We start from the raw sequence: 70,301 nt of genomic DNA, 5'->3' as shown, positions 1-70,301 counted from the left end.
AAACATGTGCTAAAAAGTCAACGGTGTCAAATATTTTGAAACGGAGGGAGTATATATTTTTCCACACGCATAGTTTTTTGCCCCTTTGCATCGTCGCTAGCTAGCTCCGCTATGCGTGTGTTTGACATGAGTTTAGTTGAAACCTTAGGCGACGACTGAGCTATGTTTTATAACGTGGAAATTGGTATGCTCATCGATCACTTCCTGTACACATGCACTGCATGGTGTCATGCATGCATATATCTATCCTTTGACATACAGTAGTTTTTTATATCTGTATTTCCAATGACAGATGCGTGGGTAATTTAGAAGCATACAGTGGCAGCCGTTAATCCAGGGCGGCTAATGTTGTTTTCAGGTAATCCATCAATTGTTTATACGTACTCGACGGCAATTCGCAATGGAGCTTGGGCGGTCGCCCGACCTGCCCGCGCCGGCAGCTGTCTCGCTGCTGGAAGCATATATGAGTAGCTAGTTTGGGATATTTTTTATAACGGTAGAGGCCGGTATATAGTTTAGATAAAGATTAAGGGTTAATTAGGCTATTTTCAATAGTATATGTGGGAAATTTAGATGCAAATCTAGAGGGTTACTTTAATTTAGACTATTTTTCATAATGACAGGGGTGAGTAGTTTTTTCAATAACAAACAGAATATGTCTAATATCTGGAGTATTATGATGACTAGAACATGCTGAATTGATATATGGAGCAATATTAATGTTTCTGTTTATAATGAGAATTTGTATGATTTGATCCTTTTCTAGCAAATCTCGTTAGGCTTAATGTGGTGGTTCCAAAGTGAGTCCTTAATTACTAATAGTAGTTAATTTGTTTAACCTTTGACAACTAATATCTAAAAACTTACTATATAGATTGACAACACAAGATTGATATTACTAGATTCATTTTGAAAAGTACTACTTTCCTAGTGTATTGACGTCTTTCCATTTAATAAGATAGTACTCATCCCCATCCATCAACGTAAGGCGTATTTTGGTAGGGAAAGTATTCCAAAGAAGATTTCTCTTACAATATTTTGTCAATTGCTACAAATTCAATGTCATCTTCAAGCCACTTTAAGTACAAATCTATTGGTCCAACTTGTGTACAACAAATATGCATACAGATTAACTAATTATTGGTCAAATTTTGTAAAGTTTGACTTTCCTAGTCAAAATACATTTTATATTGATGAACGTGGGGAGTAAAATTTTGCAAATAATGCTAGTCAAAAGTGTCATATTGTAAGCAAAGTCGATGTTCTAAACTTAAAATGCATGAATATCTCTTGCAGATCCACATTCCCTATATTGCACCACATAGAGGGGATTGAGGGAGAAAAGTATTGCTCCAACAAATCTCATTTCCCTTTTTTTTATCAATCCCCTTTGTTCCCCTCCCATATAGCTTCACGGGGAGGTTTTTTCTCGCGTGACCCCCTGGACGCCACCGTAGCCGCCGATGGTCTCTGTGAGCTATATAAGAGCAATTTTATAGTCCTTGAGAAGGTACCAAAAATTTAGTGTAAAATTTGTTATCTCATAGTACCAAGGTACCAAGAGGTATTAAATTTATAATCGAAAAAGTGGTACCTCATGGTACCTAAAATTCCCCGGCTATATAAACCATCGGTCAAAATCGGAATGTTGCAGGCCTACAGCGCCGCATGATCTCCCATCTGCTGGATTCCTTCCCCCATGACCCCACCCCCGCTCCTTGATCTGTCTACGAGCTCACCAAAACCATCATGTCGCATGGAGGACGATGTGTGTCCTAGGGTGCCGTTGGAATGCCTCCTCCCCCGCCACCCAACTTATATATATTAACCAAACCAAGGAAGAAGCCAATGGGGCCGAGAAATAATTCAAAGCTATATATGTTGCGTCTGAATTTTGTATTTGAATGGTTTGAAATGTTGTTGATTGTGTTTGCTTGAATTAAAAAAGTTTGAACTATTATCATGTTAAAATGGAGTTTAGAACAAAGCGCACAAGGTAGAGAAATGGAGGGAAACAAAGGGAAATATAGGGGATTGGGGAAAGGAGAACTGATGCAGTATGAATCCCCTATATGTTGAAATGGTTATCGGGGGTTGCGAAATGAGGGTCTGCTAAAGATGCTCTAGTGATCGGAGGAACTACTTTAGATCTACTTTTTTCCCCGTTTCACAATTTACATTATGAAACGGAGAGAGTATTATTTAAACATCCACCTATTAAGCATGAACTTTAAAATTATATGTCGGGTAAAGAAGCCACTAGATGTGAAATGTAATTTTCAACAAGAAATACTATATTTAATATATAGTCATATTTTTTTCCATATGAGCAAAATTAACAAATCTTATAAACCGATTTAAGGGTCTGACCCCAGACCTCCCATTGGGCCACGTGGCATCGCGTGTTGCCCTCTGTCGTGACGCACCCCTCCACAGCCGTTAGATGAGATATCAACGGTGAAAAACCATCTGGCGGACCTTGATGTAAATTGTAAGTTTTGACAGGGGTTTTTTTCAAAACGTGTGATCTTAACCGGAAGAGTCTGGGTTATTGGAGAAAAATCCAAGGGAAAAAAACGCAAGAAAAATCTCCAACTCATTGTGCCGCCGCCTTGCGTCGAACCCTCGATCCACATCGTTGGCTCCTGCTTCGGGCGATGAGGAGGGGTGGCAGCGGCTTGATCTACACGGACTGCTCCACCTACGGGGGATGGTGAGGCAACACCGGCGGAGGGAGATGGAAAGCCCCCTTGCGCCTCCTCGATGTGCTCGAGCCGGCCGCCTCTCCGCTTCAGGAGTTCAGGGGATGTGGAGGGCGAGAGAGGGGGGCGGGGGAGAGAGGAAGCTGAGCTCGACGATGAGGCTGATGGCCAGCGACGGATGAAGCAGTTGAGCCGCGGATTTGCCCATCATCGCCGCCATCCTGCGCCGCCGGTGGTCGTTCCCACTGGGCCATGTGCCTGCTGCTCATGTGCTCCTGAAGGTCACCGTCTCTGCAGCCATCCTCGCGTACTCGCGTGGTTGTGGGATTGGGAAACAGTGGTTGTGGCTTCATGGGAAACGCTGCTCTTTCCTACATGCACAGTAGTAGTACCCTGGTCTGCGTTTCTCTTTTTTTTTCTTTTTATTTACAACTATTCACTTCAAGGCTGCATTAAAACATACCCCTATAAAAAAATACAGTACTACCAATAAAAAAACAAATATTATATGCCCCTATATTACTTAGGGAGTTAGGGGTTGTTTAGATCAAAGAGTGTAAAGTTTTGGCGTGTCACATCGGGTATTATATAGGGTGTCATATGGGGTGTTCGAACACTAATAAAAAAATAATTATTGAATCCGTCAGTAAACCGTGAGACGAATTTATTAAGCCTAATTAATCCGCCATTAGCGAATGTTTACTGTAACACCACACTGTTAAATCATGTAGCAATTAGGCTTAAAAGATTCATCTCGCAAGTGTGCATTTAGTTAATTTTTTAGCCTATATTTAATACTTCATACAAGTGTTCAAACGTTCGATATAACAGGGTAAAAAATTTTGGGATGGGATCCAAATAAGGCCTTAGAACTCAAAATTAAAGCTAAAATTAAACTTACTTCTAAAGTTGATTTAAAGGTATTTTTAATGTAGTTTCTACTTATTGGTTTTTAAGTCACTAACAATACATATTTTTATTTTAAATAAGCCGTTTTGGTTTATTAGAAAATATGGACAATCGATGAGAACATTAATCTATGTTTGACCGTGTGAGAAGGTGAAAAGAAAATCTCATTTTCCGCATGTATACCACCCGAACTGATAAATGATGTTTTTTCAAAAGAAAAATCTATAGGAAATTTATTTAAAAACCATATTAATCCATTTTCAATGTTTAAAATAATTAATCGTCATTAATTATACGCTAATAACTTAATTTTGTGTATCGTATCATCGTTCTTTTTTCTCATTTACTCAAACACACTTTGAGTGTTAGTTATTTTGGGATAAATTTTAAACCCAAAAGAGCTTTTTTTTGAATGGATGGAGTGGATTGGAATGCAAAGTGTGCTAATAGGGTATTTATGAAATTAATTTTCTCATCTATGGGTTCTACAGTAAAATAACATGGTAAACCGGGTGTCACCCTTCGTCCAACTTTTTCACTTTTGACCGGGATACTTTTACCTTTGTGGCATTTTATACCATCCTTAGCTATTTTATCGTATACATCTATATTGTCGTATGTCAAAGAAACGGTGTATATATAGCTGAGGTAGTTTATTGACCAATAAGAGCAGAAGTATTGAGATCATTCATATACATGAAAAGAGAGTATCAAACGCAACATCATCCGATCCAAAGTGAAAACATTGATTAAAGGGTGATCAAAAGCGAAACATCGGTAATAAAATATGACCCAAGTAAAAAAATACTCCAAAAGGAATTTTCTAGAAAAGTTATCTTAAAACATATTAATCCATTTTTCAGGTTTGAAATAATTAATATCCATTAATCATACGCTAATGGCGTATCTCATTTAGCGTATCTTATCATTCTTCTCTTTTCTTCTTCACTCAAACACATCCAAATGAGTAGTTATTTGGGGATGGAGACAGTAAATTAGAATGTGAAGTGGCCCATAGGGTATCTATGTAATTAATTTTCTAATCTATGGTCCCCAAGGGTAAAAAGAAATCAAGAGAAATATTAATTAATAAAATAAGAGGATAAGGCTACGATAAGGCTACTGTGCATCGTGAAACACTTTCATTGTGAATAACTTGAAGTGCACGATCTTCACAAGAATTTGATGAAAATTTGAGCTAATTAATATAAAGTCTAGCAAAATATTAGCATTAATTACCCTTAGCAATTATACAAGGCATAGAGAGCAGCATGTCAACCAGCACGTTTATTTTCCCAAAGAGCTGGCTCTTGTCTTATCCAAGAATTGTTAATTATATCGAAGATTTGGTAAATAGTATTCACATGAAGAGTTTACATGATTGGCCAAATAAAATATTCTGCATGCTAGCACATTAATATATTCTACTTGTTGGCCCGTTATGCGGCAAAGCTGTGTTTGTTTTGAGATGTTATTTTGAGCTTAGATTTTTTCTTTTTACCAGTTTTCATTTATCCAAGTGTAATATGTTTGTTGAGAAATAAACATTTCCAGAATTTTTTTCCCAAATAGAAATATTCCAAAAAGAAATATCACCAATTATTGTCGCTTGGTTCATTCTTATTCCATCTCATATATATCTAAGAAATCAAACTAATTCTAAATAACTATACAACATTTATATATCCTAGAAAAAGTACAAGTATTCATGGGATATTTTTTTAGTTTGTGCGCCAAAGGCGCACCGATTTTCTAGTATAACCATGAAAGTTGATATTAATCTATATAAACTTACAAATATTATATAAATCTGATTTTCTTTATTAGAACACATAATATCAGTTAATTGTACTATATGATATATCCAGCGTGCATGTACATATATAGTAACTTATTCTATACGCGTTCTACAGATTGGTGTATTTGAAAGACAAGCAAGCCAATATATCATAATGTGTAATGATGCATGAGGCTCATGATGAGTAATTAAACTTTTGGAGTGAGCAGTCTATATATATACGTACCGATGTACACAAATGGCACTTATATATTGCTTGCTAGGTTGCTTGTAATTATCGATGATTGGTTCTGCGGCTAATATATGTTGATGGCCCTGGTCAAGCTAGGCCATCCTCAAGCGAACGTTGGCCCTCCTGCTCCCAAGGTTAATATATGACACATGTACACAATTAGATTATTTGGCATATTGCTGATGTGTATAATATATTGCCGTATAATCTTATTTTTACCATGTAAACATGATGTCAGGAACAAATTTAAACAGTATATATACATCTCTCATTTAAACAGTACACATCTCTCAGAGGTACTAGTAGAGACTAGAGAGCACTTTTCATATACACTCTATTCCTATAAGACAACAGAAACAAGAAGAAATAACTTTAGGGCACAATCATCAAACTACAGAGATAAACTAATCAGATATATTTGTTCATACCGTAGAGCGTAGAACAGACGGGATGCTTTCTCGTGCTTTGAGACGAATGCCACACAAGATTTTTCAATCTTATGTGGTGGCTGGTTTGAATATAATCAAAGAACTTGCAACTGAACCTCGTCATCTCAAACTTAAGATTATATATATATGGCCCCTGAGTACAATGTATCTATTCCTTTCTTGTGCACAAGAGCAGAACAAAGGAGTAAAGAAGCAGTGGATGAGTGTGTCCTTTCTGGTAGTACGTTTCTTGCAGGAAGAGCAACAAATAAAGAACCAAAGATATGTTTGATTCCCTAAACAAATTAAAGCTGAAGGTTGGCTTAGATGATTACCATTTTCCTTTTGGTATATAATCATGCTGATCGAGAACATATCGATTCTCCTTCCATCTCACGACTTAATTTGATGGCTTGAGGCTTGATCTGTGATGTATTAGCTCCGGTCTGCACAACCCTGACCAACATTTTTCGTCATCCGCCATGTACCGGTAAGCGCTACACTTGCAAGGTTTTTTCATGTTATGCATCTCAGTTGTCAAAGTAGAGATCTTTGGAGATGATTATGCTCCTCAATTCCATAGGCATATCCACTGGCTCTAAAGCTCAAAGAAATGTTTGTAATGCCCCACTTGTGACATAGCAGTGTGTTAAGCTAGGAAAATTCAGATCTAACATAGCAACTAGGGATCCATGACCGAAAAGTATTTTTGAGTTCAACACTATGGGCCCTCCAGGCGTGTGGATGTCAAATCGGTAGCAAATTTTCTTGGCATGAACTAACTTGAGGCCAGGTCAATATACCCTCCGGGTGGTTGTAACTGTTCTTGCTTTTCCTGCAAAATGGAGAGCAAAATTTCTATACTCCATCCAGCAGAAAGAACAGCAACAGACCAACATGTTTTCTAGTATGCACTTTTCAGAACTCAGGCTTCTGAAAAAGTCAGAAGACTAAATCCAGGGAATGAGAAGTGATCCAAAAGGCAAAACTGAACAAGGTTTTTTGGCTAGCATTTGTGACGGCCATCACCTGATCATGTAAATCTATGGACCATGTCAATAGCCTATGGTGGAATCCAAGTTCAATGCGCTTTAGTATATCCGCATGCACGCATTCTCTGAATTCAAATGTGTCTGCAAGAATGACTAACCCTCTGAACAAAAATAAGGGGAAAACACATTATGATTTGCTACATTGGTCGTTGCTATAGTTCTTTATACTACAAAGGAGTGCAAAAGTTTCTCTCAACTAGTGTGGAAAGCAGCTAGAGACAACTACAGTCCATACTAGGCTACATGAAACCTTTTCTGAATTCTTCAATTATAAAGTATGAGATCCAAGAGATATCTACATGACTAAACAGAGGATGGCATGTCAAGCTTTTTGTAGCAGACATTAGAACATGGCAAATTGACAATGAACAGTGATGCAATCAAGAAGAAATGGTGAGAGTTCTATTGGCTGCTAGATAGACAGGCCGGCTACTCTACTGATCCTATTACAAAAAGCCCTGGACCTTGTCAAATGAGGGATGATTGAAGATACCAAATTGCCGGCTTTGTTCTCGGTGCTTTCTGGATTGGAGTACAGGTCAATTAGGACGGCCCAGCCCACTGACAAACTTGGCAATCAGGAGGCCATTGACTCGTTCCTTTCCTTTTCCTCTTTGATTATTATCCCTCCTTGTGACTGCGCAAATCAAGAGTTGGTTTACAAGTTAGATATAAATAAGTCTCAGGCTCATTTGATCACCATTGTTTCAGAAGAAGTTTTTTAAAAGCATAGGTGATATAAAGGTATAATCTAGAATTCAAAATTTTCAGTTTGTTTTCATGTCTTCAGTTTCAGTATAAATATATGTCTACTGTTCATTTGAGTGTGTGCAGTGAGATGCAGTTCCAGATTTGTATCAACACCAACAAGTGACAACAAGACAGTCAAACCTTGACATCAAAAAGGTAAGGAAATTCGTATGCACAATTATTCATTGACTTGAGAAAACTCAGTTGATGACAATTAGAACAGAACATTTACATGAGAGAACTCAGGTGGCCCTAAGAGCTTCACATTACAGGGATTAAACATAAGAAAACCCCCCCAGCAACAGCCACTGGATTGATCATACAAGCTGACACACAGACACTGCCTCCATAGAACTAGAAACCAGGGTCATTGAACAATTAATTTCACCCTGCCTTCAGTTCAGAGTCCAGAGGCCAACCAATACCAAGTTCAGGAAAAATGGCTGCCGCTGATGAGGCTCTCCTCCCTTACGACAACGATCACAAAACCATGAGAGGATCCATTTTTCATGCAGTGATGAACATGCACTAACAAGAGAGAAACTCACTAGATGGAACAGCAAGAAAAGAAAAGAAAACTTAGTTGAAAAAGATATATAGAGAGAGACAAGAATGATCATTAGATCATTCTGCCTTCTGAACTTTGTCATCGTCATTCGTCAGACACAGCGACATCTGATCAGCAGAGCGCCACCGCCCGGTCGGCGGCGGCTGCGGCGGCGGCCTTGAGCATCGCCAAGCCGTACACTCCGGCGTGCTCGCTCGGCTCCGGCTGCGGCGGCGGCAGGAGAAGGAGGCGGCGGCGGTCGAGCAGCGCGGCGAGCGCCTCGCGCATCCAGCCGTAGCGGGAGAGGCGGAAGGCGTCGGCGGGGGGTAGCCAGCGGCGGCCGTGGGTGGCCTGCTCCGGCCACCGGTCCATCTCCTCGGTGACCTCGAGCTCGAACATGTAGCCCTTACACGCGCCGCCCCGGGGGCTCCGGCTCGCCTCGCCGCCGCCGCCGCTCTGGCTGCTCTTGCTCCTCATCACCCACATCCCCAGCGACACTCTCTGCATGCATAGTTGATTTGTTCAGAAAAAGAAACGAAAATTTTACACCGCATCAGCATCAGCCAAGGAATTCGTCTTCTATATCTTTAGATGATAGAATTCGTTCAGTTCTTTACTTTCGAAATGCTATAGTTATAACTAATACAATGACAACCAATGATTCTCTCTACGGAGGTTTCTGTTCCAATTCGTTGTATTGGGATAGGTTATACTCCCTCCGTCTCAAAATGTTTGACACCGTTGACTTTTTAAGCATATGTTTAATCGTTCGTCTTATTAAAAAAATTGCGAAATATATAAAACTATACGTGTACATGAAAGTATATTTAACAATGAATCAAATAATATGAAAAGAATAAATAATTACTTAAATTTTTTGAATAAGACAAATGATCAAACATATACTAAAAAGTCAACGGTGTCAAATATTTTGAAACGGAGCAAGTAACATTTAAGAACAGAGGAGGAAGTACTTATATAATTTAGCAATTTAGGGGATTAATTAGATTATGTGTGTTGGGCGAACAGTTGACAGGCCACATGGTTGATGGTCTCCATGCATGCATGCAATCAATATAGTACAAGATAAGATGATATGAGCAATCTGTTGATTTGGATATCTGAAAAATTATTTCAGGTCTTTCTGACGAACGAACGACAAGGCCAGCCAAACGACAAATAAAAGAAGCAATGGTTCACACTTCACAGTTCACACCGAGGTGACACGATATGTAATCTCTCTTTCTTAATTTGTTGAAATAAAAAACATGTATGATTTTGAGAGAACAATTGGTTTATTATTATTCCTTAACTTGTATTTCCTCCGTTTCATATTATAAGACTTTATAGCATTGCTCGTATTCATATAGATATTAATAAATTTAGACATAATACAGACAATGCTAAAAAGTCTTGTATTATGGAACGGAGGGAGTAGTATATACTCTGGTTTTTATCATGTCACTGAGTCAACAGCCATGTCTTCCTGTCCTGTTGGTTCTGATCAACAAATGCTCCCGGCAAGTTTTGTCAACAGGGAAATTTCCCTGTTGCTTTCCTGGCTGGCTCATCACTGATCACTGTTGGCTCATTTACACACTGCTACTTTATGAAATAAATTATAAAAAAAAGAGTAAGTTTTAAGATGGGTCTCTACTATTTACTTTAGAATAGTTATTAAAATTTAATCAATTATATCCTAAATATCAAATATTTTTACCTAGAACAATAGTATTAACTCTGGTTTGAGCTTTAATGGTCAGGCTTTTGTCGAAATACGGCATATGTAACTTGCACTTGTATCATCCACATGGTTTTTAGGCTGAACAAACTAATGTATTTTGGCTATAACTAATAAGACAACAAATAGAAGATGAGAGTGTTTGTTGTTATGCATAGTTGATTGTGGACACGAGCAAGACACAGAAGTAAAAACATCCACATTATCTAAAAAGAATGCAGGCCGGGGTTGCTTGCATGGACAATATTCATCCACATAAGGACGTAGACAGGCGACGTCGACACAGCTACGTACTTTTCTACAGGCTTCTGCTAGCAGATTGCTACAAAAGACTTATTGCCAGTTTGCTTGCTTGGCACTGTGCAAACAGCATGCAAGAACGTGGTACACGTACATGTATTGATATATACTCGCAATATTCAAATTTATAGTCAAAAATCTCTTTGTCTTTAGGGGATGAAAGGATTAGCTGAATCTGCTTCAGCTTGAAAATTTTGATCAACTGAAAGTCGTTCCGGAGGAGAGAAAAAACGATGAGAAATACAGGAAAATGGAAGCAGTGTACCATGGAGGTACGGTAACAGCGGGTTTATATCCTCCACCATGATATCACTACCATTACAGACACTGACGTGTGGGATAATAGGAGGTTACAACCCGTCATGGTAGTAACATTATTACGGTAGAGGCTTACCACCCAGTAACGGCCGATGATGTAAATTATTTTCATTATCTTTAAAAGGAAATTAAAGAAAGAAAAATGGAGGCGGAGAGAGGTCAGGAGAGATATGGGCTTACGTTGATGTTGCCCTTGACGCCGGCCTCCTCCATCGCCTCCCGGCACGCCGCCTCGTACACGTCCTCGTCGTCCTCCCACCCGCCCTGCATGTCGCAGCCGGCGATCGTTAGTGATGAATCAAGCAAAAGAGCGAGCTAGCTAGCTAGGTGATCGTTCATGGCATTTTCATGGTATCGATCTGATGATGATGACGACGACGATGGCGCTAGATGTTGTTTGGTTATTATTATTGTTATTATTACCTTGGGGAAGACGAGGTCGGCTCGATTGGGCGTGGACACCATGAGCACCTCCAGCTCGCCGCCGGCGACCACACGATACGGCACGCAGCCGGCGACGAGGCGGTACTCGCCGTCGTAGCGCTGCCTCAGCCTCCCCTTCCTCGCCGACACGACCGCGACCTCCTCCTCCTCTTTCTTCTTTGACGACGACGCCGCCATTGCTGGATCGATCGATCGATCGATCGATCGGAGCCGGAGATCGATGCGACGAGCTAGCGACGGGATGGGTGTCGTCGGCGAACTCTCCTTCCCGCGCGATTTATTTAAAGGGGCGGAGAGGCGGGGGTCGTCGTCGTCATTGGGTCAACCGCCATTAACGCACCCCCAGCAACACACAAAATTAAACAAAGCAACAACTCGATTCTTTCACTTCAACTCCCAAGAAGAGGAAGAAAAGAAAGAAAGAAGAAGAAGATGGATAAAAGAAATCGTGGAGGAACGAACTGGGCGGCGCCTCGAGCCGGCCTATGATTGAGATCGAGGAGGTGCTCTGCTCCTGCTGGCTATTCTATTCTTGCTCTCTCTGTTTTTGGGTTTGTTCTTCCCGGGAGGAGGAGAGATGGACGGACGGGGGATTTATAAATAAATGTGTGAATAGGTGGGAAGGACGAAGCTGCGTGAGAGGGGGCCGGGAGGGTGTGGGGCCCATATGGAAGCATACCCTCTGTGGCAATCACAGTAAAATATATATTCCCTCTAACATATTCCCTTTTTCCCATAAAAAACAAATCTAGCACCAAATGCGACATATCCTAGTACTATGAATCTGGACTAGTGTATGTTCAGATTCATACTATTAGAATGTATCGCATTCGATACTAGGTAGGTTTTTGTGGGACGGAGTGAGTATTATATACTCACAGTATAAACACAGGTAGGTTGTTCCCTTTTTTACCCAACTCTTCTCAATTGTTTTTCATATGCACGCTTCCAAACTACGGTGTGTTTTTTTAAAAAAGTTTTTTATAAAAAAATTGTTTTACAGAAATCATATTAATCTATTTAAAAAAATAGCTATTAATCGTACGCTAATGAGTCGCTTCATTTTATGTGCGTGAGAGATTAGCTCCCAGCACCATAAAATGAACATAGCCTAACTAAGGCATGAACAATGGTGTGATGTTAGCGTCTAATGGAAAATGTTTTATATAAATAATATATGGTCTAATGAATATGTTAGTATAAACAATATACAGTCCAGATATGTTAATAAGTACTACCTCTATTCAATGTAAGCATTTTTTTAAGATGAGTACGAGTATTAAGGAAGTATATGAAAATGATCAAAGAAAAGTTGTGATTGGTTAAGAAAAGAAAATAGATAAAGAAATTAAATGTAGAATGATCGTGATTGGTTGAGAGGAGGATAGGTGAAGAAATAGCTTCATTTTGGGATATAGTATTATGCTTAAATTAGTTTCATTTAAAGACATAGGTAGTGCATATATACAGTCTGACAAGTCATCTATAGAATCGTATCATTAATTATATTAATCTGTTTTAAATAGCTAAACATTTTGTATGTGTTGTCATATATCGTATAGATATGAGTTAGAAAGATAATATAGACAACATTCGTCTAAACCATTACTCATACTCTAAAACAAGAGAATTATAACGATTTACAAAAATTGTGAACAATATCATGCAAACATATCGTAGCAATAATAGCTATGTTGGTCGCATTTTTTGTTGGAGTAGTGATCAATCTCGTGCATTCGTGTATGATTCAATGGATGAAAAGAGCTAATGTAGAGAGTCTTGTAAGTGGCTCTCTATCCATGTCGTTAGGAAGGTAGAGAATCCCCTTCAGGATAGGATGGACTGAGGTTGGTTGGTGGGTTGATATGTTTGGGGTGTTTATAACTTCAGATGTACAAAAGGAAGGTTGGTGTCACCTGATCTTAATCGGATGGAAACTTACTGTGGCTATGTAAACTAGCCTTTGATTGATAAGATTGTGCTTTTACTATGTAGTTAATATTTAAATCATAGGTATCTACATAGATTCATTTTTTTATGGTTATTTGAATATATAGTTGTAGTTTAGCATGTATATATATAAATATATGGTGCAATATTTATATACAAGCACCTAAATTGCAAAAACAAAAGCATTCCATCGGGATACCCTTTTGAAATTTTTAAGGGTTTGGTGACAACATTAATTTTATACCCATATGCATATCCTCTAACCCCTAGCACATAAATGAGCCTGATCCTCTGACATATGTTAGAGGATGTGTGTCCCTGACATATGGGCCCATGAGGATGGGCATCACATATCAATGACCCACGTGCCTATGATATTATGTCCAAGAAAAAGCAATATTATGGCATTCTTTGTAAGCAAATATATATTCTAGTAGTTGTCTCTGTAGGTGTGCATGAGTTTTTAATATTCTTTTTCCTAAGTGTGTGTTTGGACTCCTGTACCAGGATAGCAATCACATCATTTACTTATTGAGTAAATTTCACTTTGGTCATATTTTATTATACTGATGTTTCGCTTTGGATCATTTTTAACCAATGTTTTCACATCAAGCAGGTTAATTCTACATTTGTGACACTTTGGACTGCCCTCAACTCTTTTATCCATTTATATCCAACTTGTCATATATAAAATAAATTATCTATATACAGTTCGAGTAGGAGTTGACATACTCGAGATTATTCATATGCTTGAGAAGAGAATTAGGGTGGTACAAAGTGAAACAAAAGTAAGATTACCTGATTCAAAGTGAAAAATATTAGTTAAAGGGTGGTTCAAATTGAAACATTATTAGTAATAAAAGGTTGTTCAAGGTGAAATTTACTCTTATTTTTATCTTATAAAAATGTCGGTTCCTCATCTTATTTTTGTACTCACTAATAGCTAAGTATGCTGCATAGCTTTTTCATGTGTAATTCTCACGACATGGTAACGCACTTGATCAATGCCTACAATTTTGGTATTGGTTTGCCAACAGTTTGGAATTAAATTTATCCAATATCTTAACTAGCTAGGATCAGTAATGATATATTAATCGTTATTAAATAATGAGACTTCAACCTCTAAAACCAATGATTTCATAACAGCTTAGATCTTAGAAATCAAAGCAAAATCTCAAAATAATGGCATCAACGTATAGTCAGTAGAAGCCAACATAGCTATTTGGCTTAACTAATCTCACCATACATTATATGATTGCTTTTAGTTGGCACCCAATATATACTAGTCATCTGCTAATTATAACTTGAAGACCAATTCCCAATCACATGCTGAGCCGATGTGAAGATCACCATATTATTTTTCTCTGTATAAACGTTTAAACAATTCCTTCACTGTCAAGTAGTTAATTACCAGCAGGTAAATCTCTTTTGTTGATAACAAATAGTTAATTGCTAAGGCTGATTTTGCCTTTGGTTTAGCCACATTAACTAGCTAGCTAGGTCTAGAGACGAGACTTGGTTCCATTCCGTCAAGTCATGCCTAATAAGACAAGGTCCATGTCTAGCCGTATCAGATCAGGAGCAAGCCTGCCCACCTCTGCAGATTATTTTTCACACTACACATTTCCACATGGATATATATCAAATAAATTAAATGAATGTTTCTGCGGCTCAATCACATGCAATGTCCTTGACTCTTTGGGGGAGTCAATGACATCAGTAGCGGATACATGAATTTTCTAGAGCTTGAACAAAATATAGATATATGGATGTTTGTTGTTATCATCAAATACCAGTTGACGCAAATACACCTATTGTATTGCGGTGGACGATAAGCCTAGGTGGTTTTCTAGGTTCGTCTCTCATCAGACTCTACTCAAGTCCACCAATCAATGAAAATAAATATATTACATTATTAAATGGTTTATTAATTTGTAAATTACATAAATAAATGGTTTATGAGTTTTTGTTTAAGTTTTAAATGTTTTTTTTTCCAAAGGAACTAGTGTGTCCTCTGTCGTGCTCATGTGCTCTCCATGACCTTCTCTTGATAATTTATGTTTTAAAAAATAAATTCATGTAGCCTCACTAATTCATGAACTAGCAGTTGCAAAAAGAATGGATCTCCAACACCACCCAAACATGTGTACTGTCTACACACCACATTTACTGCAGATGCACATGCACATGTTATTGTTTGGGAAGTACAATGCAAGTCTACATCCATGTTGCCATATTGATTTAGATATGTTGATAGCACAGTTTATAGAAAACAATCTGAAATTATGTATTATTGGGTTGCCTCCCCTTTGACTAGAAATCTTTTGATAGATCTGAAAGTGATGTTTGGAGTTAGATTTATGTGAGATAGCAACTTAGTACACTATCATCAACTTGCACCACCCATTCAAGTTGTGATGCAGGCTCAGTGTAAATTAAATGGTTCCAGCAACTTCCCAACGGATGTCTCATAAATCCAATCTTCAAAATCTCAGACTTTCACATTGTCACCTTAGAGCTTTTTTTTTGTTTTTACGAACGCAATTTTCCAACTGAAAAGATTAAATAAAAAATTAGACTGGTCACCAGAGGAGAGAGCTTCCAAACCTGAATTTCATAAAAGGGTGAACATAGTGCCGAGTCATACAAAAGCATGAGAATGGAGGGAGGAAGAGAGAATTTGTTTCCAGGATTCAACTATAATCCTGTCGGTACAGTTCAGGCTAAGTTTTTTTTGCCAGAATGATCGAAGGAGATCATTCAATTTAATTAAGAAAAATTACACTGCTCTGCCCATAGGGTTGCCTCTTCAATACATTTTGAAATTAGCCAAGCCAAAGAGGGAGTCTGATCGCGGAAAACGACATCATGACGATGATTCCAGAGCCCTCATAAGCAGAGTAAGTAGAACACCTGAAAGTGCTTGGCTGGGGCTTGTGCAGGCTTCTGCAGGTTATGCAGCTCGTTCATCGAGACAATATCTTGTTACTTGTACTTTGAGGAAAGTACAATCCCACATCCAATGTATGATAAACTTCCAACTCGAAGATACACATGTATCTACATTTGTAACATCTAAAAGATCGGCTTCATCTTTATTTTTCCAAGCTTTCTTCTGCTTTTGAAGTGTCACAGCTTTGCTTGGCACCATTAGTTGCATCTGCGCCTTGCCAAACCTGTGTAATTTTTTGCGAAAAAAATGCGCTTACGTTGTGGTAGGAATCATCACTTTTATCAAGAAAAAAAAAGATATGCATTTTGGTTACATCGGCAGGGTTCTTTCGATTTCGCTTCTTTTGGGAGTGTGTCCATCCTCATCACTAGGTGCTCAGGAAATTTCCAGGAAATTTCGCTGCTAGAAAATCCGTGTTCTTCTCCACTCAACAGAAAGTGGTGGTAAAGTTGACATTTGTAGAGTGTTTGCATCTATTCTGATGATGACTGATACAAGTGATAGTTAAATACTTAAATGCAAACATACTTTGTCAATTGATAGAAGAGATTGATGCCGTAAAGATCACTCAAAGAAAATAAATTTGAGCAGACAACAAGCATAATTACTAACCTGAACTTAACGAACACATCAATCACTCTCATCTCATGCATAATTTGGGTGAGTTAACTACTGAATTATCCCACAACGATAACGATTACTGTGTCTGAAAGTATGAAGCTAGCCACAAAAAAAATATGGTGCTAAGCCCAGCCAGGAGCCAAGATTGAGCAGACTAATGATCACCTAGAATCCAAAATGTCAAATCATGTCCATGCAAATCTACACACCTGTGCCATATATCTGCCATATCTTGCAGGCTCTGGAACAAACAAAGGAAGAGCCAAAAAAAAAAGGCAAACAAAAAGGCTAATCTTACAAGTCCTAGTTTAATCATGCCAAACCAAAGCGACAAGTCTGAATATAAGCAACAAGCAAACAAGGTACAGCATCATCATCATCAAGACATCAACAACAATTCAGTCACGGACAGCCGCAAAGGCAGAGGAAGACGACGACGGCGTCCATTGGTGGCTCTCCTCGTGATGTGTGGAAGCATGGCGATGACGACTCGACGCTCTCGCGGCTGGACGGATCGGTTCGAGCCTTCCGTTCCCATATTGTTAAATGTTTATGTATTGTTAATGTATGTAGTACAAAGCTATGGGCTTTGGGGCAGGTTTGCACATTGTTTTTCCAGGTAGCCTGGGAAAGTTATTTTGCAACTTATGCATACTTATTTCGTCCAATAAAAAGTTAATCTAATACTGGATGTGATACATCCCAGTATTACGAATATAGACATATCTCTTTGTTGTACTAGAATGTGTTACATCCAGTGCTAGATTCGGTTTTTTTTGGATTGAGGGAGTACATACTCATCTCTTACATATCATCTAGGGTATGCAATTTTTTTAAAAGAAAAAAAACTGGCACTGAAAGGGTATGCACTGTTTTTTTTTACGAACCGGCACTGAAATTTTATCGAAGATAGCGAAAGAGAGAGGGAATTGTACAAGTTCGAGGAGAGAGAGTGAGAAAAGGAACAAAGGTACAAGTTTCGAGAGCAGTTTTGTTGATGTATGCAACTATGCACTCGGTTGTTAAAATCCAATGCACTCGAGTTGTCGAAATACATCTGCCAGTGCCAGGTAGCGGTCAGTGTTACTAAGTTTCTAGAGGTTTGGCCATAGCTGAGCGTTCGGTTTCTAGAGGTTAGGCTAACTCATGTGGGATAAGTTGGGACTTGGGATAGCTTTGCCTTACTATGCAAAGTCTTGGCCTGTCCAAATATTCAGTACAAATCTCAAGTCGAAGCACTGAAACCCTGAGAGTTTCCAGATGGCTGTTCTTTTCTTCCCGAAAGCTGTTCCTTGACAGTCCTTGTTTGAGGCACATAAACAATATCCTTTCATCTCGGACCAAATGATGTCTAATAAGCTCCAGTCTTCAGGAAGGTACACAGCCCAAGCAACAGACATAGGGAACAACACACATTGACAGAGAACAGTGTTGAAGCAAAACAGGATTATGTTTCGTTTCAAATCAAATGAGACAAACAAAACAAGTTTACTGCATCAGAAATCAAGAGGGATAAGAGCAGAAAAAGGAAACCAAGGTAACCAGGAATATCAATTCATTCATGCCAAGCATACGGTTGTTCACGTAGCCCTACATCTCATCTTACTCTCCAGACCAACCAACAAAGTAACAGAGTCATGACATAATCCCAGAGATTAAATTACCAAACATGGGGTTCACTTGACAGGCATTGCAAAATTTTCAGACTACATCCTGGAGAAACTAAGCTCGTTCAAGCCTTTTCTTTTTTTTGCTTTCAGATATTTAGATCTTAATCATTCTTGCGGCGGAAGGAGCACCCCTCCGTTAGCCTGGCCTTTCCACCTGTAGGCTGGCAAAGCACGGTTTGGCAGCCCGGGCAGACCACCACTGTCTGGGAGTGGCTGAACACAGTAGTGCTGCAATCACAAGAGAACAGTTTCAGTACATCAAACATAAAGCTCAGTGGGGCATAAAGGACGTGTTAAATCACAATTACAGCTACATACATCCTGTAATAGAATTTAAATGGCAGACGTTTCATTGTAATCAGTAAACAGGTAATACTTGACGAGTCTTAAAAAAGTGAATAAGCATGAGTACCCAATTACAATGGCAGGTTTTTTTCCATGGACCAGTGGTGTATCCACATTGCTAGGTCGATTTTGCTATATATTTGTTGACAAATTTTCTCCCAAAAATTTGACGGATGTAATTACAGTACAATCGTAGTGTAATTACACTGTAACTTGCATGTAATTACACTGTAACTATAGTGTAACTTGTACGTAACTTTCAAAAATCTCTATGTGATATGTTATTTCAGTAAAATAGAGGTTGTGGGAACAAATCCTTACACATATGTGTGCTGTGATTTTATTTTTCTTCCTCACCAAAACAAATCTTGTAATAGATCTAAAGATTCAAAATTACATGAAACTTATATACAAGTTACCCTGTAGTTACGTGCAAGTTACAGTGTAATTACATAAGTTACAGTGTAATTACACTTCGATTGTACTATAATTACATCTGTCAAATTTTTAGGAGAAAATTTGTCGACAAATGTATAGGTTGTCCATTGCTAGGTACATACAGTTAGGAGCAAGGAAAGTTTGCCGCATAAAAAATTAATGAGTTACAGTGGCCTAAGGCCCCGTTTGATTCTGCCCCTTTCGAATCAAAAGGTGGGCTGAGCTGATGTGCTGCATGCAAAACGAGGCAGGCCATTAGCAAGTGATTAATTAAGTATTAACTATTATAATCTTTAAAAATGGATTTCTTCAAATTTTTAAATAAAACTTCTATATAGAAAGTTTTTGCAAGAAACACACCGTTCAGAAGCTCGGGAAGCGTGTTTACGGAAAACGAGGAAGTAGCCAATCATAAACCGGTAAGAACAATGCCTTGGCTGCTCCCTCGTTTTCCGTGAGCACGCTTTCCAAACTGCCAAATAGTGTGTTTTACAAAGCCTTTCCATTGTTATCAACTCACGCGATTAGTCGTAGATTATTCATAAAGTCTGTCAGACCACACAACTAGAGGCCAACCAAATAGCAAGTTGAGCCATTTAATCGACCTGTTCACAAATATGGAGCCACGGAGGCAACTACACATCGGACCGATAGGGGGTGGAAAATCGGACGCCCACGTCATGCTGGCGTCAGCAAGCATGCATGCACAGCACAAGTATTTGGGAGACAACTACCGCTCGGGCGCTCGATCCGGGGGTGGGGAAAACGTGGGCGCCCGATTTTCCCACCCCTGGATCGAGCGCCCAACGTGTAGTGCCTCCCAAATACTAGTGTTGTGCTATGGGTTGGGTGGGCAGTGGAAACACGGTATGGGCCTACCCATGAGAGAAGGGATACCAGTATCAAGCAGAAAGGAGCACCACCAAAGGCATCTTGAGGCCAGGGGCAAGAGCAACACCACCCAACCTCCTCCTTCCCTGCTCTCAGCCTCTCTTCCAACGCTGGTTTCCTGTCCCCTCCTAGATCTACTCTTCCATCTCCCTGGCTCCCTCTTCTTCCAAATCGTTGTGTGCAACTAGCCTCTTCTCCCAAATCACCATACTAATAATGGTGTGTTTAGAAATTTAGTTTTATTTCTTGTTGACTTATTATCTTGCTGGCTACGCCATAATCCATAGTTTATACTTCGTTTCATAATATAAGTCGTCTGACTTTTTTCTTAGTCAAACTTGAAGACTTTTTTCTTAGTCAAACTTCTTCAAGTTTGATAGAGTTTATAGCAAAATATAGTAATGTTAAATTTAGTGAAACTAGTTTGGTGTCATGGATGTTAAATTTTTCTACAAACTTGGTCAAACCTAAAGAATTTTGACTAAGAAAAAAGTCAAACGACTTATAATATGAAACGGAGGGAGTACTATAGATAGTGCATCCCCTGTTTTCACACGACCAATTCATGGACTAGTCAACAAGTCACCAAGTCGATCCAAGGGTACCTCAACTTGACTTTATGACTTGACCACCATGTTATGAGCCTTTCTATATTGTTTCTTAAAAAAATGAAATAAATCAATTTTCTAGTTTATAATAGTTCATATTTAATTAATCATGCACTAATGACCTTCCTCAATTCACATGTGGCTGATCAGTTCATCCTAGAATCTGTTTCGAGCACTGCTAAAGTGTATGCATAGTAGATTATAATTAAAACCATCCTCTTGTGCAAAATGAATATAAAATCAACGTGATGCTTGTAAAATGTAAACAAATCAGAACCATGTTAGCAATATAAATTTTTGATCGGCAGAGATTATGTGTGTAGCATTGAGGGTTGACCAAATGAAAATGCCTAAATTTCTGTATCTACTTCATTTTGTATTAGTATATCACATCACAGCATAAAAGAGGAGGAAATATTTACATGCTGAAGCAGCCCTGGCACTTGACATCCTGCAAAAGATGCAAGTCATAAAGTTAGAACCAACAATACATCAATCATCAAACAGACAAGATAATACATCCCAAACTTTAGAATGACTGATGCATCCTTGAAACTATCCCAGCCTGCAAGCTGAATGCAGGATTTAGATAATTAGACAACTCGGCAACTTCACTAAAAATTAAGCGGATTTAGACAACTCAGCAACTTCACTACAAATGCATAACTTGGAGCTACTGTAACATTCACGGTTAAATATGGATACTTCCATGACCCAAATGAACAATTCTAGTCTGATGCTCTCTAAGCAAATACTCCCTCCGTTTCACAATGTAAGTCATTCTGGCATTTTCCACATTCATATTGATATTAATGAATCTAGACATATATATCTATCTAGATTCATTAACATCAATATGAATATAGGAAATGCTATAATAACTTACATTGTGAAACGGAGGAAGTACTTAGCATGGCTGATGCATCCATGAAACAGCAAGCTATTACAAACTTTAGCAGGACTGATGCGTCCACGAAACTCAGTCTACGAGCTATCAACATGCAAAAATTAAGAGGATTTAAGCACCTCCGCAACGTCCCTAAAAAATGCAAAAAAAAATGGCACTAAAGCTATCACAGCAGAGCTAATTCGGTCAGATACTCGCAAAGAAATGGTGCCCACCCACCCACCAACACATAGAACTAAACTACCGCTCGCTTCAAGATTAACCACAACAAGAATTTCGATACTGGTTAGCAATGGCACAAAAAAAAGGGTTCACAATTGGCATTGCCCTTCAATATGCTCGCTCACAACCCTCACCACAGCCCAGATATCACACAGCAACATCAAGAACCGAAAATTCATCTAATCTAACCGCGAAACCCACCTACCACATCCTAGCAGGAGACATACATACATGCATGCATGCATTACATCAGTCGAGGAAAGGAAAGAGGGGAAAAGATCGGGGGGTGGGATTATTACCATGAAGAAGGAGTTGGGGGACTGGACGAGCCGCTTCTTCTTGTGCTTGAGCTTCTCCAGCTCCGCGGGCGGGTTCAGCAGGTCGATGTCGTTGGAGAGCACCTGCAAACGCAAAAAAGAACAAACGGTTGAAAACCACACCGATCATCGATCCAGCGAAATCCGGCGAAGAGACGGGTGGGGACCGCGGCGAGCGTACCATGGCTGAAGGGTAGGAGGAGGGGTTTGCTCCGGCGGCGCGCGCGCTCGCTCTGGTCTCTTCTTCCCGGAGAGGAGGGCGGCGGCGGCGGCGGCGGAGGAAGAGAGTGAGAGAGGGTTTAGGGTTGGAGGCGTGGTATTTATAGGGGAGGCGTGAAGTGGTCTGCGCCGTCGGATGGATGGGACGCGACGAGATCTCCCGTGGGGGCTTCTACTGCTGGGCCGTGGGTCTGGATAGTGGAGGCCCAAAAATGGATGGGCTGTTTATTGTTGGGCCGTCTCTGATTTTTTTCTTTTTTGTTCATCTTCTGCCATCTCTGTTGTATTTGCACAAGGAATATAGAACATAAAGTGGAGAGAATATGGTCTGGTTTTTTTTTTCAAATTTAAATTTTGGACTTCTTAACGATGAATATATGTAAGGGTGCGTTTCGGATGATACAAGGGCGAATTGCTGTGCTGTTGAATGTTGGTATCTGGGAGTACCTATTACTTCCCAAGGATTTTATCCAGAACGTTGGTTTCTTTTAAAGAGATCTCACTTTAATTCAGAACTTCTACGAAGTGACAAATAATTTTTCTAGTAGTGACTATTACTTCCCAAGGATTTTATCCAGAATGTTGATTTAGTCCAGAATGTTGGTTTCTTTCCGAAGAGAATCAAATGACCCAAAAAATTAAATTGATAAAAAAAATTGAAGACAAATGACCCAAAAAATAAAACACAAAAAAAATTGAAGACAAATGACCCAAAAAATAAAACATTAAATTGATAAAAAAAAATTGAAGACAAATGACCCAAAAACCCAAAAAATAAAACACAAAAAAAAATTGAAGACAAATGACTCAAAAAATAAAATATGTGTTGAGAGTGGGATTTGAACCCACGCCCTTTCGGACCAGAACCTTAATCTGGCGCCTTAGACCAACTCGGCCATCTCAACTTGCTTGAACCGAATCACCCACCAACTATTTTATCCGATACTATATGTTTTTTCACATCACACATCTCCCATGCATTGCCATCTGCGCAGCAAAGCTAAGCATCCATGTCGCATGCGTGCGCTTCCAAGATCATCTCCACTCAATACTGATCCCATCATGATTTCGCCATTTCACCATGGCACATATATAGCCACCTCTATCTACCTGCATATGCAAAACCCTTCTCCCCTTTGCCGCCACAGCATTCGATCGATCTCCTGCCCAAGAGCTACGTGCCATGCATATGGCCGGTGCAGGCGGCAGCAACCGCGCCGTGCGGTGCGCGGCGGCCGTCGCGTTCATCATCGTCGTCGTCGTCGTGGGCTCGGCCGACGGCAGGGGCGGCGGCCGGGGCGGACACGTACTACATGGCGGCGGCGGCGGGGACGACGACCCGGGCAACTTCCGGAGCAGCATGGTGGACTGCATGATGGAGTGCGCGGCGGAGGTGGTGAGCTGCTCCAGCGCGTGCGCCGGGAAGCCCCGCGGCGAGGCGCCCACCTGCGCCGCCGACTGCGTCCACGGCGACATCAGCTGCCTCGCCGGGTGCGGCGCCCCCGCCCCGCCCGCCGCGTGACCCACCCAACCCAAAAACCACCTTCTCCCATTCACGCCCCTGCTGCGCATCGACGTTTGCGTGATGAAATGGAGTAGTATATCTGATGTGATCCACTATATATATGGAGTAACTAGTTAGTTCGATTAATTTCGATGCTGGATGTGTTTAGTATATTTACCTACTGTTTGACATATAATTAACGATTTTTAGAGTGATTAATTCTAAATACAATTTCTTTTTTTTAAATCAGCAATTTTATTATCGAGAGGTGATATGATAAATAAATAAACGGTTAATTTTGCATTCAAACAGGGTTCACCAGCTACCCTATGCATATTATAATAAATCTGGATAAAGACATATTCAAATCGCAGGATGAGATTTTGGGATGAATGAATTACATATCATTATGTATCGTCGCACCTTGTTTTGAAAATAATCTGTCCAAGAACACGGGGCTTTTATGAGATACTACCAAAACGCAAAAAGTTATAACCCACTAAATCCTAAAGCTCAACATGCAAAGATGCCACATCATCATGCATTAATAAAATACCACATCATCATGCATTAATAAAATGCCACATCATCATCCACTAACAATTATTACATTTAAACATCATGCAAGCATGTTATATTATCTATAATTTTATAATTTAATAATTTTTAGAGTTTTAAAATGTAAGCATGTCAAATCATCATTCCACATAATTTACACAATATTTCAATATATATCTTCATCATTTATGGTAATATGATATATACCTATATGGTTCATGTTCACTTAATTAGTGTTATTTCTCTTTTCTCCCATTAAATCATATCACATCAATTATTTTTAGCCTTAGATAATTAATCTATGGTCCAAACTATCTCACTCCCTTTTTTCTCTCATAAAATTGCATCATCTTACTTTTACATTTGAATCATTTATATACTATTTAAATTTAAATCATCATAAACCATATCAACTTACGTAAGTTTATATTGTTTAGCTATCTTACAAATTATTTTTATTTATCGTTATCATACTAAAATCTCACAGCAACGCTCGGGTTTTACCTAGTTTCGAGATTTACGTGCTATTTCGTGAAATTCACTTTATTTCTTTTAAAAGTACGCCTTCGAAGCACGATTACGTAATGTTTGCATTACGCGTTCAAGCTTACTTGGCTGATTTGTCTCTCGGCTGGGGCCGCGGCTTCTCCTCCCCAACCGACCGAAGTACCGAACTGACCCAATCACCCAAACATGGCGGAGGCGGGGCCCAGCCGGCCGGCCGCCGCCGCCGCCGGCGACTTCCCGGAGCTCCTCGCCTTCTGCGCCCGCGCGGAGGCCCTCATCGCCGAGCTCCTCCTCCTCTCCGACCGCGCCCCGTCGCAGTTCGCCGACCGCCGCTTCCACCCCGTCCTCTTCGACTTCCGGTCATCTCTCTCTCTCTCTTCCTCTCTCATTCTTCGACGCGGTGAAAAATTCTGCAGCTGCAAGTGTCCTCACCTTCCATTCTACCGTATTCTCGAGCGGTGAACGATTTTTTTAACCGAGATTTTCGCTTTCGCTCGCGCAGATACTTCGACTCCCCGGGCGAATTCGAGGCGAGGATCGAGGGGAACATGGAGCTGGAGGCCCTGGAAGACGAGCTCCGCGAGTCCTGCGGCTCCTACATGCGGAGGTTCTTCGCCTTGCTGGATGCCGCCGTCGCTTACCACGACGAGCTGTGCAGCTACCTCAACGACCTGCAGGTTAGGCCCGATTTGGGGAACAGCTTCATCGTTGCTGTGGACTCGTAGCACCACAGGATAGAACTTGTTAATTGAAGCCATTGGGATAAATAATTGGTACTGATTTTGTTCCGTAGGAAGGGCTGTATGTGCATTGCACATTGGATGGTGTACTGGAGAGTAACTGGGCTTGCCAATTGCTTACAGAATCGATGACTTTGTTTGGGTGTATGGCTTTGCTAATGGAGCACAGGATTAGCGGATTGCTGCGTGAGAGACTTCTGGTGGCGTATCTGCGGCACGAGCGTTGCTTCAGCTTCCCTAATGTGGAGCGCATATGCAAGCTCTGTCGTCGGCACGTGACTACACCTCCTTCGCCTGGTGCCTCCGGTTCATCGTTGCATACTGCGGAAATCATCTCTGTACAGAAGCCTGAGGACCTGCTTAGGAGGTTTCAGTTTCCTGAGCTCATTGTGGATGCTGTCATAACTTGCTTGAGAAATGGTGATGTTTACAACAATGTCCGGTTCTACCCTGATCCGCAGCACCGGACAACCGCTCTCTCATTGCAAGGTGGACACATGTATGTGTTGTTATTTTATTCTCGTGACCTTCTACACAACGGTTTGGCTATGCGGGAGATTGTTGATCGCTTCTTTAAGGACAACTGGGTGGTTCCCATCTTCTTGCATTTCTCGGTAGATTTACTTGTCTCATGGGATGCATTCAAAGAAGCGAAATCATCATTAGTTTCTTGCCTTTCTCCCACCTTCGTACGTGATCGCAGTCTATACCACTATACAAAGGTCAGTGTAGCAAAACCTTTTTGGTTTTAACAATTTTGAAGAATTGCCCTTTTCATTTTTCTAATTTTCCAGTTTAGCTCAGTGATGTGCTTCTATTCCTACTTATTGATTGTAACAAAAACTGAACTTTGGACTTTCCTCTGTTCTGTTTTATGATTGAAGCTTCCTATTTTATAACTCTTCATTTTGATTTACACACCTTATTTGGTCTCAGGTATCTTCTCTTCTAGCTGACCTGGATAGTCATATGCATGCAGTAAACAAGGAATATGTTCTGGATAATTCTCTGAATCTTCTTTCTATCATCAGAGAGTGCAATTGCACACTGCGTTGGCTTTTGCTTCACCGCATGGTAATCCCCTATGTAGGTCCTCGGAGTAGACAACCATTTCCTATTAGATAATCATTAAGCATTACTTCCATAAGATACTGGATCAGAATTAGGCCTGTGTTTCTGCCGTCTCACATTTGTAACATATAACTTCCTAGACAAATGATAAGAAGGCAAGGGACCTAGTGATCTGTTTAGGGTCATCACAACATGCTGACGAAGGGAAGCTGTTACAGCTCCTGATGAAGACTGCTAAAGTAAAGTTTCCTATCTGAAAACTTGAAATGTGTGTATTATCTTTTTTTTGGAAGAAGTGTTCTGTATTATCTTAGTCGTAGTCCAGTATTTGTTGCCTTATTTGTTTTCTTCTGTATATACAGCTTGAGTTTGAGGTGAAGGAACTGCATGCTGAACTATTGAAAACCAGAAAAAGTATGTGGTATGAGAAGAGGCATGATGCTTTGGAATGTATGAAGGACCTGTCTCAGAACTATCTTGGGACTTGGGTACGTTCTGAACTTCCAACATAGTCTTGCTAGAGACATTAAAAAGAAGAGTGCCACCTTTCACTTTTTGTCTTGGAAAATTCCAATGTTTTATCCAGTTGATAATTTCCTGTTGAGACTTGTTCATATGTTTTCATCTACACAATATTCTCTTCATTTGCACCTGCTTAATTTCCACATTGGTTGAAAATACGTTGGCCAAAATATATTTCATCCACTCTAAAGCCCCCACAAAAAGAGTTCCATTTAGTCATTTACCTTCTATAATCTGGCTGTAACAATCTATAATGCTCTGGTTCATGTTGCCAGACATTTAACATGCAGCTAGCACTGCCGAATTGCTTCGATGGGTATAAAAATAACACTCGTGCAATTTTTGCAGTTTGATAGTTTTCTACTGCATATTTTACTCTTAGTTCTTGAAAGTTAACTCTTGCAACTATTCATGGATATCATTCTATGAGGCTTATCCTAAAATGTGAATGCCTGCCTTAGGTGTTTTCTTCTTCTTATTCTTTTGACTATAGGCTGCGTCATGCAAATTAAAAAACAAGAGCATCAAAGACTGGTTGGAGCACCTGTCATCAGAGGTCAATTGCTGTTCAAATTTTCATATTTCTCTCTTTTATTTGTAGTCATGGAAGCTTCTGACAATTTTGTATGTGAGTACTAGTGGTTTCTATACTGGAGTTTTTTAATCCTGTAGATATATCTATATTTGCGACTAACAGGTTAGCTCCCTGGATTATGCCACAATTGGAAACTCCGGCAGGATAATTCATCGTGTGCTATCTACGCTAAAAGATATTGAGCTACTTCACCAAGTAAGAAGCTTCTCATCCTCTTTAACATTAATGAGCACAATTTTGATAGAACTGACCCATACCATTGTCATGTCTTCGAACTAGATAACACGATGATTAATTGTGGTGTGTGGGTGGATGTGGAGTTGCGGTTTGTGGTGACTAGGAAGAGTCGTGCTGTAGATGGAGATGGTGCATAGGTGTTAGGACCTAGGCAGCAAGAAATGGGGTTCTGTAAATGATGGCATACCACCAGTCCACCATGGTTGCTAAGTTCACAAGACAACAAAAAGGGCAATTCCATGTGTGACCTGGACTTGCTTCTTATTTTAACTAGAATTGGCCGTTCCTTGATTTTGTGTTGACCAAAATATTGTTTAGATTCTGGGAAAAAAGTTAATGCAGAAAATGAGGATACTGCCCTGAATTGTTGAAACTTATGGGATGGCACTTTGGGAGCTAATAGTAATACATCTTGGCTTTTGAGCAGTGTTAGAACTGTGCATGCAATGGGAGACTTGGCATGCCCACTAATATTTTTTCTTTTGAATATGCTTTTCAGATATCCATATTTATTAGTTTTTTCTGACTAAATAATGCAGATCAAAGAGAATATACAGATAAAGCATGGCTTCTCCAAAATACAGAAGAATCTTCATGATATGATAAAAGTTCTAAACCTAAACCAAGAGTCCATAAGTGTTTTCTCAGTGGTAAGAGTTGTATCTGAGATCTGTGTCCATTCTATGAAACAATTGTATTTATCATGTTGCTAATATGCTCAGCATTGGTGAGTTACTTCTCCAAAATTGGAATGTTGGGATATTACAAAATTGCTGTCCTTTTAAGCTTAGCCGTCAACAATAACCATATGCTTCTCTCTCTCAGATTACTGATGGTAAGTATGCATGGGGTTATCTTACTTATTTTGAGGAACTTCTTAAGAAGAAGATCAGTCAAGATCCATCAGAGTCTTTATTTTTGCATACGATGTTTCTTAAATTTCAATCATGGTTGGATGCACCGCTGCAGAGGATCAAGCAGTATGAAAGGTTTCTCTCCTGATCTAGTCATTTAATAGGAAGTGCTGTTAATGCTAGCATGGTGTTCCAGATTGTTCTCTATGTTATTATTAGTTATGTTTTTATGACTGGTAATAACAAGCTCTCAACTTTGGTAAACAAACTATGTTTTGAAAGAATTGGTAAACAAACTATTGCTTCTAAGGTCACAATGTATGACATATTGTTGTATATTGTGCCATGTTGAATGCATTCAGTAAACATACTGGAAGTCATTTCTTTGTTGTTCCATTTAAGGGAAAGATAGTGTTCTGGATGTATTAAAGTATCCTCATTTCAATTGTTGCATGAGTTTATTGCATGGTTTAGATATTTCACTACATTATTATTTAGTAACAAAGTTGTGACTTGTGAGTTACATGAATTGATAACCCCCTTTTTTGGTGAGTTTGTTTCGGCACGAGTTGCTATAATTAGAGAAATTCCTTTTCCTTCGTTGTATAAATACTCTCCGTATCAATTTATCATATATGTTGATGTGTTGAACTCATACTTATGGAATATGTAGATCTTACTTCTGAATTTCAATTGTCAAAACTTGACAGTCCAGATCTTCAATATGTCTCAACCTACTATGCTTCAAAGTATGCAGCTAAAATATTTGCAGTTCTAGATATTATCCCGGTGAGTTTCTGGATTAAGGTGCTTCCGTCTGTTTATTTCTAGCCAAACATGATATTATGATAGTGCTATCATAGTAAGGTGCTCACTTGGTAACGTGTAATACATGCTAGGGTTTTATTTGGGAATATATTGATTTTGGTAGACAATGATGCTCTTATTATCCTTTACTTTATATCTTTCTTAGCAGTTTATGCTCCATTAGTCTACAGAATTGCCTTAATAAGAATCGTTTGGTGGTCTCATGTACATTCATTTTCTTTCAAAATGCGCAGGCTATATTGCTTAAAATTTCTATTGATGTGGATTACATCAATGCTGAACAGTCCACTCATCTAATAAATCGCATCAACAAGGAAACATTGGAAGATCTCATGCAGGTGTTTGCATTATAATTTTACCTTATTCTATCAATTTCTTTTGGTATTTTAAAGGTTCAAAGCTATTGCACATGAGAAAATGGATGCACTATTATTATTTCAAATATTATTTTCATTGAACGCCGTGTGATCAAGTGCTGCCCTTTATTCCCCCTAAATATATCTATTCATTTACCTTTGCTAAGAAACTTGTGGTTGATTGAGAAACATAAACACCAATTTTGCTTGTGTTTAGATATTTGAATACTTGGTACATGCTTGATAGGATCATTATTGTTTCCTGCATATCCTAAGTAAGTGCTCTGTGCAATATATTACTTATGTTTTGATTTACTTTATATCATGGATAAACCCCCTTTTTTGTAAAAAAAAAAAAAGTTTCTTCATATCACGGATAAAAAGATAACTTTTCAACATACTATTAGAAATGGAAGATAGACACACTTGTTTTGGCTGGTTGGCTGGGTTTTATAGAAAGAAAAAAGAAAAAGGAAACTGTGCCAAGGTGGTGGGAACTGGTCTCATTTTTCTCATGAAACATGAGCCACTGCAAAATTCAGCATCTAAATATCCCCTGGATCCAATACTGGGTGACTTTTATTTTTGGAAATGACATTGGTTATTAAAAATATTAGATCTCTGGGCTCAGATGAAACATTAGGGACAGTTGCTGAAATTTCGTGACGTTACCTGTTGTCTTACTGAGATGTCATTTTAGCTCCACGCATACAGACCTAAGAAGTAAGAAGATATGAAATATGTTTTTCTTGACATATGTCGCCCCTATTCAAAGATAGAGTAAGGTTCTTTACTTCGTTGTTATTTTGTTTCTTATGTTCTCTACTTTTCACAGTTGGATCAACAACTATGCCAAGCACAGCAGGCTGCCAAACTATGCATTGTTTCGGAGGTACCTATTGTTTCTTTTCCAAGGATTCGTCGGAACTTGTTAATATGTGCATTATTTGCCACCATATAATCTTTTACTAGCCTAACCAAAGAAGAACAATCTAAGAAGCTGGATAATTTAAGTAAAGAGACTACCTATAAGGCTATAGCTCTTTGTATTCAGTAGACATTTTTTTATCTAAGCAAAACTGGTTGAATTTCTTTTTGATTGGCTTGGAGGTATCAAACTTGGGAATTGGGATATAACTCGATAATGATATATTCTGTAATTGCTTGGTTCAGTAACATGTAAATATTGTGATATCTTATGATAATGCAGGGCCTTTTGAACATGTCAAAGAACTTTGATGGCCTTATAGATCTGGTGTGTGCTTATCTTTGCTCGTAGATTTGGTTCAACTCTCTGACATAGTTCTTCCCTTTCAATCATGCTTTTTTACATCCTATTTTGTATGAAGAATTTAAGTGGATGGCTTAAGCAAATGATAAAAAAGGAGTTAGTAAGCCAACTACAAGGCAAGCTGAAAGCCTTATCATTGCTCATTTATGGTATGGAATCAAAATACACTGAACTAACATTTTACTCTTCTGGGCCTATGTGATTATATTTTTTGTTTAAGTATTGTTGTTAGAATTGGTGCACACACTTCTAGAGTTGTAGTGAAAAAAATATTCAACTTTACGTTAATCATAAATACAACTTTGTAATCTTATACTTCATTGCAAAAAAGATGTGGTATAATTGTAGAAGAAACTGTTGATTCTGTACATTTTCTCAACAACTATGCTGACGATGATTATATATGCCATCCTTTAAGAACTACATTCAGAACTATTTGTATTTGGAGCTGTTTTTCTTTTCAAAAAAAAAAAAATCAATGGAGTAACTGGATTAATATGTGATTCTGTGTGTTTTACACTTCTGAGCAGGTGATATAGAAGGCAATCTCATGTCATTGTCAAATTATATGCTTTCACAGATGCAGAGAATGGAATTCCTACAGGTATTTTTAGTGAATCTTACATTTTTCTTTCTTTGCTTTTAGAAATATCCATTAGTATACACCAGTCTTCAGTTAATACAACCATGTAAGTCAATTAATTAGAAGAGGTGACTCGGCATTAGTTTTCTTATTTAAGGTGTAAAAGAATGTGTTTGAAGTTTCTATGAATGGAGCTGATGTACCGAATAGTCAGATGAACACCCATAAGTGAGAATTTATTTTGTATGTACCAGCCTAATGATTTGCCTCCTGATGAAAGTAGGGTGATCAATGACTTAGGCTTTCAGTGCTCATGGTTAGCGGGAACATATCTTGTGCACACAAGTTTCGCGTGCACACTCTGTGCATACCAACTAACAAATGTCACTGAAAAATCTAGAAAATATTGTGCATATACTTTCAATAGTATTACACCTACATGTAAAATCTTAACCTCAAATTCATTATATTTTAGCTGTAACGAAAAAAAAAATCTGGCAGTCTTAAGGCTATAAATCCATAGAATTTTGTGTTTTATGTTACTCTCTATGTAGGATGAATTTGAAGGTGGGACTTTACACGTAGATGTAATACTAATGAATGTACATGTACTATTTTTTCTAGATTTTACGGTGACATTTGTTAATTGGTGTGCACGGTGTGTACACGTGAGAACTTGTGTGCATATGAATATGATATATGTTCTCCTGGTTAGCCATAGATTGGGTCAGTAACAATATTTGCTGATTTTTGAAATCAATATGTGTTCATTCTTTCTGGAATCTAGCTGCACAAGTTGGTGTGTTTTTGGTTTGGCTATGGCCAGGACCCAAGTAACTAAAGAGTTACCAGGCATGGTCAACTTTACATACATTGTTATAAAGAGGGCCTTGCCAAGTATCCCATTCCTTTTAGTTGACAATGATATGGGCATTTCCACCAGTATCTGTGCTTAAAAAACACATGTTCCCTTGAAAATAACACATATCTAATGGTTTCTTCTAGTATGTTAAGATATTGATGCATATTTGCCTTTATCAGCACAAAGTTGGCCATAGAACACAGCTTAGTTTGACTAAGAAAGACTCACAATCCATATTCGATATGTGGTTGTTTAGTAAGTTATGAGGTTCTTATTGAGCTGAGAGCTAATTAGTGTCGGGAATCTTTAGTGTGCATTCATATAGTTTCATGCATTTTGTCCTTAATAGTTCATGAGCTACTGAAACTGATCTTTATTTTTGTTTCATGCATCATTGTAGCACATACTGCACATTGACGGGTGTTCAATCTGGGAAGAAACATTGACTGCTGTGCTAGAAGAATGTGCTAAAAGGGTATGCGAGTATCTCCCCGATTACCCTTACTATTTCCGTTACCATTCAGATTAGTCATACTTCTTTACCTTTTCTGTCTACAACAGGAGGTCTTAGAGTTTATGGGATGCATGCAACCATCCACTAATATGGTGAAACCATCGAATCATATGTCCAACCCGGGCACTTTTTTTGGTAATATTTTAGATTAATACACCTTAGAGCAGCGAGCTCCTAGTAATTGCAGCGTGCAAAATAAGTTGTGCATGTCAATTTACTGATTTATCCTCTATTCCCTTCGTTTTCACATATCTCCCCTGCATTGATAAGCAGCTTAACAACATATCACTCTGGTATCTCCAAGGTGTATTCAGCAGAGGGAAATAATAGAAATACCCTTAGACTTGAATTGTCCACCCATGGATCTGGAAAGTGGTTACGGACTAGCTCTTTGATTAACTTATGACTATTTTTTGGACCCAGGGAATCTACCCCCCCCCCCACCAAAATAATAATAATAATAATAATAATAATAATAATAATAATAATAATAACAATAATAATAAATAAAATAATTTCTCAAGCAAAGAAATTTCTTCATGGCTCAACATTTGCGCAAGGATATTCAGGTTTCACTGAACAACATAGATTTGTCATTTGTCATAAATGTATTGGACTGTCAGTAATCAATAGTCTTATGTTTTAGTAAACTTTTGATTTTCTGGCCTATTCTTTGTCAAATGCCTAGCCACTTAGCCAAATGTCTGCAATGCATACAAATTTCTGGCTGGACTCAGTCCAAAATTTAATCAGCTAAAAACGAACCACTGGTTTTAACAAAGCCCAACAAATCTTTCAGAATTCATTTTTTCTGTCATATCACAGGTCACCTGCTGCAATATATAGTTCATTCAACGGATCCATCGCGCTCCATGTTTATAGAGGCTATGATGGGTTGGTAAGCATCTTCTTCCTTGATGTACTATTTCTGCAATTACTCTACACAACAAAAGCATTTTCCGACCATACTGACTAGCATAGTAAACCACCAAAGGCTTGGGTGCTTATTGATTCACGTGAAATAATTGTTTTTAGGGTAAAACAAAAAGTGATTGGCTTTTGTTTAAACAAAAAGTAATTATTTGATTGGCAAAACAAATAATTGTCCGTTCAATGTTTAAGCATATGCAAAGTATGATTTTGAAACTCTTAGAGATCCCCAAAACTGCTCTATAATACTATTATGGCTTTAGGCTCTAAGTTGGCTTCTAGCATTGCATTGGAGCGTCAAAGACATGTTTGATAAATTTGTGTGGGTCACAATCTAGTGACTTTGGGTAATTAAGTTGTGCCTGCTCTTATAAATGGAGTGTTCATATTTTTCTTATTAGTCAGTCACTAGGATGTAGGCAGAAAATATAACTGTGATATCATGGTTTGATAATTCACCTCTGATGGACCAATTCAGATTATCTAGTTAATGCATAATGTTTGTGCTTCTTGAATCTATCATATTATAGGCCTGATTTGACCAGTCTATTTAGCATAGGGTGTTGTGATGCCTATGGATTGAAGCTAGTACTCATGGATTCTTGTCAGGATCCCCTGGTTCTATGCACATCAGGCAACTTTTCACCAGAGCTGATGGTTTTCAAACAACTCATCAACTGTGCTTTGCTGAAATGTCTTACTGCAGTGTTATTCCTTAGTTTGCCAGAAATAAATTTTAATCCATCAACTTAAGGCATCCTACTGAAATTGACTGACCATCTTCAACCTGTATGGACAGAGTGCACATAAAACCTTCATGTTAGTGCTGCAACTTTTGAGTCCTTGAACCAAACATGCAAAAAGGAAATGCAAAACATGAACTACAATAAACAATTGTTCTTAGGTTAGTTTTATTTTTGACAATGCTGCTTGAGATGCTCGCAAGTTACAAGCAGAAACTAATTTGCCATCTAAAATTTGGCAGGTTATATAATTGTGTTATATAACTTTCAAGCTAGATAGACAATCAAAATGATGATGATGGGCAAATTACATAACCTGCCCAATTTTTAGTAATTGTCTAAATGATGATGATGGGCAAATTACAAAATGTATACTAAACTAGAAGCCAAATGTATTCCATCTAAAATTGCTCCTAGTTTAGTATACATTTTGCTGGACATGATGATGGAACACTGATGCTCACTGAACTAACTTCGCACTGCTTTCTTTTACCCTATTTCTAAACACCTTTGCCACGGCTATGAGAGTATGAACTTAGCATCGATCATCTGTTTAACTATGTAAAAATCCACATGTTCCTACCATTGGTTTCACCATCTGTTCTTTATTATGTGATTTGCCTGTTGACTTATGGTATTTGGCTCCAGGTTTGATGCAGGAGGAAATGAATTGCTTGGTATGCGCTTCTTTCATTTGCTGGAATCATGGTAACTTCTGATCCTATCAGCTGAGTGAAACATGGAAGTATGGAACTATAAGTAAACTTCTGCTTAGGAACTCATACAAAGCAGAATTCTGTTTTCACATTGCATTGTGCGCTTCTTTATTCTGGATATCAGCAACGGTCTTCATTTGTTCAAAATTTTCTTCTACTCACATGTTTTGGCATACTAGATTCTTTTGTTATGGCTCCTGATATGCAAATGTACTTTTCTTCAGTGTGGGACAAGTTGGATTAGCTTGCTTGGATTCCTTAATACATGTACTAGTAAAGCAGAGTGTGGAGCATGCAATGAAAGATTTACATACATTGGTATGTTTTAGCACTTTTAGTGGCAGCAACATGAAACATTTACAGATGTTGAATATTCTTCTATATGCTGTTGTTTCCATCTTATTTTATTATGAATATTATATCGTCGTTCACTCATTCATAATGAGATTGCTTCTTTTGGCTTTAGGTTGATGTTAAATGTCGAGAGGAATTGAATAAGCTGGATGATCTACTGGGGCCTCCCATGTCCATTCCTCTGATGGGTTGGTCATCATATAAGGAAATGGTATATGTTCCATGTTTATCAAAATTTTGATTAGCCAGAAGCTGTATAGCAGAAATATGCATCTGCTTTCCTTTATTGCTAGTGCTTACAGGTTTTTTAGTTCCCTATGCACATGATATAATCCTCTTTTTCCTTGATTCCATGCACTCATGTCTATATTAGAGTAAGTTTATTGTAATGAACCTGTAAACTTCCTAGTTATATTATTATGTTTACTATTGCCAATACAAAAGGCTTGTTATTTTATCAGATTTTCTTGTTTCAAGACCAAATACATTTATGTTTCTTATGGTGCATTACAGAGTCTTAGTTGTAGACCAAATACCTTTGGGACTTTTAGAAATTGATATGGTTAAAGACTTGAAGGATGCGTGGCTCTTGCAATTTTATTTGCTTGCTTATCATAGGGTTTGTTGAGTAAAAATACAAAAGGGTTGCCAATTTATTGTATTTTTACAGAACTAATTTGGTGAGAACTCATGTGTGTAAATTGTCATAGGTTTAGCACAATGCGAAGTCTGTTGAATAACCAGTGCAATGAAGAACACTTTGTGAACATCAATGCATACCTGAATGTGCCGCCATACTAATTTACAGTGCCTTCTTCCTTCTACATAGGTGAAGATGTTGCATTCATCATGGGGACCACTGGTTGAGAAATTAGCAACAATCGGACAGCTGCAATTGGTTCGAAATCTCGTGTCCTTTAAATTGAGATCAGCATGCAAGGTAATGAAGGCCAACCTTTTATTGTACCACAGCTATTTCTTATGAAACTTCTTCTGATGTACCCAAATAGTAAGTTAGAGTTATTTGTGACAAATAGAATCATCATAAATTTGGGACCTGTGCTGGCACCTATTCAGCTACCAACCATTAATGGTCCGCTGCCAACTATACATCATTGCTTTACATAAAAAAAAACTATACATCATTGCTTTATTAGTAACAAATATTCAATCAACAAATATGGAATAAAAAATCATATACACTCTTCAGAATCAACAGCAAAGCGTGGCAACAAAGTGAGATAATATGAAATCATCATCTAGGAAAGCCTTAGGGTGAGCTTTGTTATATGACCAATACACAATTCAGATAAAAGAAAATACAGATATACCAACAATCGCTTTCTTAATATTTTAAAATAAAAAATTAAAGTTCAAATTTGTAACTTTTCACATTGATATTTTATTTGCCAGTTTAGGCCGATATCGCGACCACCGGGTACATTGTTTTTCTTCCTTGTTCTGAATCAGGATTCACTTTTTTTATCTATGTGCTGCTTGATATCTTTGCCAACCAGTCAAGAAACGATCACTTCCATTACTTGATTTCTGGATCTATGATAGTTCCTCTGCTCCATTGTCATAATCTCATCTCCCTTTTAATCTAAACCATAACTGTGATATTTCTGGTAGGTCAGAGCAAACACTATAAGCTCGGCTGTGGACATTTTGTCATCTTCAGTTTGTTTGCAGAATGGGAGGTTTGAGGTCAGCTTCAACAATAATCCACTTGTGACATTATTTTCTACAGCTGTGTTCTGATTCAGTAATATGACTCTGTGATTGTGCACTCAGACAGGGGCCGAGGATCACAATGTCAGACTCTTCCTTAACAATATAAAGGATCAGCAGAACTTTTGCGGCTTACTTTCACCTCTTCATGCTATCTATATTTCTGAAGAGCCTCCAATGTTCTTGACCAGATTGCTGTGCATCTTTTCCATATCGCAGGTTTATTTACAAACAAGTAGGGAAAAATACGAACCATAGTTCCAATCTTCAATAAACTCATGCAAACTCTCTTTTGATTCTAATGCAGTTACCAAAATATGTTCTTGACATTCACTTGGGCAGTTTGACCAATCCACTAAAGAAATCTGTAGCTGATTTCTCTGCTCTGGTATACAGCTCTCTAGTACCTTGTAGCTGGAATATAGAATTCATTTTGCTGTTACACATTTACATATTTTGTATATCTGCCAGGTCATAGGGCTTGGTACACTTCTGCAGCAGTTTGGTCCTTCCCATATAACCCAGTATATTGAGGTACTGTTATGTTGCTATCTTTGTCTGTTCTTACACGTGCTCAGCAGTGATTATAATCTGTCTGGTTTCAGTTTATGATTCAATATATACGGATGGCAGAAGCAGCATTTAATCCCACACCTGTTACAAACAAGGGATCTGCTCATTCCTCTGAGGTATAACTTGTTATATAGTTTTGGTCATTCCGTCTATAATTAGTGCTTTCTGTTTTTCATCTACTCCCTCCGTCCCATAATATAAGGGATTTTGAGTTTTTACTTGCAACATTTGACCACTCGTCTTATTCAAAATTTTTTGAAATTATTATTTATTTTATTTGACTTACTTTATTATCTACAGTACTTTAAGCACAACTTTTCATTTTTTATATTTGCAAAAAAAAATTGAATAAGACGAGTGGTCAAACGTTGCAATCATAAACTTAAAATCTCTTATATTGTGGGACGGAGGGAGTATTTAATTAGTACCATATGCACAGCACGTTAGACACATCTATTGCTTTTATACCTAGAAACTAATTTCATTCCAATGCTAGTAGTGCTCACTTTGCAACTCAAGCCCTAACTGAGTTCCAGTTTTATTTCCCCCATACTTTACACAGTAAATTCCTGTTTTTCACTTTTTGGTAGAATTCCAGTTTTATTTCGCCCATACTTTACGCTTCATCTGTGATCACATTTTTTGCAGGCACCAAAGGCGTTATATTGGGTGATGTCCTTCTGCAAGTACATGGATATCTCCATGGATTTAGTCGATTCATGCTTACCATCTTCCTCTCTGGCTATCCTGCAATCCTGACCCTTCTGTTGTAGTTATACATAGGTTTACAAAATCGGTTAAGCCTTAGAACTGTTAGCTTTTGAGCTTTTCTTCTCCATTCCATGATCCAGGGTTTATAACTTACGAGGTCGCAATGGTGCTAGTTGACACTTGACAGTGCCCTGACCCTGAAATGCTGCAAGTGCAGTAGCTCTAGTGGGATTCTCAGTACAGCTACGCTTTTGGTGGTAAAATGAAATGGAGTAGAGTGCGTACTGTTGAACATTCATGTGAGTTTTTCATCAGGGACTTGCGGTTATTTTCATGCGAGATTTTCTTAACCCTATCTTGTATTTTGGTGTGCTGAGCCAGTCAGAGACTACATAGTGGGAAGCTGGCCCATAAAAGTTAAATAATAGATTTGACAGTATTATCCATCAGTTTTATGGGAGACTAAATTTTACATATGCATGCGCGTTCATGCAGTATGCAGTCGGGGTTGTTTGAAAGCCTCTGACGATATTTCAAGTGTGTACAGAGGACGCACATACATGTGTATTTATGATGAACGCGGATGCTCAAAACGCGCACATTCACTCTGCTCTTAGGAGCACATTCGAAAGACTGAACTATAATATTTTAAGATTGTTAGATTCATTATGGGTGTCTCATTGTTGACAGGTATATTGTCTATGCATTCTAGGATTTTGAACTTAGATGGATTGGTTTCACCATAACAAATTTAATAATCAGTTAAGTTAAGCTCACCTTGCATAAATAAGAGCAATTGTTGGTCAAAGTATTGTCGCAACAAAACAAAATGTGTTCTACATTTTAAATCCGAGAGAGTAAGGATGTGTTTGGTTGCATGCCTCAGAACGTATCAGATTCGTTTGGTTCATATCATAATTATGGCTCGTCACATTTCCTCTATATGACCCCAAATGTCACAAAGTCATTCTTAACAAAACTTGTCGCTAGCATTTTGCTAGCCACACTTTGTGGCAGCACACCTTGCTCCTTTGGTGTGGTTTAGCAAAATCACTTAGCAACCAAACAAATGCGTTTGGATCACATGCGTCTGTCTGTGATTTTCAAATGATCCCATGGCATCCTTTAGAATGGAGGAATTTAAGAGAAATTGAGCTAAACTATGTGAACATCCTATGAAGTTACTGCATTCAAGGCGCCCAACATGAAATCTATTCAGGTTCCCAAGTTGTCTGCTGCTTCCGAAACGTCAAAATTCGACAGATTTCTGGCTGGCTAAAACACCCACAACGGCATAATAGCCTCGCTCGTCAAAACATTCACCCATTTTTAGCTTGGTCATCATCAAAAGTAGGATCAAATCAACAATCTGCCTTCTCTTCAGCCACTCGATCCCAACGGCATCTCCAACGATTCCTACTTGCAAGGACAGCCATGGAAATCCTCCAGGTTCCCCAGGTTACTTATACCACAGCTCGAATCCGTTCCAAACCAGGCCATTTCAGTACCCTCCTCTCACATTTTCCCCAAATAATAATAGAGGAAGGGGAAAAACACATTTGCAGCCACATCATCCATGGCCTCTCTCCGCACCATTCCGGTGATCTTCGGCATCCTCTTCTATGTCCTTGCCAGCACTGCCACTGCCACCGACGCACCGGACTACGTCGTCCAAGGCCGTGTCTACTGTGACACGTGCCGCGCCGGGTTCGAGACCAATGTCACCGAGTATATCAAGGGTAAGGAAATTCTTTTTTGGGTCAGGAGTCTGCAATGCAAATGCTGAAATGAATAATCTCCGAATATATGAGCAGCAGAACTTAGGAAGACCAAAGAAACTGCAGAGCTTGTGCATCAAATTGTAAACATGAAACGCTAACCTGGTTAGAAGTCCAGCATTGGCTCACCTGATCTCTTGATTGCAGGTGCCAAGGTCAGGCTGGAGTGCAAGCACTTTGGCACCGACAAGGTCGAGCGTGCGATTGACGGTGTGACTGATGAGACCGGGACATACAAGATTGAGCTCAAGGACAGCCATGAGGAGGACATCTGCGAGGTTGTCCTCGTCCACAGCCCCCTTGCAAACTGCTCTGAAATCGAGGCCGAAAGGGATCGTGCCCGTGTTTTGCTCACCAGGAATGTCGGCATCTGTGACAACCTGCGCTTAGCCAACCCACTCGGCTACCTCAAGGACATCCCACTGCCCGTCTGCGGCGCGCTGCTCAAGCAGTTCGACCTGGCTGATGATGATAACGAGTAATGCGATGATCGTCATGGAACCACCGGAGAGGCTGCATTAATTATAAATCAGTTACATGGCTTGCAAAATAGCATGGATGTATCCGTAAAAGGCAGAATCTAAGCATATCTGTCCAAAAACATGAAAAATGTACTTCTTCATTCATCTAATGTTACTTACAACCTTGTGACTTACCTGATGTGCAGTTCAGCATTCTTGCCACCAGTTCTTCGCCAATATATGTATGAGGGTATGCTGCAAAAACTTGGCAACCAAAATAACCACTGATCTAACTTGCCATTCTGATTCCAACGATACAATTTTCATTTCTTTCAAAATTTACTAACTTACAAAGATTCATTAAGTTAGATAAGGCCAAGGTGTACATTACACCCGGCACTGCACGTTGATTACATCACATTTCAGGAAGTATGAACTGATGACTGACCCTACGAGGTTTTCATACAAGGATCGTCCAAGGAGAGGGAAGCTGCTCACTACCAAGCTTTCAGATCTCCAACAGGTCCAGCAGTCCAGTTGAGGCGCTTGTCACTGGGTTGCAAGTATACTCCCTCTGGGTGTGGAAGCTTGCGAGCAAGGCCATTCAAGATCTGGTGGAACGCATCTCTTGGTTGGGCTGGCTGTGGAAACAACATGGCCTGCTTCATTGATGGATTTGCAAGCAATCTTTGCTTTCTTAAAATATCATCGATTGGCATCGATGTGAGGATGGTGTCTAACTTTGGAACATCCTTCTCCTCAACAAACACGCCAATTTCCTCCCAAGGGATTGCATCGGCAAATGGTAGCACAATGTCGTCAGCAATGATGACTGGAATGCAGCCAAAGACCACAGCCTCAACCAACCTAGGGCTCCATGGTGCCCAGCCCAATGGGCACAGACAGAAGACAGCACGCTGCATGTCTTCATAGTAGGTGGGAGGGTGATCCGTGGAAATGTCAAATAATGGATTGTTCTTGAAGTTTTCCCATAGGGAAGCTCGCGCCCCTCTGTATAACATCACTGAAGTGAGTACATGGGACAAAACCAGAAGGATAAAAATTCAGATCTGTTACTTTAAAAACATTGCTAACCTTGCATAGTAACCACCCTCGGGGTCATTTCCAGTGTCATAGAATAGTCCCCGGAAGTAGACGAAGATTGAACGTGGAGTGTCAGGGGGGATCAAGTGAGCCTGCATTTTCTGTGGAGGAGCGTAGGGTGGTATAGTGATAGAACCCTCTTTTAAGCAAACATGGTTCTCCTGTCCAAATGTTTGGACCAACGTAGCACGTTGCAGCAACGGTAGAATTCCACGCTCAATAGCTTTTTCTTCCTACAAATAGTATACAACAGTTAATAACGCTACTTCAGAACTTGTGAGTAGAAAAGGTCAAAATAATGTTTTATCCTTAGCGTTGACATCTAAAAGGGTATGTCCAAACTCCAAAGTAAACAATGAAATCAGAAAGAGAATTACACACAGACAAATCCAAATGTGAGATGCCAAGGGAATTAGCACACACCTGATAGTGAAAACATGCACCAAAATCATGTGGGACAACAAAGAAGTGGTCTGCTCCATCTGTTCTATTCCAGAAGGGCCACTTGTGCGAAATGTACTGGATCGCACTCCTCATCACCCTCGGCGACTTAAATGGCAAGGGCAGTCCAGCCGGAGTTAGGTCACAAGTAGTATAAACTGGCGTGTAAAACCAATCAGCCTCCTTGGGGTTGAGTGTCCGAACAGCACTCGAGAGCAAGAAGCGATGCATGAATATTTCTGCAGCAAACATGTGATTGAGGCACCGGGGATCCTTGTTGACCATCTTCTTGTTGTACTTTCTTGGGAGGTCATAGATGAAGACCTTCAACCTCCCCACAGGATTGTCTTCGAGCACATCGCCGGCACTCCCTACAATTTAACAATTGATGGTTTAGAAATAACACAATCGCTAAATATGAAACAATTAAGTTTCACAGCAACGAAGCATGAACCCATCTCTAAGACTCTTAACTATATTTGTGAAACTATACCAGCAGTAATACCAAGTTAAGTGTTTTATCACTTTCTTGAGAGCTGTGAAGTACTTATCACTTGAACATGATGAATTGAACCATGGAACGACACGGTGCTACTTGGATTTGATCTAATTTGTGATTGAGTTATGTTCCTCTTGTTGGATCCATGAAATCCAATCAAAGGAACAAATATCACCATCAAAAATTGCATGTTACCGCATAAGCAATCTTAGCGGCAGGGAGGTAACAAAATCAAGAAAATTAACAAGGAAACGGGGAACAACCACCAATAGAACCTACAACCTCAGCTTGGAACTTTGCAGTGGATGGGGATGATGATGATGATGCACACAGGCCACAACTTTGACAGTAACATACTTGGACTGTAAACTAAAAAAGGAATACAATGGATGGCACAAGAAGAGATCTCCAACTGAATCTCAGATAGCCTGCAAACGATTGACCTAAGTCCTCTCAACTCCAAGCAACAGCCAAGAACTAACATACCCTCCTCCCAAATCGGCACACTAGATTAAGCAAATCATACCACCACACATCTTGGTTAATAGCATCAGCACACATCAAGGTTCCCAGCATCTAAAAAAGCACCCCTCTTTTCTATGTGAAAAAAAAAGAAAGAAAAAATCGGTCTTGAGAGAGATAACCTGAGATGCGCTCGCTGTGCTGCTCCGCCGCGCGCTCCGCCTCCCCGGAATCCGCCGCCGCCGCGGCGAGCACGACGGCCGCCGCCAGTAGCCACCACCCCACCGTTCTTGATCCCATCACCGACACCACCACCACTCACCGCAAAGGCGCAAACTTTCTCCAACCTCCGCCTCCTCCGGGTCACCGGAGCGGAGAACGAAGCAAAAAGCGAGGAGATTTGGTCTGGGAATTCGGGAAAAAAAAAGAGAAAAAACAAAGAAGAAGAAGTGGGGAGGAGGAGGAGGAGGAGATTGGGACGTGGAGCAAGGATGGATGAAGCCAAGAAGATTTGGTTGGGACAAATCGAGGGAAGAGAGAGAAAGAGGGGAGAATGGGTCCAGCTCTCTAACCACAGATAATGTGTCCACAGCAAATCACTTTCTTTGACCCTGTATCAAGTTAACACGTAGGAGTAGGTTAGTACTAACTAATCAAAGTTTGTTAACATTAACATGGGATTAGAATAAGTTACCAACTAATCAGTGTTGTTTTTCAGGCTGTGGCTCTGTATTAATGATGCTCATTTATTAGAGGGAGTTTTATAAATGCAGTTGGGTGACAGCTCTGGTTTTATCTATGCCATCTGCTTAACAGTTAAGAAGTGTAGTAGCATAATCAATACGTAATCTCTAATTGCTTAGCATAATCAACACGTAAGGTCGGTCTCGTACACTAATCGAAATACTTTAGGGTAATTCTATTTTGTTTGTTTGCTCCCAAATCCATTCTCTCCTCTCTCTTTTTTTTATAGATGGTGTTCAAATTGTCCCTTGTATGATTATCGGCTCGTCTTTCTCTCCACCTAATCGTCTGGACGTAGTAGGGTATCACAATGCGGCCGTAGGATGGAGAAGGCCATGTTTTCCAAACCGATAAACAAATATGTGTTTTTTTGCAAAAAAAAAATTATAGAAAAGTTGTTTTAAAAATCATATTAATATATTTTAAGTTTTTAATAGTTAATATTTAATTAAGAGTCACCACGTTTTCCTCTCCTCTAACGCAGAGTAAAATAGTAACAATATTTTTTCTCTCATGTCCCATCTCCTTCCTCACATTACTATTCTTGCCCTATAATTGCATAAGGCCCGTGAGATATATGCTAAAACCTATATTACCATATGCACCGTAACAACCGTCATATCTAATGCGAGAGGCCACTTTATTATGATCCAGTTGGACATTATACATTTTTCTTTGCCACATTTTCCAGTTAACAATATGAAAGACAGTTTACATTTAACTAGGGGTGAAAACGGTAACGGTAATTCCCGGCCGACCGGTGTTCATTTTCGACTTTCTACCGGCCGAGCTATATGGTAATGGTAATCGACCGAAACAAAAATGAAAATGGTAAAAAAATATGGAAATGAAAACGGAAATGGTTTTGCTGTTATACCGATTGTTTCCGTATTTACCGTATTCTTATAGAAATTACCATTTCTTATAATATGGTAATTACCGTATTCTAAATATGTTGGGCATGTCCCTACTTGATCCATAGCTTACAGATTGATTGACTCTTCAATCAAATCTGCATGGCTAAAATATAGTTAATTTATAATTTATATAGTATAATCTTGAATTTATGTATACATATAACATACTTATGTAAAGTTAAATATATGTTTTTATAGTTTAATGTTTCCATATTTGTTACCGGTTTCTGATCTGTACCGATATGTTCCCGTCCATATTGTTTCGTTTCTAGTTTTCTGATATTTCCGATATCGTTTTCGTTTCCGACTTTACCGTTTTCGATTTCGTTTCCGATAAAAATATGGTTACGGAAATGATTGAGGCTGTTTTCCGATCGTTTCCAACCGTTTTCATCCCTACATTTAACTATATCTTATAATTGATTTTTTTTTGTATTTTTTTCACCTTTTCATTTGATGGAGAGGAGCATTGATCGATAATTGCTTTATAAGCAGTTCTAGAGCTCGGATAACGCGTTGCAAAATCTTAATAACACAAACAGTGCAAATCTGTCTTTGCGATTGATCTAAGTGATCCAACGGCTGGCACACCACAACTAATAAACTGGAGGAATTTTATCCGTGGGCAGGGTCTTGATCAAACCCGTGTTTCTGTTTCTTCTATAGTAGTTTGTTTGTTTCCTATAGGACACGCATTGTTGGGTGTTGACGACTTCTTTCAGCCTAACCTTCAAACAGAGAAAAAAAACACACACACATTGGCTCGCCTCTGACAAATTCCTTGTGCATGAACTTTCCTAGCAAAACAGAGGTTGCTATGATATGATATGAGCACCTAGGTTTACTAGTATTCTTGTTTCATATTGTAAGACTTTCTAACATTGTCCATATTCATATAGATGTTAATGGATTTAAAGATATATATATGTCTAGATTCATTAAGATCTATATGAATGTATACAATGCTAAAAAGTATTACATTGTGAAATGGAGGAGGTAGCAAATTTGGTTCCAACTCCGTGTGATGCTTGGACCCTTCCAGTGGCCAATCGAGCTGTATACTATGTATTACCTACCTCTGTTATTCGCTCGGTTTCTGCAACAAAAAGCACAAATCCTCACGCAAACGCATCCTATCCTGGTTGATGCTACAGCCTGTAGTATCATGGACCATCTCCATAAGCAACAGCTGGAAACGTAGCAGCACCAGCAGCAATGAACGCGTGCGGTGCAGCCACTGGCAGGTGGGCCCAGGCACCGTACGGTAACACATTCGGTGCCCAGTAGGCCCCACCACAGCACCATCAAGGGTCAGGTGTAACAAGCCACAAGTGATGTGTACTTGCATCAATCAACAACAACAACAACAACAAAACGGATTAGATAACAACCTTGCATGATCAACGGCATACAGGTGTGATGGAAGAACAAAAGGGCAAAAGCATTGGCCAAATTCATTACATGGGTGAAGGGCAGGTAGGTGCTCAGAGTGCTTCCTATTGTTTGTACCCCCAGAAATAAACGTCCCAGGTAACTTACAGATTACATTTCAGTAGCATCATAGTAGCAAATTATTTCGCGCTCCAAAATGCACCTCGGAAAGTAACAGCCAACATGGCAATAATCGTTGCGGAACAAAAAATTTTCTAGCCAAACTGTAACAAAATAGACAGCACAATAGGGACTCTCACCCCAGTGCAGAAGGTAGATAGATATAGAGAGTGGTCTCAGGCTCTTAGCCTATGAGGAGCTTGTTCTCCTCCAAGAAACTGTAGGTAGGGACCTCCAGGTTGAATGGAGCGGGGCCCTTGCGAATCCTGCCAGAGATGTCATAGTGGGAGCCATGGCACGGGCAGAACCAACCTCCGAAATCTCCAGCATTGGGGAGAGGAATGCAACCAAGGTGGGTGCAGACGCCAATGACCACTAGCCACTCTGGGTTCTTCACACGCTCTGCGTCCTGCTGGGGATGGCGCAGGGACCCAACGTCCACACTATTGGCCAGCGCTATGTCGTCCTCTGTCCTCCTTCTGATGAAAACTGGCTTCCCACGCCACTTCACCGTCACTGTGGTACCAGGCTCAATGCTTGAGAGATCCACCTCCAGGGAAGCAAGCGCAAGCACGTCCTTACTTGCAGACATGCTCAGCACGAATTTCAATACGAGGAGCCGCAGCAACGATGCATAGATGAATCTCCCACCACTTAGAACAAAGTAAGCAAATGCACGCTTGCTGGGATCCCCAGGTGCATGCCTCTCATGGTTGTACTCATCGTACACCACCTTTGGGTTGGGATTCTTCAGTGCAGCAACGGTTGCAGGTAGTTCAGCCAAGCCAGTATCTTGGTTCCTTGGAACAAGTGTTTCAGATGAAGAAAACCCTACATGAGAACAACACATTTCAATAAAAGACAAACATTGTTAACAGCATAATTGCAGTATAATATTGCAAAAAGCAAACTACTACTGTATTCAGTGTCAGCACAAACAAAGGATAAGCTAATTAGTAGAAGTTGGCAGCGATAGGAATAACATCTTAGCAGGGATGTAATTGCACATGATAAACAGCAATATTGAACATCGGTGATTCTCATTTCCTGTAGATCTGAAAAATACTGTTGTTTGAATATTCATTTAATTTGGTGTAATACTATCCTCATCGACAGTTAACAGATATCTAAAACAGAGTATGTGCTACTCTTGCAGGTTTTAGAATAAAAGAATATACAGAACAGCATGCAAAAATGCTATTTCTATACAATGTTATCCTCTGTTAAGAAGCATATAGCCATATACAGTAGAAACATATAAATTAAATCACAATCTACCTAAACCTTTTGGCTTTCTTCCAAAGGCCGAATCATTATCAAATATAATGGTCTTAACTCTAAAAAAAATCAGTCTACCTAAACCTTTTGGCTTTCTTCCAAAGGCTGGGTGTTATCAATATAATGATCTTAACTCCAAAAAATCACAGTTTACCAGTAGTCATTGACATGAGAAAATCACCAGATGCAAAATGACACAAGGCAGTTGATGAAAACATAATAAATACCACATTACAAACGCATACATAGACTTCTACAGCAACTTCAGGAAACAGTAGAAGCCATTTGATAGGCAAGAAAAGACTAAACAAGGGTAAACTAAATAAAATAATACAGGAGATTAAGTAAGATATTGGGGACTCTTATGTACAGTATAGAAAAAGATGGTTTTTAAAATGCCTATCATCCTCCACCTGTAAATTCGAAATTGACATCGAAGCGCAAAGCATCCATTTTATTATGTTCACAATCCATTCCACTTTCAAGTTTCAACTAGCCAGGTACAGCATGTTGCACTCATGTGGAGGGGTTCGCATGTTGCACTCATGTGGAGGTGTTCGCTTGTCAGGAATGGATGAAGTTAAGGTCTCAAGGGTGGATTCCAAAAGAACTACCACTAGTAACATCTATATATATATATAATAAAAAGCTAAAAAAAAAGGGCAAGCTTTATAGAGGCAGATGGCACCTAAGCACAAAGATCATTCAAGCGCAGCAAGCAGAGTCCAAGCGCAGAATTACTCAATCCAGCGGAGACATCGCGGACGATCTATTAGCCTCTCGTCGTATGCAGCTAGGTCATCGATATGGGACGAGCCACGCACGCTAGAATAATCGCCGACATCAACGACAAAATGGATCAACGCGGAGCTCCCCCCACAACGAAAGCAGTAGGAATTCTAGCGAGCGGGATCACATCTCTAGACGGATCGGCCACGCTACCTCCATCTTAGATCAGGGCGACCCTCCCCCCCCCCCCCCCCCCCCCCCCCCCCAAATCCGGGACCAAATCTAGGGCGCGGCCGTACCTCTGGCGGCGGCGAAGAACGGGGACTCGATGGAGAACCGCGGCTGGACCCGGCCGTTGCCGTTGTTGTCGTCGTCGTCGTTCTTCCCGGCGAGCGGGCCACCCCTCGGCCCCCCGGCGGCCGCCGCCGCCGTGGCGGCGGGGCGCCATGAGAGGGACGACGAGAGCCTCCTCCCCGCAACCCTCAGCATCGTGGCCGCCGCTGCCTCCTCCTCCTCGTCGGCTTCCTCCTCCTCCGGGGGATTGGGGAATCTGGTCGCGGGTTAGGGTTCGCTCGGTCGCCGGAAGAGGCTAGAGAGAGAGAGAGAGAGAGAGAGCACGAGAGGCGGAGCAAATATTGCGGGGGGAGGTGGGCTTCGTGGGCCAGAATATCACGGCCCACTAGAATTGTTGCTGCTAGCGCACCTTTTCTTCTTCTTCTTCTTCTTCTTTTTTAATGGAGGCTGCTAGCCTTCTTCCTTGAAGGAGATATTTACTCCCTCCATACCAGAATATAGCAATCTTGAATCAGATGAGACGGATCCTATCTAAATTTATAGTACTAAAATCTATTCAATCCGTGCTAGGCTGCTATATTCTGTGTGACGGATGGAGTAACTATTTGACATACTTAGATATGGCAATTAATTATTTGTCATCTGGACCCATATATTATTGATATATGGATGGCAAATCTAAGAGTGGCTAATATTTAAATGACTATCGTTCAAGATTCAAAGAACAACACTACATTTTCTTTACTATCTAAAAAAATCCGCAAGTTCTTAGAAAAACTTTCAAATCAAAATACAATATAGTCGTAATATAACTTCACCATATCTATACTATACTTATACTTCTAATAGTGTAATTCATACAAGGCACATTTGAATGTCTTTTTTTTAAAAAATATAATGGTATTTTTAGCAATTATTTTTCCAAACTGAACATGGCAAGTGTCAAACATTACAGATTGCGCTTAACTTGAGTTGGGTATAAAATTTTTCGAATTCTTTGCTCTGCAAGGAGAAGACAATTTTTAACCCCCACAAGAGTTGTTCTTAACCACTAGCAAGACATCAGTTCTATCGCCTCCATCCTAATCTTCTCACGATTAAGGCTAGCTGGATTATGGAGGCTTCTTTGGCTTGTCACTTGCTGCAGTAAGCATGCCGAGTTATCTGTACAGTTTGAGCACAGATTGCCTGTGCGACCTTTGTCTTCAGGATTGATGTAGTTCTTCTAAGATTTTTACAGAGAATTCCATGGCAATCTTTCATTGAATCTGGCGAAGCTCACACAAAATCTATTTACTCAATAACAAACCTTAAAATTTGTTGTTTCCGTGGAGACAACCAAAGAGGTCACTAGTCTGTCAAGCGGTGTGCACATCATTAGTAGAGGCATGTGGATTTAGTCATTGCGACAATGCCACAACCCCTGTCGATTTCATCTATTACTTGTATGGTTTTCATTTGCATATTTGTTTTCGTCATTCAGTTTCTCTTACCTTCTGGAAGGATGCTTCTATGCTGTAAAATTTTTTGTTCATGTGATGTAATGGAAATTATTTCCAAGAACTCTATCTTTAATCTATAATAAAAATTAGAGTAAATTTCACAAAACTACACATAGTTTTATCAAACTATCACAAAACTACAAATTAGTATTGTATCACAAAACTACAAATTTAGCAACAAATTTATCACAAAACTACAGATTTAAGGCATTATATCACAAAACTACAGATTTAATATTGAAGTTATCACAAAACTATAGATTCTAGAGTTTGAATCCCTAGCACTACCGTTATCTTAGAGCTGTAAATGTTGTAGTTTTGTGATTAAATTGACACTAAACCTTTAGTTTTGTGAAATATTTGCCACTTAATCTTTATTTTTTGACACTCCATCTTAAATCTATAGTTCTATGAGAAATTGTGTTAAATCTGTAGTTCTATGAGAAATTTTGTGATAAATCTGTAGTTTTGTGATACAACAACTTAAATATGTAGTTCTGTGATGGTTTTGTCAAAGTATCTATAGTTTTATGAAGTTTACTCTAAAAATTACGAGTCTTAAAAAAATAGATTCACCTATGGCATATGTTCTTTAATCTTTACCTACTTGTTGGGTGTAGGAATTCGCCTCTTCCACAGAATCGTGTAGGACGTTATTGTAAGCAATACGAAACATGCCACTATTAGCATGATATCCGAGAAGGGGATCATTGCCCCAACCTGCAACCTCCACCAACCACCACATGAGATGGAGCGCAGCAATTGAACGCGATATTTAGTGCGCGTCGTTTGCTTGCACGTGCTGCCTCCTAGGTAAGTTATGTGGTTGCCATGGTTTTCTACGAATCTGAGCAAAACTCTAAAGAAATTCGGACTATAGATATCAATTTAACATTACAAATTGTTCTTAACTTAGGTTGAGCATAACTTTTTTTCAGAATACTTGTTCTCTAAGGAAAAGAAAAAGGTGTGTTTTAAACTCCACAATGGTTGATGTTGAGCACTAAGAACCTTAGAATTTGCGTTGTTGTGTTCAGCTACACTATATGTTGTCTACCTTGTTTGTTGGTTATATGAATCCACTCCCTCCATAGAATTGTGAAGGGTGTTGTATTGTAATAAATAATACAATATACGCCGGTTTTTTTTAGGGGGGGGGGGGGGGTTGCCCCCTCCCGTAAACAACACCAAGCTCCATGTAAGCTAACGAGATCGAGCACATGGCATTACCTGCATTTGTTGTCTCATTACGAAATTGTGTGGCTACTGCGGTTTACTATCGAGTTAAGCGACACTCTGATGAAATGCAAAGTGAAGATATCAATTCAACATTATAAAATTGTACTCAACTTTGGTTGAGTATTAAATTTTCGGATTCTTTTTGCATAAAGTAAAAGTCAAAGTTTTTCTATAATGTAGATTTTACATTTGTAAGTTGAACAAAAGAATACCCTCCATCTTAAAGTATAAATACCCTCCATCTTAAAGTATAAGAAAGTATTCCCTCCATTTCATATTGGGAAAATATGTCGTTTTGACTTTTTTTTCTACTTAAATTGCTAAGCTATATTTCTTTATAAACTTAGTTAAACTTTTTTAGAAAAAAAAATCAATGCAACTTATAATATGAAAGAAACAGAGGCAGTAGTATAAAGTGCTAGATAAAAGATATTAAATAAATAAAACCTCTATTTTTATAGACCGAAAATAGGTAAGGTAGAAATGAAGTACTTCTGCACAAAGTTGAATGGGTGTGAATGAAGTTTTTTTTTTTTTGGACGGACAGAGTATATAAACGACGCTATAATTGATATCACGAGGAAGTCATTTCAACTACAAATCTAATAGTATCGCAATATGTGACACTAAAAACATATATACACTTAATTTAATTATATCAGTCAAAGGTTACAAATATTGTTTTTTCCTAAAAATATTGACACCTTATATTTTGGAACTCATGAAGTAGTTGTGTACATAAAACCGACATGAATAGCTCTAGTATTTTTCGCAGAGAATCAACAATATGACAATGTAAAGACTGATACTCTAGAATGACCTTCAATCACACATTCACACGGTACAAACATTCATGTGCAAAACCAAGTACAGGGAACTATGTGGTAGACCACGCCAAATATCAACAGTAAACAGGAGAAAATCATCTGTAAATATGTAGAGAAATCATCGAGATTACAGAACAATGCTCAATGCTGCATTAGCATTCTGTTAAAACATGTATCAGAAAAGCAGGATGGCAACAACCATCTCAATTCCAGCCAGAGGTTTCGGCTTGCACTGCACTGCTTGCCCCCTTCAGGTTTCTGATGCTTCCTCCTCTTCAGCGGCCGAGGCAGTATGTGCCGGGTACCTCCACATGATGTCTGCCCAGGTGCTCTGCCCGTCCGTCACTTCCTTCACCACTGAGGCCACCTCATCGACCTCAACGCGGATCTGATCCTTGCTGTCCCGGTCACGGACAGTCACACTCGTGGTGTTGTCAACCGTGATTGCCAGGGGGACACCGATTTCATCGGTCCTTGCATAACGCTTACCGATAGTGTTACCTGCAACAACCATGCCAGAAATGACAAGTTTGCTAAAACATAGTGAACAGGACCACATTTCCCATGCTCTGACAATTGTTTTGCACAACTATTTAGTATTTACAAGGTTTGCGTAGTACCATAGATCATACATATATAGTTAGAAATTTTATATTTTTGAAGAGCTGAATTCATTTTATGATTAATTCAATGAAAGTATTTCGAAAGGAAAACAGCCAGGCACATAGCATACTCCTTCCACAAAACAATCAGTTGAAAGTGTACAGCAATCAAGTTTCACCATGGCAGATAACTGGACTGAAGTTTCAATAGTTTTTGTGTAGATGCCATCAATCTGGTTAAATATTGGCATTTGAATTAAATGGGTAGCCATTTTTAAAGGTGATAATTTGGACCTATGTAAGCCACCAAGTAGAAATAATTTAACAGCCATCTGACAAAACATAAGGGCTATTCCCCTTCTCTAGAAGTTAAATAATGCATGAAAACTTATGAAAATCCAAATAAAGTTAAGCAAAACACAGAAATTTATAAAAAACAAAACAAGGGGAAAAGGCTTTCTTATGCAAATTACACTGCTTCATATGATTAGAATTGAAATCAAACACAATAAATGCTATATGCTTCACATAGTTCAATAGTGTACCTGTCATATCAATTATGTGAGAAATCCCTGCTGCTGTCAATGCTTTCGAAATTTTCTTGGCAACAACTTCAAATTTTTCGATCTTGACAAGTGGAAAGACAGTGCACTTGATGGGAGCAACAAGAGGGGGGAAACCGAATACATTCAACTGCTCATCCTCCGCCTTGCCAGGTCTTTGATAGAAGCAATGTTCGAACAGACAGTAAATGATTCTCCCTATGCCAAAGGATGGCTCTATGACAGAAGGAGTAAATTTCCTTTGATGTTCCTTTTTCTTCTCCATGTTAATTGAAACCATGCTTTTCTTTATGGTGACATCTTTCCCAAGTGTACACACCTTAAATTCAACCTCCCCTTTGGATTCTAAAGCTGATTTCATATTCAAAGCTTCAGTCTCGCTCATTGCCTGCAAGCAGAGAAAGTAGGTGGCTGATTAACAAAACAGCAATACAATATAGGCATGTAGCTGGTCAATATGGATATGAAACTTACCTCCAATGCTTCAAGAACCATCCTTTGATTCCCTTTGAACGCAAGACCTAGTTCCTTCTTTGACGGGGTTATAACTAACTTCTGAATGTGTCAAAAAAGAATTTATTAGCAAAGCACATAATTCAGGAAGGTGATCAAATAATATAGTAGAAAGAGCATAGTTCTATTTATTCAATTAACAGAGTACAGTTGTAAACTTAGAAAAATGTTGATCTCACCTCCACTTCTCTAGGCTCTGCAAACTTTTCATGTGCTTCAAGTGCAACACCACTTTTATCCTGGTCAATATTGACAAATATAATATATGAATAACTCCATTATGGTTATGTGCAAAAAAAACACTTCAGGCCTTGTTTGGATGGACCGTAATCCAGGCTCATCCATGTGTATGCGCCAGAATTTTAGATCATAATTCCTGGCTTATACACATGGATAGGCAAGGAAAGAGGCCCATACAAATAGGGCCTTGCAGAAGAATATATTAAAAAAAATAGTGCGGGACAAATGAATAGCAGTTGAGTTAATAAAGCATGTTAAAAAAAAACTGGAATCTGTTTAACGACGAAAGGTGGCACAATGTATATTTCACAAAAGTGAGTTTTTAGAAAGAAGTTCTGCTATCAAGCTCAGTAGATAGCTCGTAATTTCATTTTCACCAAGACATTTAGTTTGGAAGGGACATATATTTGATTATAATGAGCAAACTCCCAGCAAGTCCCCCAAGTGAGCGTAAGCATTTAATGATAGGTAATGCATACCGAGTGAGCACGCAGATCATATGCAGACCTATCAGCAATCCCAACACACTCAATCCACCCAAAAGAGCATTCAATCTCTGCATCCCAGCAATCAGCAGCATAATGAGCCATTTCATTTGGCAGGTGCTGTCGGAACCGTAGACGATCTTTGTCAATTCCAAGCTGCGTCAAGAAGAGATAGACCCTTCCAATAAAGTAGCCAAGGGTCTCATTGTTAACAGTCCCCTGCCGGTTGCAACAGATGAGACAGACAAAAGAGTATTAGGAGTAGAAAACAAGAGTTTAAATCAAATATAGTAATAAGGTATATAGCGAAGAGCTATCGAAATATAGTACCTCAGATACAGCCTGTCCAATGTTAAGTTTCATGGCTGATTTTCCTGTCAGTTGTTGTTCTCTTGGAAACATCAAAAATTCCAGATCAGAAACATCACGAAACTTTGGGTGGGATTTGTCCTCTGGGTCCACAAAGTGCTCAATCTCCGCTAAAGTAAATTCTCGGACTCTCAGAAGTCCTTGGCGAGGAGATATCTAGTGAAAGAAGTTTGTCTCAGACCACATAGGTTGTTTAGTCAAGTAACATACAGTAATTAGTAATTACTAGATCCCATTACCACTCCATTTTGCCTTAACAAGCAACGGAGTCTTTCTATCATTTATTTTACATCATATGGTAGATGCTGAAGATAATAAATAGATGATCTGAACAGAAGGTTTGGTGATTACGAAAATCGTGCCTCATTTCTGAAGGCCTGACCAATCTGTGCTGCAGCAAAGGGTAGCTTGTTGCCGTTGTAGTAATACAAGTCTTTGAAGTTTACAAAGATACCTTGTGCTGTCTCTGGCCTCATATACCTAAAAACCGAGGAAGCACATAAGTTTAAAGCAGAATAAATGAAGTATAAAAATATTGAGCTGTTCTTGACCTCACCCTGGGCTCAAGCCTGATGGTCCAATGGAAGTTTGAAACATGAGGTTAAAGGGGTATGGGTCTGACAACGGGTTCTTGGTGTCTGGAGCAACAATGCCATACTCCTTGATCTTAGCACCCAACTGTTCTGCAGACAGATCATCCAAGACAGCAAGAACATGGTTGAATTCTGCTGTCTTCTCTGGTGACAATGTATTGTCCTTCTCAAGCTTATCCTTGCAGAAGTCCTTGAGCAAATGATCAGCACGATAGCAGGTGCCAGTCTTTTCATCTTTAACCATCAGATCTGTAAATTTGTCGACATGGCCAGAGGCCTTCAAGACAACTTCAGGAGTCACACATGGGCAGTCCACCTCAAGCATCCCCTCCTCCAACACGAAATGCTAAGAAGGTACCAAAGTAGACGGTAAGCCAATGATGTATGCATAAATACTACATTCTCAGAATGTAATAAAGATAATACGTACTATAATGATGCCTTTGGCACATGCTGAGATGTACATCTATGGAGAATCTAGTACTAAAAAAAAAATTTCCTGTTACCGACAGTGATGATAGGGGAATTATTTCACATATATCCGAGTAACACCGGGCACTAACCATTCTCCACTAATAACATTTACAGTTACACTAGTTTCTATTGATATGTCACTGTACCCACATACTTCGCAAAATCGTTTACAACGATATAACAAAGAAAGAAGAAGATACAACAGCCGTGTAATCTCCCACATTGAGGAAGCATACCAAATACCGGGTCATCTACACATGAAGGATACCAGACCAATTATTCCTAACCTATAAGCAAAAAAAGACTAATCCCTCCCATTCACAATCAAGGAAGGAGAGGCTTCGCTCCGGAGCTTCTAGTGGCCATCTTTCCCCAAGAGGTAGTAGAAGCTAATTTTAGCAAAACCACCACATACCAACATCACATCATCACACCACAAGTAGTAAAACTGCTATAACAAAAAAAAAAAAAAACAATCCCAACACGGCACATCTTAGCCACAACACCTCACTAGTCTCGCAAGTTGCAAAACAAAGGCCCGACCTCTCGCGACGGCCACGGCCAGCATGGCCAAAACTAAGCACTCTAGTAAGCTCGCTCCCCGCGCAGCTCAACTGCGGCGATTCCGAACCGAAACCTGAAAAAGGCAGCCGCGCCTTTTGCCCCCTCGAACCCCACCCCGAAAATTGGCCACTCCCCCAATCTACTACTACTACTACACCGAAGAGAAGAAGAAGAAGCACGGGTAGTAGTGGGGGGGTGGGGGGGATAACCTGGCGCCAGAAGGCGAGGACGTTGGCCTTGACGGCGCAGCCGGGAGGGCCGTAGTCGTAGAGGCCCGCGACGCCGCCGTAGATCTTGAAGGACGGGACGTAGAAGAGGCGGCGCTCCAGCGTGTTGGTCACCGCCACGCGGAACGCCTCGCGGTTCCCCGCCGCGGACGCGGACGACGCCGGCGCGGCCGCCATGCCTGCGGCGAGCTGGCGGCGGAGTAAGACCGCGGTGGCGGCGGCGGCGAAGGGTTCAGGCGAGCGGGGTTTTGCGGCGGCGAGTGCGCGTGAGGCGGAGGAGAGGAGCATGAGATGTGGAGGGGGTTGGGGATGCGTGGTCGAGGGGGTGACGTGACGCCGACGTGTGGGGCCCACCTCTCAGTGGGCGCGGGCAGCTTTCCTTCCTGGTTTTGCCGTGTGGTTCCGTGCGTACAAACGGATTGGGTTGACAATCGGGCACTATAGAACTGGGGGAGAAAAGGTTAAAGGAATCGGAACATATTGTAACTTTAGAGGCCCTTTGATTTGGAGGAAAAACAAAGAAATTTTTGGAGGATTTCAATCATATAAAAAAATTTTCTATGAAGCCCTTTAAAACAAAGAATTAAATTCTATCTAATCCTTTGAAATTCCTATGGAATGGACAATCGGATTTTGGAGGAAATTTAGCAAGAGCTTCAACCTCTTGCTAACTTTCCTTTGAGTCTATATCTCTCATCCAATTCCTGTGTTTTTCCTGTGGTTCAATCAAACGGTTATTCCTTTGTTTTTCCTGTGTTTTGCAATCCTCTGTTTTATACTTACATTCCTATCAAAATCCTACGTTTTTCCTATTCCTACGTTTTCTCAATCCTGCGATTCAAAGGGCCCTAAGGCTGTGTTTAGATCCAAAGTTTGAATCCAAACCTCAGTCCTTTTCCATCACATCAACCTGTCATACACACACAACTTTTCAGTCACATCATCTCCAATTTCAACCAAAATCCAAACTTTATGCTGAACTAAACACAGCCTTACTCTTATATCCGTCTCGAAAAGAATTACTTGGAAGGGGACGTGACCTCCTAGAATAATGTATCTAGACATAGGGTGTATATACATTGTCCTAGAAGCTCCTAGGTTGATTCTTTTTAAACAAAGGGAGTAAGAGCGAATTCAACGAGATGATTTAAGCGGACCGTACAAATTATCACATCATATTTGTATTTATGTAGAGAAGAGAGAAGAAAAACGGGCTACATATTTCTAGCCAGTTGTACTACGAACTTCAATAAACTATGTGAGAGAGATACTTGTGTTAGATATTAATGATACAGTACATATCTACAACTAACTATTGTAAGAGTGAGATATTAGGTTGGGTATAGATGATGTGTAAAATTTTGAAACTACTACCTCCTTACACAAAAGTTACACCTATTACTTTTATCCCTGAGAACAAGCACAAATTAATTTATCTTGCACACATGCAACCAATGAGTATTAATATGACTCCTCGGGTTTTGATCAAACATTTAATTTACCTATCCATTTAAGTTTTGTATGCATAAATACTACAAATAGGAACAACTTATTTCAAAGTAAAATATGAAATAGGTCTGACTCTTGTGGGTGAAGAGAGTAGTAGTTAACTACTCCCTCCGTCCCACAAAATTTCAAACCCTAGCTTCCCAAGATGAAATTAAGGAGAAAGGCAAAGGACCAAAATGTCCCTAATTAGTAAGAAAGTTGTATTTATGGATATGTAGGTGAGGGGTATTTAAAGGATAAAAATTCTTGATGTGTGAACCGGTGGTAGCTAAGAAGGTAGAAGTTGGTTTATTTTGGGACAAAATTCAAACCTATAAGTTGATTTATTTTAGTACAGAGGGAGTATATTATTACCTACTCTAAGTCTAGCAGTTAATGAGCCTTTGGAAACCAAACTTAAAGTCAAATGTAAACTACTTTATCAACGTAGTACTAGTATAAATGCATATAAGCTCAAAGCTAAGTTAAGCATGTATTAAAGTCAACCATTACGCTCCCAACCTCATCCCTCCAACTTTTGAGTTATTTTTTCACCTTAAAAGTATGTATTCCAATGGATCAAAATACACCACTGATTTTTATTTTGAGAGAAAGGGGAATATGGAACTTTAGCTAGGTGTCATATCTATGTATGTATAGTTACATCCCACTAATTTAAATTAATTACTATAAAAAAAACTCTCATGTATATAGTTGTGTCATCAAACTACGTAAGCCATTGAATCAAAGTGTCAATGAGATCAATGCTTCTTAATAAATGAGTTTAATGCCATATTATAACGTATCCACTAGCTAGTTCTAAATATGAGCCTCAGTTCCTCGTATAAAAAAGAGTTAAGTGACAAAATAGATGCTAGCTATTGGTAATACAACAGTCAATTGGTGTTTAAATGGGAACACAACAGCTATGGCACAAATTTCAACTTCTAAGTGGTCTCAGTTCACCTATTCCTTGTGATTTTCCGCTGCCACCACCAACACCAACGCCACAAAAGTTGTTGTTGACCGCTAAGAACATGGAATTTTTGTTGCTAGGGTTCAGCTACACTTGTTCTTTGGTGTAGGAATCCACCTCCTCCATAAAATCGTGAAGGACAAGAATAGCATTGTATTGTAAGCAATATGTAACACGCCACTTTCCCAAGGAGGCCCACTACTTTTGATTGGAACATCCAATTTTACTAAAGGTTATCAATTCTGTAAAAGTGACGCGCGAGAATTGCTATGTTTGGAGAGTTTGTGGATTCTATGGTATTATTAGATGGTTTTCGTCTATTCCAATATTCTCCATAAGTCGGCAATTATCTCCTCTACATGGATTGAATTATTTCCAAATGAGAAATTTGAAGATAACAAGGTTTGTATTCAGTTTGGATAGCCTAGACAATCTGATAAAAACGGTCGTGGATTTCGCATACGGACTCCGTTTTGGAAAATTGAGTACTTGTTGGAGAGCTAATTTATTGGCCCGCATCAAGGTTTTAGTCCCACCTTCAAATTGTTCGTGGTTTATCTGCAATCTACCAAACTAATCAACAATTGCTGCAGGAGAAGTTTCTTTCTTCGTGTCCAAGTCATGTAATGAGTTTGTTTATTGTTTAGAGGTCTTAGGGTTGCAATATAAGCAATAGGTGTGCATCTATTATAGAGGAGGACTCGACATTATGAATAAAAGTTAGGTTTTAGTTACAACTATGTGAGGGTCTTGCCACCCGTTCTTCCTATGATTTGGCACAACCACATATAGGGGAATATGATGATCCTAATTAAGATCATGCTTGCTTTCCGCTGGGATTAAGGGTTAGATAGTTTTATTAAGCATCTACTAGTGATTTTGCAGATTCGTGGTTAAAGGTGTGTTGCACGGGCAGCGTGTTGTTCACCTAGTTCGTGAGGTTTCACGGTATATCTGGATCCTACGTCGAGAAGATCGGGTTACTTCCCGTATCAAGTACTGAGTTAGCTTGGTTAATTATCTAATTTTTTTATCTAAGAAATTAAATAAGGTTGCAATCCACCGGCTAGAATGATGAAACGACATGACGATATGTACGTCATCCATATATTGAATGACTCGATGCATTCAATTTTAAATTGGTGCTATTCCCTCCATATCATATTATAAGTCGTTTTGAATTTTTTTTCTAGCCAATCTTCTGTAAGTTTATATAAAAATTTAGCAATATCTACAACACCAAATAAGTTTTCTAAATGTAACATTAAATATATTTTGATAATATGTTTGTTTTTATTTTATAAACTTGGTCAAATTTTAAAAAGTTTAACTAGAAAAAAGTCAAAACAACTTATGATATGAAACGAATGTAGTATTTATTATCTACCCTATAATTCACCAACTGATGTACATCCTCATTCCTCATTGATCGGTCAGGATTGTCTCGCTCGAATCCAACGTCCCAAATCACTCCCACCATCTCCTCACACCGCTTTGTCCCCTCTCCCAGTCTCCCGTCATCCATGCCCCCAAATCGCGCCCCTCGATCGAAATCGCTGCTTTCCATCCGTTTCCTCACGCACAATTTGCGCTCCCTCTCTCCCGAGTGCAGCCGTTGCCGCCGCCGATCGATCATCTCCATGCGCCCCATCCATCCCTCCACGCGCAATCTCCGCTCCTTCTCTCCCATCGCTCCCTCTCTCCCGGAGCACAACCATCGTCTCAACTCATCACCGGTGACCAACGTTACACCGGGGTCATCGCCCTCGCCTCGCCTCCTCCGATCTCCTCACCACCGAATCTCTTTTGTGCCGCAACCGGCGCCCTCTCCACAGCGCCACCAGTCAAGTCGGCTTCGATCCCTCGCGCGCTGCCACCGGCGCCCTCTCCACCGTGCCGCCATCAGTTTGTCGATCCCTCGCGCGTTGCCACCGGATTCCACCCCACCGCGTTGCAAGTCAGGTAGTCATCGATTCTTGTCGTCCACTCTCAGTCGCGCCACCCCTAGGACTCCTCGCCATCGCAGGTCATCGAACCCGCCGGCCAACAAAGTAATTAGGTAACCATCACGATTTTGCATTTTAATGTAGAAATGCAAAATCGTTATATCAGTGGATGTGATTAATAATGCAACTTTCATGTTTCTTATGTGTGTATGCATATCCCACTACTAAACTATCAATGACGATATTATGGTTTAATAAACCTCATTAGCATCTGCATCTTTTTATATAATGCAAATGGTTTAACTTGATTATCATCTGCATTATGAAATCATTTACTTCTCTCATGATTGGGATGTTTATATCTGAAAATTCAGAGAAAGCGCTTAAATTAGCAGCGTTGGAATGCTGCAACAAATGAATTCTGATCGAACTCATACAATGCTAATTTTTTTTTAACTTCATTGCTTGGTCAGCAACATAGCCCAGGAAACCAATTAAATTGATAGACATGTTGTGTGCTCTTTTAAGAGAACACCATCTGAATTGACATCCAAGTTAAAAGAAGACATTTAATTATCTGAATCATGATGCCAATATTCAGAGCTTCTTTTACTTTTAGTTGTATACATTATTCTGTGATTATTCCGTGATGTGTACCGAAGGTTATATACAGAATGAGAATTTACCTCAGTGCTGGAATTGTGCAGTGATAACTTCTGATTTGTGCAGTGATAACTTCCTTAAAATGTTAGATTTGTGCAGTGTTATTTTTTCCTTTAAAATGTCAAATGTGGTTTACATTTTTATTCATGACACCTGAATATGTACATATCGTGCATTAGTAATGTGCAAGCACTTATCGATGTATTGCCTAAAGGAACACTTTTTCAGTTAATTAGTGAACTTATGAAAAAAAAATCAGATGTTTAATATCTGAATAAATTCATATTCTCTTCTCTGCTCATGCCTTCATCTGTTCATCAGGATGAGGTAGTTACTGTTGTACTGTAGTTGACAAAGTAATTAGAGTTTGTTGCATTGATTCCTGTGGACTGAATTTCCGATTCAAGTCTCTTGTTGCTCACTGACAACCCGTGATATGCCTTCTTCTCAGACAATATCCCCCAAAAGTCAAGCTCAAAGGTACGCATCCTCCTTCAATTTGAAGAAATATATTTTATATTTCACTCAGGTTTGTTTACATAGCATATGCTTAATTAAGGGTGAATAGGCATTTAAAATTGTTAGCATTTTCAATAGTGATAGGAAAATATAGGTTACATGAATTGACCATGAATACATCATCCTTAAGAAAGTCATTTTTTTCCAAATCAATATATTTCAAATAGCTGATACATGTGACAAAGGAAAATATAGGAGAACGGCCACATAGTAATCTGTTAGCATTTTAGTTTTTTTACATTAATCCATCAGTCCAGGACATCTTCATAAACAATATTCCCAAACCAAGTGGATCAAATAATATGGATGTTAGCATTTTGTTTTTTTTAACATTAATCCCATGTGCATAAAACCTGCTATCTCTTTTGAATCCATTTGCTAATTAAGAGGCGCGCTCTAGGCGGGACGGAGTTGCCGCCAAGAGGTCGAGCTCCAAGCAACCTAAAACCTTATTGCCAGCTTTGAAAGAGATCGAATTAACTCTCTTTTCTATTTATTTTTTCAGCTTTGAATTAAATATTGTCGAGTGATGAAGCGAAGAAAATACTTAGTTTTTATTTTGACTACTTGTTTAAACCATTCATCCATTCCTTGGTTATCATTCTGGCAAGGTACATGTGATGCGCTGGATTAATTAGAAAATTTTTTAAAAAAGAGATGACATAACAGAAGATGGGCCACTTTGTTCCTTGAGCCAACTAAGCAAGCTAGCTACCGTGCATGCAGCAGCAGCTCAGCTGTCCTTGGACCTAGCCCATGGCGACTGAGCAGTGCCGAACAGCAGCAGCAGTTGCAAGTTTAGTCCCACCTCGCCTAGCTAGCTTGAGGAGCACCAGCATATAAGGATGCAATGCCCGAGATTGACTCTGGTTTTTTTTTGTGTGAAGCGAGGATAGTGTAGGTGTGGTCCAACTGAATGGGTTGGATCGAAAACGATGGACCCTAGGTCACAATATGCATGAATGATAAATTGATTGATCGATTGAAAATCTGGCTATTTTTTTGGTGAGATGGATTGATTTGTTGGTTTCTTAGGAATCTGTAGCACAGTATCAATTTCATGGAGTTCATCTATAGGTGGGTGGTGGACAGTAATGTGTGTGGTGCGTCAGTCTTAAGTTGTGCTAATTATTTTTTAACATGTGGTTTTTCTTTCTGACATGCTCTTTCATTGCAAATGGTTTCAGTAATTAACCACTATCTGTTCACATACTGTTTAGGTGTTCGCAAACAGTCATGCTTGTAAAATCTCTTGCCCTTTTCCCCTTGGAATGTTAAATTTAATAATGTTATGCTCTTTTTAGGATTTCCCCTTGCCAATAGCATTGGTGGAGATAAAGTGGAAGGTGGAAAACTAATGACCATGGGAAGAAGGTCTGACTATCTCATTGTCTTATTTGACCTGTATTTCAGTATGCGTTTAGCTTGTTGGCAATCAATTGTGGATGCAATAGAACTGTTTGAGCTTCTTGGTACTAAATCTAGGTGGTACTTGTATGAGCTAGATTCGCATTTGGATATCCGTACGTGTTGGTGTGGGTCCTCGAGACCGGGAGTGTAGCTGAGAGACTGATGATGAACGTTGTGTTTTTCATGGGCGATGGTGATCTGGTGGTGCTGGTGTTTGACACGGAATTTTTAGATAAACAGAGTAGCACATTTTTGATAGACTAACAACTCTCTGAGTATTTGGTTTATAGGATTGCACTTGAAAAAATTCAGGATATATGGGATTTGTTGGAATATCTGTATAGCCTATACATCTGCAGTTTAAATTTACAGCATGTTCTGTAAACTAATTCATATGGTCAAACAGATTAACAAGTCTAAACTATAAAGGACAAATTTCAATTTTCATGATGCATAGTGGGGAAAATTGCTCTTACACTCTCTAACATGCTTTGTGAAGACATGAAGGCTGGTCCAGATAGGGTTCTTGTTCTTTATGATCAGACGAGTTAGACAATGACTTGTGAGTCTTTAGAAGATAAACTCTGCATAATTGTAACTTTCTATCCAGCTCAAATTTGTCTCCTGTGATCAATATAGTTTATAAAATAATAAAAATGCTTTTGCTTGTAATATGAAGTTTGGTTTGTATTACTTCTACGTAATATGTTTAGTTTGTATTCCTAAGCGCATAAGGAATTAGATTGTTTTCAAACATGCAAAAAAGTTGCAATTTGAGTTTTCTCGTTAGTATCTAATTAGCAACAGTATAATAATTCTTTTTCATATTGCCTGAGTATATCTTGATTTTCATTACAAAATATAACCGTAGCGTTAGTACGGGCATATTACTAGTATTTATTAAGTCACCTTTTAAATGGTTATTTCTATATTATATTGTATTAGTGCTCATGTAAACATATATAAACAATAAAATGTTTTGAAATACTTCAAACTATATTAACAGTCAAATTTGTGTATACGTTAGTGTGAACATCAAATAATCTTATAATTCTAATAAATATGCGAGGGGCGACCCAAAAAAAAATCAAATTTATACATATATTAGTGTGATTTGTGAACAAGGGACAACTGGGGGGTTCTCCTTGTTTGCTCTTGCAGTTGACTACCTGACATGATACCGACCACACATCCACACAACTGTTTAACAAAACAAACCACCATTGAATTGAGTTCTCACTATACATTGGTCTCGTGACTGACATCTCCAATCCTCAAATTATGCCTCGGCTTCATCCTGGCATGGTCGTTTAAATTGATATTTTGTTTCCAGATGAAGTTTTTTCCACCATTTTCTAACATACTGAGCTATAGTTGCTTCCACGTGATTGAAGATGATGTCATATTAACTCTTATAGGCCTACTCTAAATTTATGGCAATCCCTTTTAATTTAAAAGTCCTTGTAGAGTTTTTTTTTCTACAATCCTTGTGTTGCCCATGAAAATTGACCATATTTTTGTCTCTCATCCTCTCAAATATCAATGACTTGTGGGACTAGGATCCACGTGTTAGTGATCATCATAGATAAATAAGGGATCTGATGAACTTTACAAATTCAAACTTTTTATGTCTCAATTCCCGCAATAATGCATGTGCTTTCTTTCTTCTACCCATATATACCACCTTAATTATTTATTTGTAATCCTTGAATGATTAATCTCTATGATCTATTGTCTTCCTTTCTCTTCGCTTGTAAAGCTACATCATCTTAGTTTTATCCTTTGAATGATCAATCTATCTTTAAATTGTTTATATTCTTTCTTGGATGAGTGATAAAAGTACAAATTATACAAAGCATATAAGAACACGACATCTAACTATAAAACAAATCCATATTGAATTCATTTCTAACGTCGGCTACAATCAATATTTTTTCGCAGCAACGTGGGAGGTTTTATCTTGTAAACAAAACTTTAATTCACCCAAAATACCTTGGCCTTCTCACCAAATTAAAGCCACATTTGCACACACTCCAGTGCAGCCAAGTAGACATGTATGTTGCTCAGGAAGGTCCACAGAAAAGGTGGCCCATTAAAGATAAACGTAGCCAAATAAAAGCCCATTAGCACACATTGCTTGAACACTACAGAAGTGGGCTACTGGGGAAGTACTTAAGTAGATTAGGCTGTGTTCTTTGGTTAGTGTTCCACCTCTCCCTTGTGTTACATGCGCACGCTTTTCAAACGGTGTGTTTTTTTATAAAAAGTTTCTATATGAAACTTGTTTAAAAAATTATATTGATCCTTTTTTAATTAATCACGTGCTAATAAACCGTTCTTTTTTCATGCGGAGGGAATGAGTTCCTAACCCACGGGAACAAACGCAATATTTGTATAAAATGTAATCATATCCTTATACCTAACACACACAGAGAGAGATATTAAGGTCGAGGACGTCGAGTTGTCAATCGGGCCGGTATCCGATGGCTCTCAACTTGGGCAAAGTTAGGCAACGATTCTTATATTATCACCATGCGTATGGGTATACTGTCTAAATATGCATGTATAAACTTATGTATGTGTGACTTGGTGTATTGTGCATATTTATCTTCTAGCTATATGCAATAAGAAAAATAAAATTACTTTCATTTTTTTACATAAATTTTACCTTTAGTTTTTTCATTCTCCTGAAAAAAAATTGGGGGGTCCGAGTGGTTTTTTAAGTTCGTTACCACACATTACCTTTGTGAGATATATACTCCATCCGTTCCACTATCTGGCGTTTAAAATTTGTTTTATAACATAGTAACTTAACTTCTTCTTCACCTATTTTCTTATTTGAAAGTCTTATATTATCATTTCTTATCCAAACCTTTTTTTTTTATAAAACACATAGCTATGTTTATATTTTTTAAAAGAAGGGATAGTTGTTTTGCGGCGATTCACTACCGCAGTTGTGAGGTGTCACGTACCAATTATTTCATCCCTCGAGCATGCACATATTCCATGAATCCATTCTTTTACCAAACTTTAGCTAAAATGTGACTACCAATTTATTGGCGACACCATGCGTAGATAAGATTTTCATATACAATTTGTTGCCAATTGTACTTTAGGCAGATGTGATGGACAATTAATATTTTAGAACTGAACTCAAAATTGCCATATAACTGTGTCCCACTTCACTCACCACTACCCTCAGCCATTGCTATCACCAATCTATCTACTCCTATCTCCTATGTGGTTTGATTATTCCATGAAAGCTAGGTAGCTCTTTTGCTACGTCTATGCATATATATACTCCCTCCGTTTTTCAATATAAGACGCCTTTAGACTTTTTAAAAAACGGTTGGTCATTTTTTTTATTAAAAATATATATATAATTAACATTTACTTTATTGTGACTTGATTTATCTTTCTTTATATTAAGTACAACTTTTTTTCATATTTAAAAGAACAAATAGGACGAATGGTCAAGTATTTCTTAAAAAATCAACGGCGTTATATATTAAAAAAAATCAACTAACATTACTCGACAAGGAAAGAATATAAATATCGGACGATCGGCGCTAACCTATTTTTTTAATCAGTTCATGGAAAACAAACAGCCGCAATGATGGTGGCATGCATACACAAGAGCACCGAGAGGGACACGTACACGTACTTAGGCAGATTAGAGAATAGATTCACTCATCACACGAGCCAATGCGGCGCAAAGGCAATATAAGCAAAAGAAGATTCCATTAACATGCTTATGCAAAGTGTGTTTTTTAATTAAGGTGCATGCATGCATATATATATATATATATATATATATATATATATATATATATATATATATATATATATATATATATATATATATATATATATATATATATATATATATATATCTATATATATATATATATATATATATATATATATATATATATATATATATATATAGTAGATGCATGTGTGATGTCAACTAATACGACAAGTGCTCTAGATAGATAGTTTCTCAATTCTCATGCATGCATGTGTAAGCTATAGTGTTAAGCTGCCTTTGGTACCCAATCGGCGCCTACCTAAAAAAAGCTCATGCAAAAGAAGGTAGAGACATATTCTAATTGGCTGATCAGTAGCTAGCTTCCTTTGGTTCTTTGTGTTTTTTTAGCTTATTGAGAATATGTTTTGAATCCTTGTCATGTTGCTAATATGGGTAAAGTGCAGTGTAGCAGGAGGAGGAGAAGCACCTTTGGTATGGATGTGGAGTGATTCCTATGCATGTCTCCACCCACTCAGGTTTAAATCTACGCAAACGCGGTCATAACTCACTATCAGAAAATGGATTTTTCTTGACGGTTTGAAACCGACGGGAATAACTATTGCATTTGATATTAGAGTAAGAGAGTCTAAGAATATATCACTGTTGCGCATCTTATCATGCTCGACCGCCATGAGGGTGACATGCTGAATTATAGAAGTGGATTTAGTTGGAACACACGAAGAGAGTTTGAATAGAGTAGATATATGGTAGTTGTTTATTATTAACAATTTTATCATTGTGGTGAGCAGCTGTTTTTGGCTCGCAGTAAAGCTAAGATCAAATTGAATAATTGTCTTTAAGAAAACTATTCTAACTACTTCATTCGTCTCAATATATAACAACTTCTAGAATTCAAAATTTATCCAAGTGTATAATAACTTCTAGCTTCAAAAGTGCACCTTTAATTTTATTGTTTGGTACCCAAAATACACCTGCAATGTTAACCACCCCTGCTTCATTTTCTTTACCAATGTCAGGACATATTAATGGTATAGTATAGCCTTTTTATCACTCTCCTTTAATGCACATGTCCAAAACTTAAAAATTGTTATAATTTGGAACATGAGTATATAACTAGTTTGCATGATCCACACTAGCCTCAACACCATGCAACAAAATTTGTAAACAAAGCACAAATGTTAGCAGGACACATTCCCAATATGTACTCATTCATGTTTGCAAACTACGATGCACTAGCTACTAGCTCACCCAATTTCAACGAAACTGAAGCTTTCCCTTCCATGTCAATTATAACTTTTGAGAAAGAAAGAAACAAACAGAACACAAGTATATAAAAACAAATGGAGCAGCTTTAGAAATGCAACACACACAGCATTGGAACCGAATGGGACAAGAATAATCCTAAAAGGAACCCTGTGCTAACTAAAGGAACGATCTTTTGAAAAGGCTGATGTGGAGTTAGTTCTACAAAGAGGAACCTCGAAATGTTCCTACATATCTCATTCTCTCTCTGTCTCTCTCATCTTGCACTACCGTTGGATGCACCAGATGGTGGTGGTAAAGTGAAAAAGTAGCAATATTCCTCGTCTTGTATTTTTTTCCCCAGCTATTTGAGGTGCAACAAGTTCATAAAAAGGTTTTCTTCCAATGTCCATTCGGCTTACCCACTAGAGTTTTGATTGGAAGGGATGAAATCCTGCCGTACGTCCAATATATCCTTAGATATGATGAGGGCCTCCCAAATGCGAGGCCAAATGTTTTATCTACATAGCAATATATTATTTATACCTATATTAATTAATTGGGTACTTTTTAGGAGCTTCCATGTTAATTAGAAAGTTCCGCCAGTTGGTTTAATGAAATCATATTACCAGGGTACCCTACATCGTGTTGAGATTCGGTGTTAAATAAATCACACAGAATTGAAAA

The 70,301-nt window shown here is 39.0% G+C and overlaps 7 protein-coding genes, 1 long non-coding RNA gene and 1 other non-coding gene across 9 annotated transcripts; 2 read left to right on the top strand and 7 right to left on the bottom strand.

Annotated features, from left to right (window-relative positions):
- Nucleotides 1–1,339: 1,339 nt before the first annotated feature.
- LOC127772133 (uncharacterized) lies at nt 1,340–6,180 on the bottom strand. Its single transcript, XR_008017288.1, has 3 exons — nt 6,070–6,180; nt 5,636–5,764; nt 1,340–1,477 (listed from the first exon to the last, which is right to left on the bottom strand). It is a non-coding gene; the product is annotated as an uncharacterized LOC127772133 (long non-coding RNA).
- Nucleotides 6,181–8,032: 1,852 nt separating this feature from the next.
- Nucleotides 8,033–11,792, bottom strand: LOC127769727 (nudix hydrolase 12, mitochondrial-like). Its single transcript, XM_052295350.1, has 3 exons — nt 11,201–11,792; nt 10,958–11,041; nt 8,033–8,919 (listed from the first exon to the last, which is right to left on the bottom strand). Exons 1-3 carry the CDS (start codon nt 11,396–11,398, stop codon nt 8,551–8,553), a joined length of 651 nt encoding a protein of 216 aa, XP_052151310.1. The 5' UTR covers nt 11,399–11,792; the 3' UTR covers nt 8,033–8,550.
- Nucleotides 11,793–18,283: 6,491 nt separating this feature from the next.
- LOC127771110 (40S ribosomal protein S27-like) lies at nt 18,284–22,453 on the bottom strand. The gene is made up of 4 exons (XM_052296937.1): nt 22,325–22,453; nt 22,126–22,227; nt 21,120–21,148; nt 18,284–18,643 (listed from the first exon to the last, which is right to left on the bottom strand). The coding sequence occupies exons 1-4, from the start codon at nt 22,325–22,327 to the stop codon at nt 18,517–18,519; spliced, it is 261 nt and encodes an 86-aa protein (XP_052152897.1). The 5' UTR covers nt 22,328–22,453; the 3' UTR covers nt 18,284–18,516.
- Nucleotides 22,454–23,186: 733 nt separating this feature from the next.
- On the bottom strand, nt 23,187–23,267 carry TRNAL-AAG (transfer RNA leucine (anticodon AAG)). The gene has a single exon. It is a non-coding gene; the product is annotated as a tRNA-Leu (tRNA).
- A 1,811-nt stretch (nt 23,268–25,078) lies between these two features.
- Nucleotides 25,079–39,436, top strand: LOC127771546 (uncharacterized). Its single transcript, XM_052297471.1, has 29 exons — nt 25,079–25,290; nt 25,434–25,608; nt 25,725–26,393; nt 26,608–26,745; nt 26,883–26,981; nt 27,105–27,230; nt 27,758–27,820; nt 27,962–28,054; nt 28,636–28,746; nt 28,922–29,085; nt 29,661–29,739; nt 30,012–30,116; nt 30,970–31,026; nt 31,345–31,389; nt 31,484–31,574; nt 31,956–32,029; nt 33,271–33,345; nt 33,432–33,519; nt 34,210–34,282; nt 35,706–35,765; nt 35,998–36,091; nt 36,240–36,338; nt 36,957–37,067; nt 37,760–37,834; nt 37,922–38,077; nt 38,166–38,246; nt 38,330–38,392; nt 38,464–38,547; nt 39,080–39,436. Exons 1-29 carry the CDS (start codon nt 25,118–25,120, stop codon nt 39,188–39,190), a joined length of 3,432 nt encoding a protein of 1,143 aa, XP_052153431.1. The 5' UTR covers nt 25,079–25,117; the 3' UTR covers nt 39,191–39,436.
- Nucleotides 39,437–40,614: 1,178 nt separating this feature from the next.
- LOC127771549 (pollen-specific protein C13-like) lies at nt 40,615–41,575 on the top strand. Its single transcript, XM_052297473.1, has 2 exons — nt 40,615–40,881; nt 41,068–41,575. The coding sequence occupies exons 1-2, from the start codon at nt 40,719–40,721 to the stop codon at nt 41,400–41,402; spliced, it is 498 nt and encodes a 165-aa protein (XP_052153433.1). The 5' UTR covers nt 40,615–40,718; the 3' UTR covers nt 41,403–41,575.
- Nucleotides 41,576–41,697: 122 nt separating this feature from the next.
- Nucleotides 41,698–44,434, bottom strand: LOC127771548 (probable glucuronosyltransferase Os04g0398600). Its single transcript, XM_052297472.1, has 4 exons — nt 44,070–44,434; nt 42,909–43,297; nt 42,477–42,718; nt 41,698–42,392 (listed from the first exon to the last, which is right to left on the bottom strand). The coding sequence occupies exons 1-4, from the start codon at nt 44,185–44,187 to the stop codon at nt 41,879–41,881; spliced, it is 1,263 nt and encodes a 420-aa protein (XP_052153432.1). The 5' UTR covers nt 44,188–44,434; the 3' UTR covers nt 41,698–41,878.
- Nucleotides 44,435–46,978: 2,544 nt separating this feature from the next.
- Nucleotides 46,979–49,714, bottom strand: LOC127771720 (cytochrome b-c1 complex subunit Rieske, mitochondrial). The gene is made up of 2 exons (XM_052297646.1): nt 49,406–49,714; nt 46,979–47,930 (listed from the first exon to the last, which is right to left on the bottom strand). The coding sequence occupies exons 1-2, from the start codon at nt 49,593–49,595 to the stop codon at nt 47,284–47,286; spliced, it is 837 nt and encodes a 278-aa protein (XP_052153606.1). The 5' UTR covers nt 49,596–49,714; the 3' UTR covers nt 46,979–47,283.
- A 3,215-nt stretch (nt 49,715–52,929) lies between these two features.
- Nucleotides 52,930–57,901, bottom strand: LOC127770726 (glycine--tRNA ligase, mitochondrial 1-like). The gene is made up of 9 exons (XM_052296539.1): nt 57,581–57,901; nt 56,297–56,679; nt 56,103–56,220; nt 55,702–55,896; nt 55,366–55,590; nt 54,826–54,885; nt 54,608–54,688; nt 54,116–54,521; nt 52,930–53,469 (listed from the first exon to the last, which is right to left on the bottom strand). The coding sequence occupies exons 1-9, from the start codon at nt 57,884–57,886 to the stop codon at nt 53,219–53,221; spliced, it is 2,025 nt and encodes a 674-aa protein (XP_052152499.1). The 5' UTR covers nt 57,887–57,901; the 3' UTR covers nt 52,930–53,218.
- Nucleotides 57,902–70,301: the final 12,400 nt, after the last annotated feature.

The sequence above is a fragment of the Oryza glaberrima genome, chromosome 4, assembly GCF_000147395.1.
Source record: "Oryza glaberrima chromosome 4, OglaRS2, whole genome shotgun sequence".
NCBI classification, from domain to species: Eukaryota; Viridiplantae; Streptophyta; class Magnoliopsida; order Poales; family Poaceae; genus Oryza; species Oryza glaberrima.
This window is presented reverse-complemented; position numbering and strand designations above follow the sequence as displayed.

Coding starts and splice junctions, on each gene's coding strand:
- LOC127769727 (XM_052295350.1), bottom strand. CDS start 11,398: ATGGCGGCGTCGTCGTCAAAGAAGAAAGAGGAGGAGGAGGTCGCGGTC. Junction 11,042..11,200: donor CCGACCTCGTCTTCCCCAAG/GTAATAATAACA, acceptor TGCGACATGCAG/GGCGGGTGGGAGGACGACGA. Junction 8,920..10,957: donor GCGTCAAGGGCAACATCAAC/GTAAGCCCATAT, acceptor CTATGCATGCAG/AGAGTGTCGCTGGGGATGTG.
- LOC127771110 (XM_052296937.1), bottom strand. Junction 21,149..22,125: donor CCCCCAACTCCTTCTTCATG/GTAATAATCCCA, acceptor CATCTTTTGCAG/GATGTCAAGTGCCAGGGCTG. Junction 18,644..21,119: donor TGCCAGGGCTGCTTCAGCAT/GTAAATATTTCC, acceptor TTGTGATTGCAG/CACTACTGTGTTCAGCCACT.
- LOC127771546 (XM_052297471.1), top strand. CDS start 25,118: ATGGCGGAGGCGGGGCCCAGCCGGCCGGCCGCCGCCGCCGCCGGCGAC. Junction 35,766..35,997: donor TTTCATTTGCTGGAATCATG/GTAACTTCTGAT, acceptor ACTTTTCTTCAG/TGTGGGACAAGTTGGATTAG. Junction 38,548..39,079: donor GATCTGCTCATTCCTCTGAG/GTATAACTTGTT, acceptor CATTTTTTGCAG/GCACCAAAGGCGTTATATTG.
- LOC127771549 (XM_052297473.1), top strand. CDS start 40,719: ATGGCCTCTCTCCGCACCATTCCGGTGATCTTCGGCATCCTCTTCTAT. Junction 40,882..41,067: donor TGTCACCGAGTATATCAAGG/GTAAGGAAATTC, acceptor TCTTGATTGCAG/GTGCCAAGGTCAGGCTGGAG.
- LOC127771548 (XM_052297472.1), bottom strand. CDS start 44,187: ATGGGATCAAGAACGGTGGGGTGGTGGCTACTGGCGGCGGCCGTCGTG. Junction 42,719..42,908: donor GTGCATGTTTTCACTATCAG/GTGTGTGCTAAT, acceptor TACTATTTGTAG/GAAGAAAAAGCTATTGAGCG. Junction 42,393..42,476: donor GAGGGTGGTTACTATGCAAG/GTTAGCAATGTT, acceptor GATGTTATACAG/AGGGGCGCGAGCTTCCCTAT.
- LOC127771720 (XM_052297646.1), bottom strand. CDS start 49,595: ATGCTGAGGGTTGCGGGGAGGAGGCTCTCGTCGTCCCTCTCATGGCGC. Junction 47,931..49,405: donor GTTCTTCGCCGCCGCCAGAG/GTACGGCCGCGC, acceptor GTTCTCATGTAG/GGTTTTCTTCATCTGAAACA.
- LOC127770726 (XM_052296539.1), bottom strand. CDS start 57,886: ATGCTCCTCTCCTCCGCCTCACGCGCACTCGCCGCCGCAAAACCCCGC. Junction 55,591..55,701: donor TTGGACAGGCTGTATCTGAG/GTACTATATTTC, acceptor TGCAACCGGCAG/GGGACTGTTAACAATGAGAC. Junction 54,689..54,825: donor CAGAGCCTAGAGAAGTGGAG/GTGAGATCAACA, acceptor TGACACATTCAG/AAGTTAGTTATAACCCCGTC.